We start from the raw sequence: 71,244 nt of genomic DNA on the forward strand, positions 1-71,244 counted from the left end.
ATTTCACCTGCCCTGGAGGTGCCCTCCCAACATTACATCAGCCTTGTGTCTTCATTTCTCCCCTACCCAGACTTTTGAGATTTTCTGGAGAAAAATCACACTGAACTCCTACCAAGACCAAACTCCTACCAAGTTATCTGAGCCTTTGAAAATACCTAATACTTCTGTCTTGCCCTCATCTTTGCCTTCCGTGGACTGTGGGTTCTGCCTCGAATCTCACACGTGTGTACTTCCCTTCTCATTTTCAGGAAAAACACAATTTCCAGCTGTGAACTCTCAGATTCCCACTCATTTCTCTAAATTCGACTTGCATTGGCACCTATCCTTGCCTTTTGCTCGGCTGTCAAAATATTTAGTGTTGCTCTCTCTCTCTCTCTCTGGCTGAGGCATATCCACGTGTGGCTGCTGCCTGGTGTCCTCCCTTCCCCAGTCAAACATTTGGAAGTGTCGCTTACTACCCTGTGTTCCTACCTGCCCTCTCACCTCCAACTCCCTCCCTCCCTCCAGTCTGGCTTCTGTACTCCTTACCAGTCCATTTATTCATGTTGGCTTTTCTTTTTATTCATTTTATCCTTATGCTTTCTTTAAATGTATTTGTTATCCTTTTAACTCCTGGATGTGGATCCCTAATTTATTAATTTTTTTTCCATTCATTAATCTAACTACTTAAGATCATGAATTTCCCCCTGCTGTGTGTCTTACAGCTTTTCATTTGTGGGACTGTTTTCTATATATATTTAAAAATTCTTGTTTTCCTTTTCTCATTGATCCAAGGGTGTTTAAGAGAAAATTAAAAAATTTCTGTGTGGTAGAGGGGCTCCTGAGGGGCTCAATTAAGTGTTCGACTCTTGGTTTCAGTTCAGGTCATGACCTCACAGTTCGTGGGTTTGAGCCCTGTATCGAGCTCCGCGATGGCAGTGCAGGGCCTGCTTGGGATTCTGTCTCCCTCCCTCCCCTCCTCCACTCACACTGTCTCTCTAAACAAACAAACAAACAAACAAAGCTAAAAAAGATTTCTGGGGTTGTCTAGGTGGCTCAGTTGGTTGAGCGTCCAACTCTTGGTTTCGGCTCAGGTCATGATCTTAACGGTTTCATGGGTTTGTGTCTCACATCAGGCTCTGCCCTGACAGTGTGGACCCTGCTTGGGATTCTCTGTCTCCCTCTCTCTCTGTCTCTCTCAAAATAAATAAATAAACTTAAAAACAAAATAAAAAATAGGTGTTCCTTGGTGGCTCAGTTGAATGAGTGGCCAACTCTTGGTTTCAGCTCAGGTCATGGTTTTGCAGTTCATGAGTTTGAGCCCCACATGAGGCTCTTCCCTGACAGTGTGGAGCCTGCATGGAATTCTCTCTCTCTCTGCCCCTCCCATGCTCGTGCTCTCTCTCTCAAAATAAATAAACTGAAAAAAATGTTGTAAATAATAAATAAATAAATAAATTATTTTTGTGTGTGGTAGAGTATCTTTTTTTCTTCTTCTTCTGGTTTTGTAATGAATATCTGTTTTGTTGCATTTTGATCAGAGTATTTTATTGTATATTGTTTCTACTTTGGGGGAGTTTTCTAATTACTCTGTTGTTTTATATACAGTAAATTCCTGAATATTCCATGGACAGCTTTAACAAAAGGTATTTACTTTCTGTTTTCAGACTACAGAGCTCAACATATAAATCAACCAAATTTGTGTTATTAATTCCATTTTAATATCTCCTCTATCCTTCTTTGTTGAAGAAAATGTGAACGTACGAAGCCTATGGCCCTTTCCCTGATTATGGGCTAGGAAGGGTCAAAACCCCAGACTCTCAATATGGTACCAGAGCAGAAGGAATGTTACTGTGGTTGCTTCACAGCCCAGAGCATCCTGCGGGAGTGGGAGAGTGATTTCCCTTGTTTCTGAGTGGGAAATGGAAATAGGGCATGGGGAGAGACAGAGGCCTGGAGGTTACCGAAAGGGGATGTTGCAACCCTTGTTAATCAGTAATCTAAGACGGGGTTATGCAATGGAATCTTAGTAGATGCCAGCAGTGTGGACAAATGCCAGCTTCCCCTGCCTGGCGCCACATAAATTCCCCACTTCCTGGCCTGGTGAAGGAGGACTCTGAGTGATTGAGATGTAACGTCTGCCATGATCTGAATGGGACTCAAAGAAGAAATTCAGTTCAGCTATAGAATAAGTAATTTTTGCACATTCATTCCACATCGGCAGCTCCAGCTCAGATCTCTCTGTGCAGTCCAGACTTGGATCTGGGTCAGCTTAGGTTTTTCAGCCTCAAGCTGAAACTAAATCCATCTCTGTTCATCATCTTGTCCTCTTCACCCCTCAACTAAAACCTGCTCTTCTTGTCTTCTCTACTTTCTAAATATTGTCCGCATCCAACAAGTTGTCTGGGGCAGAAACCGTGTGTTGTGGGAGTGGGTGTAATTCAGAAAACGCTAAAGATTGGGGCACCTGGGCGGCTCAGTCGGTTAAGCATCAGGTCATGATCTCCAGGTCCATGAGTTCGAGCCCCATGTCGGGCTCTGTGCTGACAGCTCAGAGCCTGGAGCCTGCTTTGGATCCTGTGTCTCCCTCTCTCTCTGCCCCTCCCCTCCTCATGCTCTGTCTCTCTCTCACTCACTCTCTCAAAAATAAATATTTTAAAACATTAAAAAAAAACCCAAAACGCTGAAGATCAAAAACCAACTAAGATGTATCCATCCTATTAACAGCCAGAGATACTGGCGGTTCACAGGGGAGTAGTTTAAAAACTGGACATGCTTTCAAAATAGTTTGCAAAGCCGCTGTAGAAGAGGATCCGATACAGTGGAGCAGGAGAGCCTAGAAATCCTGCTGCACAAGCCAAATCCACTGAAAAGCCTGGGGGCTGGGGTGGGGGAAAGGGCAGGTCGACTACTTGCAGAGGGAGCTGAAGAACAGGAGGGGAGTTGCCAAGTGTGGCAAAGGCAAATGGCTGAAGGGAGGAGGGCTCGGGGAGTGCTTTTCATTGGCTGTTCTGGTCTTTCCCCGAGTATTTGAGGACTGGCGGAGTGACTGTCTGAACTCCATTAAGAAGGCCCCAGAGCATCAGGCTGCCTGCTCCTTCCTGGACAAACTCAGGATTCTCTATGGCTCTTCAGGAATCCACAGCGCTGGATTTCTACCAGACGTATTTTGAACCCATGGTCTACCTGGACTACTTCAAGATGGGCCAGAGCCCTGTGGGTGATGATTGCCTCTACTTCCTGCTAAAACACTACAACACCATTTTTAAATCAGGTGCTAGTTTCCTTGAACCCTGGAGGAGGTTTGTGGGGGGAAGGGTGGCGATGCAAATTTTAAATCAGATGCTCGTCTTCTTCAACCCTAGGGCAAGTTTCAGGATGGGGGTAGAGGTGGGAGGGGGGGAAGGGTGGCCAATTGACTGGAACTTTCGACCTGGATGGAGAGTTTGTAGAACTGCTCTATGGGACCAGGTTAGATGCACTTGATGTATGGTACATGGTGGGATGCCTAAACCTTTCTGAGGTCTCTGGGACAAGATTTTCTCCTCCCATGAAGTTGAGGAGCTGTGATCTTTCATGGTCCTGCGTGGTCCTATCTTCTAGCAAAAGAAGTCCCTGGCAAAAGAAGCTGCATGGGGCATCAGAAAGTGTAGGAAGCCTCTTTCCAAGTTCAGTGTAGGAAGCGTTCGCTCTTTTGTGTGATTACCGCTGTGGCTCGTGAAAACATCGTGGGTGGGTGGCTCTCAGATTTGCCCCTAGGGGAAGAAAGGTGCTCGGCACCCCGAACTATTAAAATCAAATACTGGGGATCTTTTCATGATTCACATGAGAAGGAAACATAACCCAATAGATAGAATTTCCCCAATTAACAATCTCCTGCTATCACATTTTCTGAAACTTTTGATGCTTGCTCAATTTATCTGCCACTATAGCCTCCAGGTAACACAAATGAAGGGGAAACAAACAAAATGTAGCAGCAGAATCCAGGAGCAAAGGGGCAGGCTCAGTTCAGTAGCAGGTCAGGATCCCTCGGTCCAGCTGGGTTTCTGTCCTTGCTGCCTTGTTGTTTATCTCGGAAGCCCCTTGCCATATTCCAAATGCTGCTGCCATTTTGTGTTAACCCAGTCTCTCCCTGGCTGGAGAGAAGGGGAGGCCAAGGACTCTGCCGGCAGGTCTGTATTCCCCATTTAGTCCTCACACTGCTAAGAGAGTTTCTGGGAATGCAGGCGGTGCTCAATGAATGTTTGCTGATTGATCTTTGGAATGTTATAGATGGTCTCGGGGTCATAGGACCCTTCAGCGAAGAGTGCTTGGAATGTGGAAGCCAGTGTCCTCGGAAATGTGACCAGATTTCTTCTCTGAACACTTATTTACATTGCTAAATTGGCAGTTGAAATGACAAAGCTGCTTCTCTAGTAATTGTCCCCCCTACACACCCCAAATAGGCTCTCCTGCTGCTCACTCTCCCCTCCTACCACGCTCCCCATGCTCAGTGCTGGCACTGTGTGATGTAGCGCCCAAGGCTGTCCGGGCAGGCGAAATCCCTAACGCTGGAGTTTACAGTCCCCGGTGGTCGACTCCCCGCAGCCTCTCCAAGTGGGAAAGAGAGCGGAGCCTTTGGGAAGGCCCTCAGAGCTGTGGTTTGGTGCTGACGGCTTAGAATGTGTCTGTTCTAAAACAGGTGGGCTGAAAGGAAAGCTCCTGATTGACATTGGCTCTGGGCCCAGCATTTACCAGCTCCTCTCCGCCTGCGAGTCTTTTGAGGAGATAATCGCCACTGACTACACGGACAAGAACCGCCTGGAGCTGGAAAAGTGGCTGAAGAAGATTCCAGGGGCGTTCGACTGGTCCCCAGTGGTGAAATATGTGTGTGAGCTTGAGGGGGACAGGTAAGGGGTTTGTTGTTTGCTTTGGGGTTGCCACGATGCGAGCTGCACTTAGCTGTCCGAATCAAGAATTTATCGTGGGCCTCGTGTGGAAATGGCGAGGCAGGTGGAGACTAAGAAGGAAGGAAGTTAGTGGGGTTCCAAGAAGAAGAAAGGAGGAAGAGTGTGACATGAATACAATAAAGACCAAAAAGAGGGAACAGAAACAGATGGCTATAGACAGACCCAGAGCCAGAAGGGAATTGTCACGAGCGCCTACCCAGAATGCCAAGGCATGACCCCAGGCCGATGTGGATGGAGCAGGGTGGCAGCCAGCTGGTGTTTGAGGGCAGACAGCCGTTCTGATTGGCAGGTGGCCCTGCTGTTCCAATTACAACCTCCAGGTGGCTCCAGACTTGGGGAATCTTTCTGTAGATCGCAGGGGCTGGGCCTAGAATTAAGACCCATCTTGCACAAGTGAACAGAATCTACTTACCTTGGATCATTTCAGGGCACCAGGAAGGTCCACCATAGCACCTCCACTCCCCAAATACCACTCTCCCCAGTTAGATAGGACGGTTGCAGATGTACATTGGATTCTTATTCCTTTTGCTTAAGACTGTGACTTTTTAAAAATACAGAATTGGAAAGGGTAAGCCTTTAAGTGCTTGCCCCCGTGCATACCTCAGTATGAATGAGCCCCGTGTGCTGAGAACAGGTGTAGGTAAGAAGAGAACGTATGAGGCGATGAGGAGGTCGAGTGGGGTGGCCAAGAGACACCGGGAGACCCTGGGGGACCCAGCAAAGTCGGCCAAGCTCACATTATAGCTTTGCTCAGCTGATTTCAGGCTGGCTTTCCATTTCTGGTTGTACTTACCCGGGTCGTGTTAAACACGGACCGAGTGGAGACAGAATAGGCCAAGCACAAGGCATACGTTGCTCAGCGAGGGGCCACGGGTGGAAAGAGCAGCGACCTCGGGGTCAGGGTTTGCAGGTCCTCGGCTTTGACTTTATCCACAGCTGGCTTCACAACCGTGCCCCGCTCTGGGACTCAGTTTCTTGGTCTGTAAGACTGGTGACTTGATATTCCGGGAGTCTGTGTGGAAGGCAGAGAATGGCGGGAGTGACATACGCCTCTCACACGATGAGCCTGACCCCGCTGGCCGCTCTTCCCTCTTCCCTCCGCTCAGAGACAAGTGGGCTGACAAGGAGGAGCGGCTAAGGAGAACCGTGACCCAGGTGCTCAAGTGTGATGTGAATAAAGAACAGCCCCTGGAACCTGCAGTCCTGCCCCTGGCGGACTGCGTCCTTTCCTCCCTGTGCCTTGAGGCTGCCTGCCTCACCCAGGAGGCCTTCCGGGCTGCCCTGCGCCACATCAGGACCCTGCTCCGGCCCAGGGGCCATCTGGTGCTGGGCGGGGGCTTTGATACCACCTTCTACATGGTGGGGGCGAAGAAGTTCCCCTGCCTTCCCCTGAAGGAGAAATTCGTGTGTGAGGCTCTGCAGAAGTCCGGCTTCACCATCGAGAAGCTGGAGACGGCTCCGCGGGCAGCTGAGACCATGTCGGATGAGCAGTCAGACTACACCGCGATGTTCGTCGTCGTGGCCCAGAGAAATGACTGACGTATTGGACTTGGAAGGGGGGTGAGCATGCAGGGGTCATTTGGCCACCCCGTTTCCTTCCCTCTGCGCTCAGTTGGCTTTATTTAGAACTCTTTCCTTGCCAGCAAATGCTTTTAGAGTCTTATTATATGTGATTGCCAGGTAATTAGGGATGTTCCTCTCAAACAGAGAGGTTCATAGTATACTCCACTAACGTCCCGGGGTTGGGGAAGAATTGGGCCAGAAAATAAAGCTTGGCCTCCCCTAGTTTTGAGGGCACCTTGGGGTTGCATGGGAGCGAAGAGGGTAGAGTCCCCCGTGCCCTCCTCCTTGAGGCATCTGGGGACGGCTCGCCTTCTGAGCTCATTCATCATTTGCAGCTTCACCCCTGCTGATGACACCGCCGCCCCGTCCCACAAAATGAAAGGAACGCGGGCTTTGGCGCAAGAAGACATGGGTTTTGGTACTTGGCTCTTGTGATGATAGGTAGGTCATTTGTATCTCACAGCCTCAGTTTCCCCATCTCTGAAATGCAAATAATAAGACCCCTCCCCAGGCTTCCTGTGACACCCCAAATATATAACATGAACACACCTGCTGAACAGCTACGTGTGCGATGGCGTATGTGTTTTCACTGACCTTGCAGGTGCAGGTAATAAGCAGTTCTTTTTTTTTTTTTTAATTTTTTTTAACGTTTATTTATTTTTGAGACAGAGAGAGACAGAGCATGAACAGGGGAGGGTCAGAGAGAGGGAGACACAGAATCTGAAACAGGCTCTAGGCTCTGAGCTGTCAGCACAGAGCCCGACGCGGGGCTCGAACTCACGGACCGTGAGATCATGACCTGAGCCGAAGTCGGACGCTTAACCGACCGAGCCATCCAGGCGCCCCGGTAATAAGCAGTTCTAAAGGGAGCTGGAGGCGCTGTTCTCTTTTGTCCAGTGCGACCCACCTAAGCCAGTTGCGGACGGGCACGGGGCCCTTGGGGAAGACTCTTGAAGGAAGTAGCAGCAGATCCAGGAGATGGGAGGGGTGAGCGGGAGGAAGCCAGGAGAAAGAACGGGGCGGGAATAGTCTGTGGAGAGCAGGAATTGTCAGTAGCAGTAGCATGTGCCGAGACCCAGAGGGGAAAGAACATGCTGTGTTTGCTGAACTTCAGCAGGAAAAACTGACACCTGGGTGCAAAATTTGGGGCCCTGCCCCTGGAGATCTCTGATAAAACACCTTGGGCACTGGCATGGTAGAGCAGACCAGCGTTTCAAGTGGGCAGAGAATTTGCCAAAGCAGTGACGATTGGCAGGGGTTGGGAGATGGGTAAGCAAGTGATTTGTTCATCCAACAAATATTTGTTGAGTGCCTACGAAATACTGGACACTGTGCTAGGTGTGTCAGAAACTTTGCCCAGGGCTGGTCCTCGCAGTAAACACAGTTTTGCCATATCTAAGCCCTTGATCACATTCTACCCCATGTCTGTGTATCTGTGTATATTCTTGTGTGTATATGTGGCTATGGGTGTGTGTGTGTGTGTGTGTGTGTGTGTGTGTGTGTGCTGATGATGGTTGTAGAGGGTGGGTCAGATCCATTCCATGGTGTCACCACATGAGTGATAGGAGAAGCTGACTCTCAAAGGCTAGGATCAGATCAGGAGTTAGCTACTAAAAGCTGGCAGTAGATGCACCCAGGGGCTGAGTGTTCGCACCTCCTCCAAGGAGAGCTCCAAGGGCACACTGGAGCGTGCAGCCAGAAAGCTGGGCTGGGCTGGAAAACATAAAGCAAAGAGCAAGGTGGGTGGGCATATGGGGAGGGTGTCCAGGCACAGGTGGTCTCAGTGGGACCGACTTGCCCAATGCTCTACCTCACTGCATCAAGTGTGGGCACGCATCCCGGGGTGTGTTCCCCTGGGGTCCTGGGGTCCTGGTGTCAGTTACACGGGCAGTCACCTCAGGGAGCTATTGACTCCCTTACGTGATATTCAAGTTACCCCTTAAACTTTGTGGGCTGTGAGTGAGCATTGTGTTTGGCTTCATGGGAGGTAGAGAGATACCAATATGTGCAAGATGTGGCTCGTGGCCTGGAAAGTACGGAAAGGGTTTACGATTCACTGGAGTAACAAGAGACACACTTTTGTTAAGTTGACACTGAGTAGGCCTGGGACTCTACTGCAAGGCAGGCTTTATTTGGGAGAGGGATGGTGATGGGAACCACGCCACTGGGCAGGATTCATTCTTGCTCAGGGACTGAGGAAGGTGTCACGGAGTAAGTGGTAGCCAAGATGAGTTTTAAGAGAGGGTGCTGGTTGGAAAAGTGCTCCCACTGGAAGAAATTCTACTGCTAAAAAACATGGCCTTAGGAAGATACCAGGTAAATGATGTGATGTTTTCTTTGCCTGGAGGGCGGGATCCCTATGAGAGAACGCTGGGGGACAAGGAAGGATAGGAAGGTAGCTCAGGGCATTGGACTCTCCAGGGGGTAATCAGAGTTCATCAATAAATACTCATTTAGAACCTGCCATTTGTCAGGCCCTAAGAAGGTGAAAACAAATATGACACAATTCTTGCCCTTGTTGGGCTCATTCACAGACGGTATGACAGCAGTGTTAAGAGGGGAGGGCACACAGAAGGTCATTCTTAATCTGGGGGAGATAAGGGAGGCATCACAAAGAGGCAATATTTCTTCTTAAAGTTTTATTTATTTATTTTGAGTGAGAGTACAAGTGGGAGAGGGGCAGAGAGAGAGGGAGAGAGAATCCCAAGCAGGCTCCACGCTGTGAGTGCAGAGCCCGATGTGGGGCTCAGTCCCACAAATCGTGAGGTCATGACGTCAACCGAAATCAGGAGTCGGATGCTCAACCGACTGAGCCACCCAGGCACACCACAAAGAAGTAATGTTTATTTTTATTTAGTTAGTTTTTAATTTTATTTTTTTCAATTTACATCCAAATCAGTTAGCATCTAGTGCAACAATGATTTCAGGAATAGATTCCTTAGTGCCTCTCACTCATTTAGCCCATCCTCCCTCCCACACCCCCTCCAGTAACCAAGAGGTAATGTTTAAAGTGAGTCTTGAACTCACAGTGAGTACCCGATCGCCAGGCAAACAGAAGGTGGGGTGGAGGTAGGCTGCGGTGTTGAAAGCATTTCTGATGGAAGAAGCAGCCTGGCCAAGGTGGGAGCCTTGGGGGGCGGGGACATCAGTCATGTTTGGGGAACCTCAGTCAGGAAACAGAATAAGTGGCCATTATATTCCTGTCCCTGTTTTGTCTTCTGAGGATATGGTGAATGAGTCCAGCAAGGCCCTGCCCTCATTCAACTTTGGAGAAGGGAAGGCAGACAATAAAGGAATAGACAAAAAAAAAAAAAAAAAAAAGAAAAGTGAGCACTAAGAAGGAAATCAGCAGGGAGGTGCTGTGGAGAGTAACCGGGGCAGAGGGGGTGGGAGAAGGGCTCAGACAGTTGCTGGGATGGACAGACCTAGACTGAGGTCTGGCACAGCTGGACAGGGCTATGAGGGTGGGGCACCTAGGGGAGGTGCCAAGCCCAGCAGTGTCCCTCTCTCTATAACAGAGCTCCCCAAAGCTGCAGGGGAGGACGCCTCTGGATGCAGAATCTACAGGCAGAAGGGAGCTGCCCTCCTACCTGTTCCCATCCTGTCTGCAAGCCTCCCCTGGAGAAACCCCCTTTACAATGTTCAAACCCCCCCCCCCCACCCTTATTTTGGCTTCCAGAGGAGGATCCCAGGCACTCAGACCTCCAGGGGAAAGAGCAGGCAGTGAGGGGGATGGCTGGCACACCCCTGGAAGACGAGGCAGGCCGTCCACCTGACCATGTGTCTCTGTATGTGAGTGTGTCCTTCAGGGGAAGGAGGCAGGACAGCAAGATGGCTCCCTGGGGACCAGTCCTAAACCTGTTTTGGATTATTTCCCTTGTCCTTCACTCTCCGGACACAAGGGGGCAGTGGAGCCTTGAGCTTGGCGGACTGCAAGGTCCATGGGGCAGAGGACAGTCTTCCCTCAACCTTGTTTGCCTGAGGCCTGCTCTCCTGTTCAACCTGACCTCTGAATGTGGGAATCAGGAAGAGGAGGGCCACGGCCCGGCCAGAGGACCCTGATTTTCCCTGACCTTCACTCAACCATATATAGGATGAATGCCCCCCTCCCCTTCCACAACAGAAACTAAAGCCCAGGTCCTTGTGCTGAAGGATCAGCCCATTAGTAGCTTGGACAAAGAGCAAGGGAGAGGCGCCCTAGCTGGCTGCTGGAGTGGAATTCTTCTGGGCCCTCTCTATTGTAGTGAAAATCTCCCCAAATTTCATGAGGCAGGGGCAGGAGGGTCAAGTGCAGTGGATAGGGCCCAGCAAGTCCATCAGATCCACTCGACAGCTATTAATGCCAATACAAGTGTCAGGTCTCATGCTGGTGCTAAGGAAACAAAGGAGAATTGGCTTCAGCTCTTCCAAAAAGTTCACAGTTAGGTGGGCAAATGGCCACTGCCACGCGGAGTGGTTTGTTCCGCACGAGAGTAGGACAGGTACTGGGGAACACAGAGGAGGTGCGTTAACGTAGATGTGGGGTGGGGCGAGGGAGGTCACAGAAGGCTTCCTGGAAGCAATGCCCAGGTTGAGTCTTAAGAATAGGAAGGTTTAGCCAAGCTTCCTATCTTAAGGATAGGAAGGTCTAGCCAAGGGCTTTTTTAGGCAAGGGGAAAACATGAGCAAGAGATCAAAGTCAAGAAACAACAGGGGAGGGAGATTAAAAGACATTCCAGTGTGTCTGAAAAATTTCCAACGCAACACCCTTGAAGGTTGCAACCATTTTAATGGCACGCGCTCTGTGGTCTGGCTGTCACCCAACTCTCCAGCCAGTAGAAAGGGCTTTCTGAACAGTTTTGTACATTCAGACAGAAGCTTCAGAGAATTGAGTTTTTCCAGGCTAGGACCTATAGGATTGTGAGAAACTGTATGCTGGGGGAAAGACTTGATAGCAGGGCAATTAGTTTTGGGGTGGGCTTTTTCCTTTGGGACTTTCTACTACATGTTGCCTTAACAAGTGACGAGGTGCATTTAAGAGGAATTCAGAGGTTAAGCCTGTAAGCAAATAACAAACGCAGTTTCAAAAACAAAAACCATAAGGCTACGTACTGCTTAACTAGGTTACGTAAAAATTAGATTGCTGATTGATGATAGACCCGTAGCCAAAGTGATCAGGCAGACAGACTGGAAGAAATCTTTGCAATGGATAAAACCAACACCTTCTAGAATATACAAAAAACAGCCAAGTCAAAATATACAAATTTGGACTAGGAGGAAGTCCAGAGAAAAAAAGGAGTGAGGGTGTGATTAGGAAATTGGTAGAAGAGGAATCTCCAAAGTTAGCAAACATTTTGTGGCAGATTGTGTAACTCTTCACTGATTTCTCTGTCTTCTCTTCTCTGGCACACCCATTTCTTGGGTCCTTTGCCTCAGGCTGGGGCATTGGGTTCTGGCCCCAGGAATGTGAACGCATCTCATGCCTACTCCAAGGGCTGGATGCAGAGAATCCAGTGGAGACCTCTGGCCCCTAGGAAATGAGACAGCTGCACTGTAGAAGTCTGACCGCCTGGAGCTGTATCCCTCCCCGGACTCCCTCCACACCGGACTGTGAAGTGAACAGAGATGTATCAGCATTCACTTTGTGAAGCCACTGAGATGTGTGGGTTGTTACATCAGTGAACTTACCTCACCGATGTGCACACTTAGATGAGCTCCAATTGGTTAGAGAAAGGTGAAATTTAAAAAATTATAAGGGCACCTGCCTGGCTCAGTGGTAGAGCATGTGACTCGATCTTAGGGTGGTGCGTTCAAGCCCCACATTAGGCATGAAGCCTACTTTAAAAAAATTGTGTAACTTCATGTATTTTCATTGGACTTGAAAAAACTGGTAAGGTAGATCATTCCAAGAATTTTGGTAAGGGGTTAGAGGTGTGTATGGGTGTGTTGGTGATTACAGGAACTCCCATGTACTGCTGCTGGGGATGTAGACTGGTATAGGCTTGTCAGGGGGGGCGGACCCTGGTGGTTCTCACTAAAATTAAATATTTAATTGGCTTGTGACTCAGCATTTCTACTCCCGGGAATATACCCTGTGGAAATTCCCACACAGGTCTGCACAGAGGAGACCTGGGCATCTACAGAAACGTTGTGTGGGGGAGTTAGAGGCAATCTGGGTGTCCATCCCTGGGGGAGTAGATACGTAAATGGGGGGATTCAAGTCACGGAGTGGCAAGAAGGTATGGCCCACATGTCCACATAGCCACGTGCACGGGCCTTAAGGGCACAGTGAAAACGATGTAAATGAAGATATATACATACAAAACAACAGTACCTATTTCACGGAAATACACATAACGAAAAGAACACGCACTAAACCTCTTAGAAAATCCTCGGGAGGGTGGGAGATGCGTGGGGAGCAAGAAGATAGGATCGAACGGAGGGATCCCCTCCCCCTACACACGTTCTTTTCCGAAGCTTTCTAACAAGAGACCGAAGACAGACAGTCACAGCTTTTACTTCCTAGACTGGGTTTCCTTTACTGAGTCGGATTCCCATGAGGCTGTGACATCTCTCCTCAACTTTTTTTGAAAACCCCACGGTCAGCCATCACTGCTAATTTTCCAGTTTCCTAAGCATTCCCTTTTAATCGCCTGACCTCATGGTTTCTCAAAAACAAAACAGGAGACAGGTACAAGAACAGCAGAATTACAACATCAAGTCTTAGTCTAGCTTTTTTACACAAGAAGTAAGACTAGCTGCTTTTTCACATCTGTATTAAACGCAGAGGAAAAGAGTGACATACATTAACCTGGCAGGACAGGTGTTTCAAATATATGTATTATACTGCGAATGGCAATTAGCAGGAAACAAGGGGGAAAAAAATCAGTGGAAACGGAGACTATAGACCTAAATCAGAAGGTAGCAATTATGGTAAGTGAGTGCATGACAAAGGGACATCACACCACAGGGAAGCAAAGCAGAATCATCTGTATAGCCCAGAAGCCACCCCAGTTCTCAGCTTTTGCCAGGTGGGTGTTGTAGAAGCCCCGCCATGATTTTTAGCCTCATGAACTTGGTCATTACTGACGGCCACCTGCCGCGGCCAAGCCGCTGGTCCCCAGCTTTGCCAAAAGCCCCCAAATGCCATGTCGCTGCAGTTCACAAACCATGCCAAGGGGGTGAGTTGGGGCTGGGCACCTCTTTGCTGGATTACGGAACTGGGCCCAGCTGAGGCTCAGGAATCTCCTTCTCTTCCCTCAACCACCCCCACCCCAGCTCTCTCTTTTCTCCTCCAAGAAGAGCTCGCATCCTGTGTCCTTCCTCTCCTTCCCTGCTCTGGCATCCTTCTCAAAGCTTCCTGCACCCCAGGCAATGGATTCAGTGGCCAGTTTAAAATCTGGAGACTCGGGGCACCTGGGTGGCTCAGTCAAGCGTCTGATGGCAGCTCATGATCTCGCTGTTCGTGGGTTCAAGCTCTGCGTCATTCTCTGTGCTGACAGCTCAGAGCCTTGAAGCCTGCTTTGGATTCTGTGTCTCCCCCTCTCTCTGTCCCTCTCCCACTTGTACTCTGTCTCTGAAAAATAAATAAGCATAAAAAAGAAATCTGGAAATCGTGAGTATAGATAAGTAGAGAACTAAACTTTTTGGCTGAACCAGTAGCTGTGTGGCTTTAGGTTGAAAACCCAAATCTCCGTGAGAGGATGCGCTGTTAGAACCCTAAGAAACGCACACACAGGACCCCCTCGCGTTTTGATGGGACAGCCTCCTTTCTTGCCCACAGGGAGCTATGACTCTAACAAGAGAGGGGAACAGAGAGGTGATAGACTCAAGGAAAGGGCTCCCCGCCTCACTGCAATTAAGGCTCAGATGAATCATCCCTGGACTCACCATCCGTATTCATTAAAACCTAAAGCAGACCCTGTGGGGCCGCATCAAATTTGATGAGTTATCATTTTGCTTGTAATTTTGTTTATTATTAATTACCAAGCACATGAAAGGCTCCAAATTGCTGGTTCCTCTGACTCTGGGAGTTGCTCAATTTGGCTCTGCCTTGGATTCCAATCTCAGGCCTCACACCTGGCCTCAGTTCTGGTCTGAGCAGAGAACGAGGAAGAGGCTCAGCGCAGGCCCATCTCTACAGCAGGAGCAAACCCCTGCCCCGCGCTGGCAGCAGAAGCAGGCTCCTAATTGCTGCGGTGTACCTGGGGGTGCGGCTCGCTCTTGGAGATAAGCAGAAGCCAGGGAGAGTAAAAGGCGAGATCACTGCCTACGGGAGTCTGAATCATTTCTGGAGCATTCCGGGCCTCTGATCTCAAGTAGGCCTTGATGTCTGAAGCACAGACTTTTTCTGGTGTTGGAGAAGGGAAACTTGAGTGGTAGTTTCTGTTATGTTCCCCACCATTCTTGCCCCGTTTTTGTTGAACCAGTCATTTATCCTTCGGTGCCCTTGAATGCTGTAACCCCATTGGGTGAAATTGAGTAAAAGGAGCCTCTCTGGGCACGCCTCAGGGAGGAAACCTGGGGCCACCTAAATGACCAAGGATTCTTTATCTCTACATCTGTGCACATGTCAAAAGCAGTCCTGCACCTAGACATGCAGGATGTTTTTTTGTTGTTTTTTTTTTTTTTATCATGAGCTTGATCATATATAGAAATGCTCATAAAACATTTGCATATAGTCTGAAGATGAATATAAAATGAACACCAGGTAACTGCCCCCCAAGTTGAGAAATAGAACAGTGAAGGGTCTTAGTAGCACCCCCTTCTTCCCCTCCAGAGCCAACCAGCATCCTGACGTCTAAGGTAATGATTGTTTTTCTCTATAGTCTGCCATTCCTTTATGCATCACTAGATAAGCTTGTTTACTTTTGCCTGTTTTGAGCTTTATATCATTGGAATAAAAATGTGTATCTTCTTGTTTCTCTCCCTCTCCGTCTTTGGAGAACAATCCACGCTGATACCCGTAGCTATAATTGGTGCAGTTCCATCACTGTATACTCTGATTTATTTATTCGACTGTCACTGGACATTTAGGTTGTTTCTTGCTGGGGGCTACTTCAAACAATGCTGCTAAGAACAGTCACGTGCCTGTGCCAGGTTTGCTCTAGGTATGATCCTGGGTGTGCAATTGCTGGAGATGGGGTATGCCCAACTCAAGTCTCCTAGTTCGTGCCAGCCTGTTTTCCAGAACGGTGCACCGGTTTATTTGCCCACCAGAAATACATGAGAATATCTGTGCTCAAGGTCCTTGGTGCTGGCAGACGTTATTTTTGCCAATCTGATGGCTCTGTAGGTAGTATCTCATTGTGACTTCACTTGCATTTCGTTGATGAGATTAAGCATCTTTTCATAGGGTTCTTATAAAGGGTCTGTTCATGTTTTCTGGGTTGTTCTTTATTTTCATTTTGATTCACAGAAGTTCTTTATAAATTCTGGATCCTGGTCCTTTGTCAGTTTTATGAGTTGTGAGAACTTTTCCCACTCTGTGGTATGTCTCTTTACTCTCTTAATGTGTCTTTGGTTGAACAGATGGTCTTAATTGTAATATACTCAAACTTAAAAAATCTCAAATTTCTGATGAATGGTTTTTTGTATCCGGTTTAAGAAATCCTTCTCTACCCCTAAGGTCATGAAGATATTCTTCTACATTACCTTCTAAATCCTCAGAGACTTACCCTTCGTCTACGGTTTTTAATCCACCTGAATTGATTTTTGTGTCTAGTGTGCAAAGAAGGTCCTATTCCATCTTGTCCCCTATGGATACTCAATTACCCTGGCACTATTTACTGAAGAGTATATCTTTTCCCCCACTGATCTGGGATATCACCTCCGCTGTATATCAAGGGTTGATAAAGTTATGGGTCTGTTTATGGGCTCTCTACTATTTCATTAGTCTATTTGTCAGTCCTTACACCGATACCATACGGTCTTCATTACTATAGCTTTATAATAAGTATTATGTCTGGTAAAGCCAGCCCTCCTACCTTATTTTTCTTCTTCAAGAGTAGCTACTCTTGGCCCTTGCCACTGTCATATAAATTTTAGAGCTGGCTTGTCAAGTTCCAACAAAAACCTATTGGGATTTTAATTGAGATTTTACCGAGTCTATAAATCAATTTGGAGAGAAATGACATCTTTACAATGTTGAGTCCTTCAAACCATGAAGTGGTCTATTTCTCCATTTATTTAGGTCTTCTTTAATGTCTTTTCATAAAATTTTATAATTTTCTCCATTAATGTCTTGTACATATTTTGTTGGATTTATTCCTAGGTACTTCTCATTTTTTAATGCCATTGTGCATGAAGTCTGTTTTAAATTTCATTTTATAACTGTTGCTGGTTAAAAATGAATTTAATTTTTTATATTCACTTCGTATCCAGAAATTTTGCTAGACTTTTATATTCTAGTAGTTTCTTTGTAGATTATTTTAAATTTTCTCTATATATTATCTTATCTGTTTTTAATAATAATTTTAACTTTTTCATTTCCAATGCTTCTACCTTTTATTTTTCTTACCTCCGGTGCTGTCCAAGACCCCTTGTAGAATGTTGAATAACATTGGTAATCGTTAAGATAGAAGAAATAAAACTTGGCAATTGTTAGCATTCTCACCTCGGTCCTCAGTTCAGAGGGAAAGCTTTTAAAAGTGTCATCATGAAGTATGATGTTTGTTGAAGTTTTTGTAGGTAATCCTTTTCACATGAAGGGAGTTCCATCCTACTCTCCATTTGCCAAGTGGTTTTTATTGTTACTGTTGTGAATGAATATGGATTTTGAGCTCCCCCCACCTCCATATATCTATTGAATGATCAGAAGACCTTTCTCCTTAAATATGTAAATATGATGATTTACATTAACTGATTTTATTAAATTTATTTATTTATTTTGAGAGAAAGTATGAGTGAGGGAGGGGCAAAGAGTGAGGGAGAGACAGAATTTCAAGCAACCTCCACCCAATCAGCACAGAGCCCACTGTGGGGCTGGATCTCACAAACTGCGAGATCATGACCTGATTCGAAACCAAGAGTTTGACATTTAACCAACTGAGCCACCTAGGCGCCCTTACATTAATTGATTTTTGAATGTTAAATTGCCTTGTACTCCAGCAATAAACCCGCTTGGTCATAGTGTAACCACTAAATGAATAAGCTGTCCCGTCAGACTGTTGTAGGTCTGAACCCCAGCTATACAGCTACCTAGCAGTGTGGCCTGGGCAGGGTACTTAACCTCTCTGTGCCTTATACGCTGAAATGGGGATAATAGTACCTAAGTCACAGAACTATTGTAAGGTTTAGTAACACATCCAAAATGCTTAAACCGGTGTCTACGCCTAGTAAGCACCATATAAGTGTTTGCTGTTTTATGGACTAGACAAGAATTTGTTTAGGATTTTTGTATTTGTGTTCATGAGTGATTTTTAGCTTGTAATTTTTCTTTCTCATAAATAACCTTGGCATTATGGTTTTGCTCAACTTATAAAATTAGTTGAGGGGTGTTTTCTCATTTTCTATCCTCTGAAAGAGTTTGGGTAAAAATAAAATGACCGATTCCTTGACTATATGCTAGAACTCGCTTGTGAAGCCATCTGCCGGGAGGGTTTCATGAAGGAACAATGTTCGACTTAAGTTCTTTGATGGTTACAGGTCAGTTCAGGCTTTGCATGTGTTGTACGTTTACTTGGGAACGTCTCCATCTAAATATTCGGTATATTGGCATAAAGCTATTCACGGTAACTAATAGCCGTCTTTGCGAGGTCTGTACCATATGCCATGAAGTTTCCATTTTCACTCTTGACATTGGGTGTATGTGCATTTTCCTTTGTTTTTTTTCCCCCTTGATCATTAAAAACAGAAATTTGCTAATTATATTTGTCTTTTCAGAGAGCCGATTTTTGAGCCTTGCTGATCTTCCCAATTGTATTTTAGCTTTTTATTTCATTAGTTTCTTCTCTATGATATTATTTTCTTTCCACACCCCCATTTACGCTACTGTATGTACATTTGAGGGTTAGAGTTCCCCCTTAAATACTCTTTTGGCTTCAACCCACGAATTTTGATATGTGGTACTTCCATTACTACTGAGTTCAAACTATTTTATAATTTTCACTCTGATTGCTTTTTGGGGGCCACAGGTTCTTTATTGGTATGTTCCTTAACTTCCAAACAAATCAGGGTATTCTAGTTATCTTTTTGGTTTTTTGGCTTTTAACTTCAACACGTTGGTCAAAAATATACTCTGTTTCATTTCAGTCCTTTGAAATATGTGGAGGCTTGCTTTGTAAGCTAGTATAGGGTAACTTCTAATGTGCTTTGTATTGTTAAAACACGTGTGTAGGTGTTGGGTGAAGTATTTTATATGCATCCATTAAGTCTAGTCGAGGAATCCTGCTACTCACGTATTACATATTTTTACTGATGTTTTTATCTATCTTTAACTCTCCATCGACTGCCTTCTTATTTTATGCTTTATATTTGTCTGACAAGTCTATGTTGTTGTTGTTGTTGTTTTCCCTCTCTCTCTTAGTTCTTGCCTCCTTCTGAATTTTTTTTTGTCATTCCATTTCCTCTCCTCTACTAATCTGATTGTGTTATTTTTGTGGTGCCTAAGATTGCAGTATAGGTATTTTACTTTGGATCCCCCAAAGCACTGGTGAGGGCATGGGAAAGTGAGACAAAGAAAGAAAGGAAGGCAATCAGGCCCCATTCATGAACCAGTTTCTGCTGTGGGCAACTGGGGCTCACTTCTGCTGCGGACCTCTGCAAGAGTTCATAGAACCTGTTTGGGCATTCTCATCCCAGGACCAAGGAAGCCAGTATAATCATTCAGCAACTCTCCTCTGTCACTGGGTGAGGGCCTGAGGGCTGCTGCCCAGCTTTTCTCACCTGCTCTATGTAGGGGCCAAACATACTCCTACAACCAGAGACAATTCTCAGGCTCAGGAAGTATGGGCAGTGTATAATCATCTGCCTGGAATTACAATATGCATAATCTACTTAGCAAGGCCTAACTAACGTCTTACCCTCAGCAAGGTCTTACCCTTCCTGGACAATTCAAAGATCCAGAACACTTCAACTCCATGTATTTACCCTCCCCTGAAATTTATAGGCTATTGATATTGTGTATTTTAGTTCCATCTTGCTTGTTTTTAACCACATATGACATTATTTTTTATACATCCATTAGAATTACCCACAAGTTAGTGTCCTTACTTGTTCTTCATTCTTTTTTTCATCTCAGACCTTGATCGTTTGCACACTAGTATTGCAGAACTATTTTCTCATGAGGTCATGACCTGAGGTAATGAAGCAAATGTTTTATCAACTGACCTCATGGGAAGAGCAGCTACCAGTAGACCAAGTTCCCAGGCTAGATGGCAGTGATGTGCTTTCTTGAGTCCTTTCATTTCTCCTTCCTTCCTTCCTTCCTTCCTTCCTTCCTTCCTTCCTTCCTTCCCTACTTTCCACTCTCCCTGCCTCTCTTCCTCCCTTTCTATTTCCTTCGTGCTCTTTGTTTCTTCCAGAGTCTATTGATTTTGGAACTCTGTCTTCACTACATTTTGTCTCCATGAGAGGATTGCCTTTCTGAGCCAATACCCTAGGCATTTTAAATTTCTTTGCTCACTGAAGCCTGTTAGAATCACTGTGGAATCTAGCTCCAGTGGGAAGGCCAGTGGACGAGCAGATGTGCCCTTCGATGCCCATGAGGGTACTGTTGCAACTCCACTCAAGGACTGGTCCCATTTCACCATTGGGATGTTGAATTGCTCCTGAATTCATATCCAAAAGGAAACTAAGACTTCCGGAGACTCCAAATAATCCGGATAAAGAAGGAAGCATTTCATTTATGCATCTTTCTTAGACACGGGATATGGGGTTCTAGTTTTTTTCATAACAACTACTAAGGAAAGGATTTGGAGGTTTTAGTTTAATTGCTTCTAAGAAAAATTCCATAGTGGGCCATTTAGAAGGAAAAAAGAAAAATTCAGTTTGGGATAATGAAATAAGCCACACGCTTAAATTTTTGTTTGAACTGTTCAGGATCTGATTTAAAAATCTGGCCTTTGTTTTATATGATTACACAGTTTGTTTTCATAGAGTATATGTTAATCCTAAAAAAGAAAAGAAGATTTTCCTTCCAGAAAAGCTTCCAGAGGCTGTTGATTTTGGAAGGACGTCTTCACCACGTGTGTATTTGTATATTCATACGTTCATAATTGTAACAGACATTCATGGAACAGTGGGCAGCAGGCCAACACGGGGGCGGGTTTCTATCTGTAGTAAAATTTGATTCTGACCATCCATCTTGGCAGCTTCTGAAAAGGGTAGGAAAAAAATTAATGACGGGACGAGGGGGCGAGGGGTACTACTGTATCAAGGCCACATATAAGCTACATAACCACTATTTTTAAAATTCCCTGTTAAACAGACTCATGGGTGGAAAAAGGGACATTTCCCAAGGTAAGGACTCAGTGTAAGGGAAACTATGAATTAAGTTTCTCAATACCTTGAACAGGGAACACTGAACAGAATAGATACTATTGAAGAAAACCCCAAAACATGTCACTTTGGCGTTTGATTATTTTGAATTAAAGGCATTTAAAAAACAGTAGGTATAGGAAGGTTGCTCTGATCCTCCTTTTTCTTCCTGTAAGCAGGAGATGAAAGTCCCATATGAAAGGTACCCTCTCTGTACCAGGAGGAAGGAAGGCATTCTTATCACCAGACACAGGAAATTTGGGGCTGAGAAATCTGTACAAACCTTGTTAAGCCAATCTTTACTTTCTTAGTTACTTATTTATCACTTACTACCCCTAGGCCAAACCCCTTTGTCTTGTCAATTCTTCACAAATTGATTGTTTCCTTGTCAAAAGATATATAAAAGCTTCTCACTCTGGCCACATCTTGAGGTCTTCATTCTCTTGTGAAGTCTCCCATGTAAAATATTGCTAAGATTCACATTCATTTCTCCTATTAATCTGTCTCATGTCAGTTTAATTCTTAGGCCCAGCCAGAGATCCCAAGATGGAAAAGAGAATTTTTCTCTTCTCCTATATTATTATCCCTATTGAAACTGAGGCTTCAGAAACCCAAAAATTAGTTTTTCTAACTGCCATTGTCATACAAACCATTGTTGGCAAATCAGGATGGCAATTTGTGTCTTTTGACTTTGAGTTCTGGATGCTCCCTGGTGGTTGTACTCCACTACCAGGGTGGTTGGGGGAAGCAGGAAATAATCAGCATTGCAGCAGCCGTGCCTCCGAGCCACTCACAAGGATACCTCGTGTTGATTCTACGTGCTTCCAGTCTGTGATCTGACTTTTGAAGGTCCAACAGTTACATAATCTGAGACAACTTGTCTGTTCCATCTAAGTCTCTATAATGGGCAGTCTTAATATCACACATACCTCTTTTGTACCCCAACACTTACTGAGAAGCATCGATGACTGACCCATACTGGACCAGACAGGTTCTCTCTCTAAGGTCTGTGGATTTGGACCATGCAGACCTAGTTAGCCAGCTGTGAGGAGATGGGTTAGAAGATTCTGTAAGGTCAGGCACAGAGACCACCATTTGGAACAGTCAGAATGAAGCAATGTGTAGTAGATGAGCAAAAGAAGCCTGTTTGTGGAGAATCAAGACCCTATACCTCCAACGAGAGACAAAAAGAAAGAGAGAAGGAGGGAGAGAAAGACAGAGAGAGGGAAATAGAAATTAGCTGCCTAATGATTTTTTCGGTTGGTGAGACCCAGTGAGATACCCTGCAATGTGTTTCCATTATTTTTTTTAAATGTTTATTTTTGAGAGAGTGAGAGAGACAGAATGCAAGCAAGGGAGGGGCAGGGAGAGATGGGGACAAAGAACCTGAAGCAGGCTCCAGGTTCTCAGCTGTCAGCACAGAGCCTGACGTGGGGCTCGAACTCATGAACCACGAGATCGCGACCTGAGCCAAAGTCAGACACTTAACTGACTGAGCCACACAGGTGCCCCAGTGTGTTTCCATTATATTCTGTTAATAATTCCTTTCTTCCTTGAGCTTCTTTGAGTGAGTTTCTCTGCTTTGTAGCCAGATGGTCCCTTACTAAGTCATCACTCATGGAATATAGGGCACTCACTGCGATTGCATTTGCTGCAACATGACAAGAGTCAACTCATCAACCAGTGTTTTGAAACCTACTATGTAGATGTGATAGGCAGGGGACCACAAAGAGAACTGAGCCATAGTCCTTGATCTAAAGGAGCTGGTAGCTTAGTGTATCATTCATGTAAAAAATTAGTTTTGGGAGAAGGATTGACACAGACAAAACCAGGAACAAATACATGACATGACAAAATCAAGGGCTTGGCTGGGTGAGAGAATTCTAAGGGCAATGCGAGCTTCAGAAAAGGAAATATAAGGCATTCTTAAAGGAAGTAGAGAACATACATTTCACTTTGAAAGAACCATCAGGATTTCAATGGATTGAAATGAGTGGGGAGGCTTAGGGAGGAAGTAGTTGCCAGCTGCTGAAAACTGGTAGCTTTGGGACTCTGCAGATGTACAGGGAGGGGAGGGAGGGATGTGAGAGCATGAGGAGAGGATCACAGGATTGTGGCTTGCCTAGACATTGGAGGAAGCCTCATCCCATTTTTAAAATTACTTTTACCCTCTTTCCAAATTTCCTCTGAGTTTCCTTCTTTAGCCAACATTTCTTAGCCCTTAAAGACATTTCCTAATCCTCCTCTTTCCCCTCTTTGCTTTCTTTAAGACTGTTTAATTTAAACCATTCTTTGTGGCTCTTTTTTGGGAAAATCATTACAAGAAGAACTGATGGTGCTCTGGGGACATGACACACCTCTCTAGCCTTAGTGGTTCTTCTCTGAGTCAAATGATTTCCCCGATGAGCCCAGATGCTTTCTCCTGCAGTTGAACTTCACCCCTTGGCCGAGAATTGCATACAGCTCATGGCCCTCCCCTTCCCACACCCACTTCTCCTAGGTTCCCTTACCCAAAAATTTCATCACTTCCCAGAACAGCCAGAACATTCTTGGATGTTTCTGCCAGTTAGTGTTTAACCAAATAACAGTCCCTAAGGGGTAGGTTGGACTAACAGAAGGATTGAAGCCTGAGACTTAAAAAGACAACTTCTGCAGGGTGAGTCCCTGAGTCCTGGAGGAGAGGGAGAAAGAGAGAGCAAGAGTGGACACAGGAGCAAAACGCAATGGAATCGACCTTCACCTCCAAGGACACTTATCTGAGACATTTTAACCCTCGGGATTACCTAGAAAAATATTACAACTTTGGGTCAAGACACTCTGCAGAAAATGAGATACTTAGGCATCTTCTGAAAAATCTTTTCAAGATATTCTGCCTCGGTAAGTGTGTGTGTTATCCCTATGTCTCCCCACCAAAATGTGCGTCATATAAATAGAATCTCAGGGCACTGCTGGGTTGGTGTCTAGACATTGCGATGTGACAGCCCTTTTGGCATCACTCATTTATTTAACAAGGATGAAAACTAATGTTGATAGGGATAGCTTACCATTTACAAAGTGCTTTTTTATGTGTTGTCTCATTTGGTTGTGCCAAATGGAAACCAAAAGACAGGCGTTCTGTCCTTTATTCTACATCAATTCTTTAGGTGACCAGAGCCAGCCATTGAACCATGATGGGCCACTTAAGAAATGGAGATTCTAATACTTATTCTGTTCCTAACTCAAAGGAATGTTGCACATGTGCATGAGATAAAGACCTCCCAATACGTGAAGAATTGGATGCTTTTTAGAGAGAGACATGAAAAGTCAATTTTATTTTAATTAAACTTTCAACTCCCTTCTCCCCAAAACCAAAGTCAAAACCAAAAACAAAATTTTAACTTTCCCCAAGTATTTCTTAATAGTTTTTATATTCTCTGTGTAGCATTCTATCTGGATTAAAGGTCTGTACATCAGATGTCAATCTTTTCTTCTCCTACACCTAAAAATATTCCAGCAACATGCTTCCAGCTTGGATTGGATAATGGAAAATGCAATCATGTAAAAAAAAAAAAAACCTTTGAGGGAAGAGGAGTGAGTAGAGAGATGGTCTGTCTTTGCGACTTTCTAGCACAGTCCCAGTGAAAACAGTGCATACCAGCTCTGTCCACTGTCATATGAGGCCTCATCCCCTTTCCTTGTTCCCTTCTCTAAACCAGATGGTGTGAAGGGGGACCTCCTGATCGACATTGGCTCTGGCCCTACCATCTACCAGCTCCTCTCTGCTTGTGAATCCTTCAAGGAGATCATTGTCACCGACTACACTGAGCAGAACCTGCAGGAGCTGCAGAAATGGCTAAAGAAGGAACCAGGGGCCTTTGACTGGTCCCCAGTGGTAACCTACGTGTGCGAGCTCGAAGGGAACAGGTAGAGAAACCAGGGTCTGCTTCCGGGCTTTCTGACGGTCCTTGAGTGACAGTTCAGTTTTCTGAACCAAGAATTATCTTTAGAGCCCAAGTTAAAAAGCAAAGGGAACAGGGAGAGGCCAAAGAGAAATCCGGATGGAGAAGAAGAGGTAGAGAGAGAGAACGAGATAGAGGGACGTGTACATGTGCACGCGTGCCCACCAGAACAGCAGAAGGCACAGACGAGAATTGAAGAAATGGCCACTGAGCCAAGAGGAGACAAAATCTTCCCAGACCAGTGTGGGGGCACAGCATGCAGGTCAGATACCATGAGACAATGACATTTATCCAAGTTCAACAAAGAGGGGAAACTGTCTCCTCAACCAGCAGCTTTTGGGTGTTCCCCAGTGCCATCCTGCTGCTAACTACTCAAGTGCTTAGGGATCTGCTGTGAGGGTGGCTAATGCTGACACCACCAGAGACAACTAAAAGCTGCCCAGGTTTTTAAACTGGGATTAGCAGCATAAAGGAAGTATCTGAAAAGAATGTGTTCCTCTCCATCCACAAAAATCAGAGCTTTACCTACTCACGACTAATGATCAACCTCTTAGCCGACTCTGTCTACAAGTCAGTTTATGTGGACAAGTCTTATTTAAATGATTAATTTCTCTCCACATGAGAAATTGCAATGGCTTACTAGCCAGAAGGGTGAGGTCTGCATTTCATTTTGTCTTTCCCTTGTCCTGATGTACCTCCGTCCTCTGGCAATGGTCCTGCAGTGGCTCAGCCCAGTTCCGCTGTCCCGCCCACCTGACTGTTTGCTGTTATAAGCATGTTGCTGAAGCCCCACAGGCTTCTTCGCAAACTGTCTAAAAAGACCACTTCAGTATTCCTCCCAGGATCCTACTAGACCTGTCCACTACTTCTTATAGGCTCAGTTATCTTTACATTTCTTTTTTTCCCCCCTGCTCTTACTGTATGTTTTTTTGTGCATTTCCCCCTGTCTTTCCACACCTTCTTCCCCATGATTTAATTTTTACATAACTCCCTTCCTTCCCCAATCCACTTCTTCCTGTATTTGCACCCCCACCCTTGCTCATGGACTGCACACTTTGTGTGTTGCACAGCACATCATCCTCTGTCCTTCCTGTTCTTGGCTTTTCATTCACAATGGAAAAGCACACGTATTTTTAATTAACATATCCCATTCTTTGGTCAGGAAAGGGCTCTGATTTCCCAGCAAGACAATCTCCCTCAAGAAACAGGTGCTAACACTTTTTGGTTCTTGGTTAAAGGAACTAGTGTTTGTTCATTCAGTGAACCCATATTGGGCATGTAGGATGTGCCACACAGTTCTAGCTACTCGGATAGACTGGTGGGCAACATGGAGGAAGTCCTGTGTCTCCTAGACCTTATATCAGAGGAGGCAGGCACGTGTCAGATCACTTAGGGCTTTGAGGGCAGGCTAAAGATCCTGTACTTCAAGTGTGATGAGAAGGCATTAGAGGTGTAACCCGGAAAGTGATGTGACCCCATTTACATTTACAAAGATCTCTGGCTATTGTGTGGAGAATGGCTGTGTTTAGAGGAGAATGAGAGATGCAGAAAGGAGACACTTTAATCCAGGTAAGAGATGATGATGACTTGGACTAATGGATTGGTTGGTGATGGAGAGAGGAAGATGATTTTAAGATGAATTTTTGAGACAGAATGGATAAGAGTTGGTAATGATTGGTCATGGGGAATGATGAGAGGTAAGTATCAGGTATGACTCCGATGTTTCTGAACTTGAGAAACAGGAGTGAAGTAATATTCTGGAATTCCAGGGATAAATTTAAAATCATGTGGTCTTAACATGTCCCCAGGGGTATGCCTACCTCCATACTCTTCCTCTGGAGTTATGGTCAACTCATGTTTCTATATGTGTTCTTAAATTTTCTTCCTCTTCACTCTACCAAATTTATTTATTCCTGAATCAGGTTCTCTTCTGAAACTAACTCTATAGTCTGCTTCTACTTCTTTAATCCTTTCATTTTTTTAATGCTGTGCTGAATTCAAGCTTAGTTGGAATATTCTATACTTTGTTTTCTTACATATTGTTACTACACTAACTGATAGTGTGGATTGTCGGATATAAGTTATCCAGGTGATTCACTGATTATACAATTCCTTAGACTATAGTGATATAAACGAACTGGGAGTTTTCTTTTGTGTTTCCCAGTTAATGTTTTTGTTGCATGTAGAGTCACTAAACTTCCACTGGGTCTTTTATCCTTTTTACCAGGGAAAGTAAGTATTGAAATCAGAGGGTATAAATCCTCTAACTCTGTTATTTTTCAAAATTATTTTGGCAATTTTTGTATATATTTGTATAATATATATATTTAATTGAAGTATAATTAACATACAGTCTTATGTTAATTTCAGGTGCACAATATAGTGATTCAGTTACTTGGTGCTCATCATGATAAGTGTACTCTTAATCCCCGTCACCTTTTTCCCCTACCCCTCTCCCGCCACTGTCCTGACAACCACTAGTTTGTTCTCTGTATTTAAGAGTTTATTTCTTTTATTTGTCTTCTTTTTTCTTTGTTTTGTTTCTTAAATTCCACATATGGTGGAATTTTAAAAATATGGAATTCTTATGGTATTTGTCTTTCTCTGTCTGACTTATTTCACCTAGCATTATGCCTTCTGGGTCCATCCATGTTGTTGGAAATGGCAAGGTGATCTCATTTTTTATGGCTGAGTGATATTCTATTGGATACACACACACACACAAACACACACACACACACACACACACACACACACACAAACCCCACATATCATTACCTGTTCATCTATGGATGGATACTTGGTTGCTTCTATTTCTTGGCTATTGTAAATAATGCTGCAATAAACATGGGGATGTGTACATCTTTTCAAATTAGTGTTTTTGTTTTCTTTGGATAAATACTCAGTAGTAGAATTAATGGATCCTATGGTGATTCTATTTTTAATTTTTTAGAGGTACCTCCATACTGTTTTCCACAGTGGCTGCACCAACAATGCATGAGGGTTCCTTTTCTCCACATTCTCACCAACGCTTGTTATTTCTTATATTTTTTATTTTAGCTGTTCTGACAGGTGTGAGGTGATATCTCGTTGTGGTTTTGATTTGCATTTCCCTGATGATGAGTGATGTTGAGCATCTTTTCATGTGTCTGTTGGCCATTTGTATATCTGCTTAGGAAAAATATCTATTCAGGTCCTCTGCCCATTTTAACTGGATTATTTGTTTCTTTGGTGTCAGGTTGTATAAGTTCTTTATACATTTTGGATATTAACCCCTTAATAGATATATCATTTGCAAATAACTTCTCCCATTCAGTAGTCTGCCTTGTTGTCTGGTTGAGGATTTCCTTCACTGTGCAAAAGCATTTTTAGTGCCATTACATTTTGATATAAATTTTAGAATAAACTTGTCAATCTCTTCCAAAAAGGCTGCTGAGATTTTGATTGTGATCTTTGAACTTACATATCACTTTAGGAGAATGGACATAAGGAATCTGCAGTCCATAAACATGGTTTATCACTTTATTTATTTATTTATTTAAAAAACATTTTTAACATCTATTTTTGAGAGACAGAGTGAGACAGAGCACGAGTGGGGGAGGGGCGGCAATGGGGGGAACACAGAATCTGAAGCAGGCTCCAGGCTCTGTAGGCTCTGAGCTGTCAGCACAGAGCCTGACACGGGGCTCAAACTCACAGACCGCAAGATCATGACTTGAGCCGAAGTCGGCTGCCCAACCGAATGAGCCACACAGGCGCCCCTATTTATTGGGACTTCTTTAGTTTCAGTAATGTTTCGTAGTTCTCATATTCTATATATGTTTTGTTAAAAATTTCCTGTGTTTTGGGCACCTGTATGGCTCAGTCATTTGAGTGCCCAACTCTTAATTTCAGCTCAGGTCAAGATGTCATTGTCCCTGGGTTCCAGCCCCACATTGGGCTCTGTGTTGACAGCGTGGAGCCCTCTTGGTTCTCTCTCTCTATACCTCCCCAGCTTGCATGCACATGCTTTCTCCTCTCTCTCTTTCAAAATAAATAACTAAGCATTAAAAAAATCTTGTTTTATGTTTTTTTAATGTTATTGTTAATTTGCTAGTATATACTTTGCTTAATTGAACACTATTGTGTCTTAAATACTTGCACTAAAAAGTGCACTGCAAGGCCAGAGAATTTTACAATCTTTTTTTCTTTACAATACATTCTGTAGTATGTTTGCCCTCTTTATGAAGCGAATTATCAATTCACTGATTAATGTCCACTTACGCATTTCTGTAGATGCAAAAATTACGATTTTGTGATTACAGTAATAAAATGATATTCCTTGTGAAAAAATATAAAATATAAAAATTTCCTAGTATATGGAAGTACAATTGCATTTTATATACTGACCTTGTGTCCTGCAGTCCTGCTGACTTCATTAATTAAGTTTAGTCTTTTCTATGTATACTCTTATATCATCTGCAAATAAAAATAGTTTTACTTCTTTTCCAGCTCTATGCCTTTTATTTATTTTTCTGGTCTACTACACTGGCTAGGACTTCCAAAACAATATTGAATAGAAAGGTTGGAAGTCGACCTATGTACCTTTTTGCATATCATAAGGAAAAATGTCCAATTTTAGTGTCCACATTAAGTATAATATTAGTTAGATTTTTCAGATATTCTTTATCTGACTAAATTTCTTTACATTTTAATTTCTTGGGAGTTTTAACTCAAATGTTGAACTTTGTCAATTTTTTTCGGAATTCATTGAGATGGCCATATGACTTTTCTTCTTTATTCCGAAAATGTGAATTATACTGGAAGATTTTTGACTGTTTAAATCTAACTGGAATACACCCATTGGTCATGAGGTAGTATCTTTTTTAGGTATGACTGGATGTGATTTGCTAATATTTTGGTAGGGATTTTTGCATCTACAAATATGATCGATATTGAGCCGTAATATTCTTTTCTAGAAATATGCCCGGCAGATTTTGTTATCAGCATGATGCTGGATTCATATAAGTTGAGGATATTTTTTCCTCCTCTATTTTTGAAGGAGTTTGTGTATAATTAGTATTATTTCTTCCTTAAATGATTGATAGAATTCACTAGCAAAGCTACCTGTACCTGAAGGGTTGTCTCATGTGTATGATGTTTTTAAAATTAAGAATAATGTTTTTCACTGGCTATTTGGATTTTCCATTTCTTCTTTGTCTGTTTTGATAAATAGTATCTTTCAAGGAATTTATCCTATTCATCTTTGTTGTCAATTTTATCGTCATAAGTTTTTTAACAATATGTCTTTATTACTCTTAAAATTTTCTTGATGTTTATTTTTGAGAGAGAGAGAGAGAGAGATGTTTTTGAGACACACACACACACACACACACACACGCACACACATACACACACAGAGTGCAAGTGCGGGAGGGGCACAGAGAGAGGGAGACACAAAATGTGAAGCAGGCTCCAGGCTCTGAGCTATCAGCACAAAGCCCGACACAAGGCTTGAAGTCACCAACCAGTGAGATCATGACCTGAGACTAAATTGAGCTGTTAAACCAGCCAAGCGCCCGTCTTTACTACTCTTTTAATGTCTGTAGGATCTACCCTGATCTTCCTTCTTTCATTCTTGATATTGGCAATTTGTCTTTTAAAAAATATCTTGATCAATCTTGCTAGAGATTGATTGATGTTATTAATCTTTTCAAAGAACCAACTTTTGGTTTTGTTGATTTTTTTTTCTATTGTCCTTCCATTTTCAGTCGTGTTGATTTCTGCTCTTTTTTTCCCTTATTTTCTCTCTTCCATTTACTTTAGTTTTTATATACTCTTCTTTTTCCTGCTTCTTAAGATAGAAGCTTAGATCACTGATTTCACATATTTCTTTCTTCTAATGTAGCCATTTAAAGCTCTAAATTTCCTTCAGGATTGTTCTAGTTGCTGCTCGTGATTTGTGATATGTCATATTTTTATTATTATCCACTTTGGCGTATTTTCTGATTTCCTTTGTGATTTCTTCTTTGACGGTGAGTTATTTAGAGTTGTGTTGCTTAATTTCCAAAAATTTCAAGATTTTCTAGATATTGTTATTGGTTTCTACTTAAATTTTGTTGTAGTCAGAGATTTATTTTATGGTCAGCATGGGGTCTATTTTGGTGAATAATCTATGTGCTTTCTACACTAAAAAGAATGTATATCATCCTGTTGTAAGTTATAGTTTCATAAATATCAATGAGGCCAGGTAGATTGATAGCATTTTTCAGATTTTTCTACAGGATTTTTTGTTTATCAATTACTGAGAGAAAGGTATTAAAAATCTCAAACTATGATTGTGGGTTTATCTCTTGTTCCCCATCATTATGTTAATATTTGCTTCACATAGCTTGAAGTCTTGTACTCTATCTGCATATATTTTTAGGATTGTTATGTCTTCTTGATTTATTGATCATTTTGTCATTAAGAAATATCTCCCTTTACTGTCAGTAATATACTTTGTCTTGAAGTCTACTCTGATATTAATATGACCACATTAGCCTTCTTATGCTTGGTGTTTGCATGGAGTGTTAGCCTCTAAGAGGGTCCCCAGTAATCTTTACCTCAAATATTCATCTCTTCTTTAATTGCTTTCCCTTGGGTGTCCATCAGATTTAGTGACTAGATGCTTACAAGTATAGTCTAACAGAGTATTGGCACATCAATTCTGAAAGATTAGGTTACCAAAAGACCATGACTTCCTTATTGGGTGTTCCCTCTCACTTGCTTGTCTGGAGGGAGTTGGAAGCAAATTTTCCCCCAGTCAAACCTTCAGGTGAGACTGAAGACATAGCCAACACTCTGCCTCATGAGGTACCCAGCTAATTGGTACCGAGATATCCGACCCACAGAAACTGTGAGATAAATGTTTGTCTGTTTTAAATTGCTATGTTTTGGGGTAATTTATAATGCAGCAATAGATAACTAATAGACATGGTTTATCTTTTCCACCCTTTTGTTTTCAATCTGTCTGTGTTTTTATACTTAAAATGTTTTTCTTGCCAGTAGTATGTAGTAGGCCCTGCTTTTCAACCCAGTGTGATGATTTCTGTCCTTTAGCTGGATTCTTTATTTCACTCACATTTAAGGTAATTACTGGTATTGTATAGTTGAGTCTCAGTCAAACATCCTGGTATGTATTTTTTATTTGTCCCGTCTGTTTTGTTATTCATTTGTGCCTTTGTTCCTGCTTCTCCTTGGTGAATGGAATAATGTTTGGTATTCCAGTTAGTATAAATATGAACATTTTTAGTATTCCTTTTTATCTTCTGTTATTGGCTTTTTTTCTATTGACCTCTTTTGTGTTTTGTGTGAGTGTATGCGTGTGTGTGCATGTGTAATTTTTCCAGAAATTACAGTACATATATATTTTTTAATTCTTTAGAAAACTTTTTAATGTTTGTTTATTTTTGAGACAGAGAGACAGAGCACAAGCAGCGGAGGGGCAGAGAGAGAGGGAGACACAGAATCGGAAGCAGGCTCCAGTCTCTGAGCTGTCATCACAGAGTCCCACAGGGGGCTCGAACTCACTAACCAGTGAGATCATGACCTGAGCTGAAACTAGACGCTTAATCAACTGAGGCACCGAGGCGCCCCTATATTTTTAACATTTTACCTCATGAGCCATGTAAGACATTACCACAGTGTAATTCCTACATCCACTCTTGCCCCTGCACTAGTCCTAGATTTTACTTTATTTCTAGGATAATACTATGATATTTTGTTACTATTTTTGCTTTAAAAAGTCAGTAGTGCTTTTACTTATTTTATTTTATTTTACTTTTTATTGTGGTTAAAAAAACACATACCATAAAATTTAGCATCTGAACTATTTTTTAAATGTTTATTTATTATTTTTGACAGAGAGAGAGAGAGAGAGAGAGGGAGAGACAGAGAGATAACACAGGCTTGTGAGCAGAGGAGAGGTAGAGAGAGAGGGAGACAGAGGATCCAAAGTGGGCCCTGCACTGACAGCAGAGAGCCCTGTGTGGGGCTCAAACTCACGAACCACAAGATCATGACCTGAGCCAAAGTCGGATGCTTAGCTGACTAAGTCACCCAGGCACCCCCGAACTATTTTTAAGTAGACAATTCAGTAGTTTAAGTATATGCACACTAGTCAGTAGTATTTTAAACAAACGTATATAAAGTCTTTGATGTTTATCCACATATCTGTCTGCATAGTTTTCCTCATTTCTTTCTACAGATCTAGGCTTCTATCTGGCATCATTTCCCTTCACCTGAAGAACTTTTTTTTAGTATCTCTTAAAATGCAGGTCTTCTGGAAACAAATTCAGCTTGTTAAGGCCAGGTAAGAACCAGTAATTTTTTTTGTTCCTCATTATATGAGGAATTTAACATTTTTTGATACCCAAAGTCCTTCTGGCATCTATCTCCCCAGTGTTTGTTGTTAAAATTGGTGATTTTAAATCCAAATATAGTAATTTAAAGCATTATTTTATTTAAAAAAAATTTTTTTTAATGTTTATTTTTGAGAGAGAGAAAGCGAGAGAGAGCAATAGAGAGCAGGGGAGGGGCAGAGCGAGAGGGAGACACAGAATCCAAAGCAGGCTCCAGGCTCCGAGCTGTCAGCACAGAGCCCTATGTAGGGATTGAACCCATGAGCCATGAGATCATGACCTCAGCCAACGTCAGATGCTTAACCAACTGAGCCACCCAGGCGCCCCTAAAGTCTTATTTTCATATTTCCTTTCAAGGATCAATTTGGATATTTGCTATCAGTCTGTAATCGTATTTGCAGTTATATGAACATTTAGTTTTATTTTATGTTCATTTAATGTGATTTTTCTAGTTTTTAAGTTTTTAATTCTGAGGCATCTTTTAGTCTGTAGAATAGGTCTTCAAATAGTGTTTTCGAGAAGAACACATAAGTGACATTTTCTAAGTCTGTGTGTGTCGGGAATATATTTGTGTAGCCTTTATAAGTGAACAACAACGCAAAACTGTTTAATGTTGCTAAATATTTCCCTACTTTTTCCTGGCAAGAAGCTGAGAGAGACTACTTTCAAATGCCATTTTAATCCTAGAAACTCCTTACTTAGAATTTTATGCTAGCGATAGTCTTCAAACTAAAGATACATTCTTCAAAATAAATGTAATTTCCAACTTCTTTTTTTTTTTTTTCTATCGACTTTGTGATTCCACAGAATGAACTGGTACTAACTAGAAAAAAAAAAAACTAACCCATAACTCTGAGGATTCGGACAATATTTCCAAATTATTCAATAAATACGGAATTTCCCAGGATTTATAGAATTTCAGGGAAAGTTTATAAAAGAGTTTTCAGTCAGTCAGACAATACACCTTTCCGAAGTCCAAATCATATGTCAAGAAGGCTTTTAAAACTTTCTTCTCAATTTCCCTAGCTATCATAAGCCTTTCCATCTCATTCAGAAGTGAACCCTTAAAATCTAGCAGGATACTAAAAGCATTGCTTATCTCCTGCCAGAATCGTCAGCTCCTAACAATTGGCTCTTGAGAAAGTGTCCCTTCCCAGTCGCTGTTAGAGGAAGGAACTATATTTTTGGCAGGAAAATTCTGCATTCTTGCTCTTATCCTTGTGCCAGATCCTGTGGCTTCAACTATTTTGAGAATGATAGCGATCCCATTCAACGTATGTCTTTCTTGCATCTTCAAGTACCTCTATCAGCTCACAACCTATTTCCTTTGAGATTATTTCTTCTTTATCTGAAGCTATTTCTTGTGCTGAGTGCTGCCGAAGACAATTTGAGCTGTCTCCTGGTCCTCTGCCTTTGGAGTGTGACTCATACTTTTAGAATACCACTCCTTTTTATTTTTATTTTTTATTTATTTTTAATTTTTTTTTAATGTTTATTTATTTTTGAGACAGAGAGACAGAGCATGAACAGGGGAGGGGCAGAGAGAGAGGGAGACACAGAATCTGAAACAGGCTCCAGGCTCTGAGCTGTCGGCACAGAGCCCGACACGGGGCTCGAACTCACGGACCGTGAGATCATGACCTGAGCCAAAGTCGGACGCTCAACCGACTGAGCCACCCAGGCGCCCCAATACCACTCCTTTTTAAAACCTTCGGAAAAGTTGTAAGCCATCGGTACCAAATTCTGGCTTCGCATTATTTATTTATCAGGTCAGAGAGTCAAATGCTAAGGTAGAAATGACTACTCAAGCCTGTTTTACCTGAAAAGATCTTAAAAGACGGCACTGATTAACCTCTGGCCCCTACAGCTTGGAGCACATTGCCTGCCTTGTGGTCCTCAGGCTAAGCAGTTTCCATAGCGCCTGGGAGTCTAGTAGGAATGTAGGCTCTCAGGCCTGGCTCCCTCCCTACAGAACCAGAATCTGCATTTTAATAAGATCTGCAGGGGGCTGTACGCATTTTACAGTTTGAGAAATACTGGAGTCTGTATTTTCATGTCTTGTAAAAGATGGATGTTCCTTCTCAGAATTGGCATCTCCACGGTCATGGTGATCGTTTCAGCGATCCCTAGGAAAAGTTTCTCCCTTTTAAAAGCATCCCTTTCTCTTAGATGTTCTCCCTGCATTCTTCCCCTAGGAAAATGAACAGGGCAGACTGAGGAAATGTCACCTGGCCATTTCCTTCAAACTGTAAACATTTCTACTCATGTGTCTGAAAGTGCCCAAAATAGAGCTACAGTCTTCCCAGGTTTGCTCCGCTTCTGCATGCTTCCCGCCCTGGGTGTTGCTATCATATAATTAATTAAAGAAGCCAGGAGCCTGGAAGCCATTCTTGCCTTCTTCCTGTCAGTCATGGTCTATGATCAGCACCAAGTTCTGTCCATTTTGTTTTTTTCAGTAGGTCTCACGCCCAGTGCGGGGCCCAGCAAGGCTTGAACTCAGACCCTGAGATTAAGACCTGAGTTGAGATCAAGATTTGGACGCTCAACCGACTGAGCCACCCCAGTGCCCCAAATTCTGTCCATTTTACTTCTGAGTTTCTCTCAAACCAGTGTATGTTTTCCAATATTTTCTCTCCAGGCTATTTTCCTGGTCCAAGACCCCATCCTCTCCCTCCTAAGTGGCCTTCCACCTCCACTCTCGTCCCAAAGCGATCACCTTCAAATGTAGATCTGGTGGCACCATTTCGTAACTTCCCACAGCTTTTAGGGTAAAAAGCAAAGTTCTTAACCTGGTCCCCAAAACCTCGTCTCGTCTGGCACCTGCTAAACCCCGTTGCTTCACTTCCTACCACGCTGTGCTTTGTTTTCTGAGTCCAGCCTCATCAGCCTTCTCTCCGTATTTCCTCCCACCATCTGGCCTTTGCACATGCTGTTGCCCCTGGCTGGAACATCTCCCCTTTCCTACTCCCCTTGGCCTGGTGAACTCTTATTTATTTACCTCCTGCACCTCTGCTTACCTGACTCCATTTTGGAGGAGATCTCCTTGATACTCCAGACCAAGTCAAGCTCCCAACATTCTTCTGTCGGCCCTCTGCTTCCTAGTATTAATTTGTCATTTTTGTGGATAAGCATTGGATAAGTTCTTTCTCCCCACCGCCCCTCTGCCCCAGCCTGGGATCCCCATGAGGATAGGATCCATTTCTCATTTGTTCTATCTTGGGTCCCCATCGCCCGCCCCTTTCCTGTCACATCAAAGAGGTTATAAAAAACAAAAAAGTCAAACAAATGACTACATGTATTTTGTTTTCCAGCCTCTCCCTCCTGAAATGTCTGTCTTTCACCTGAGTCAGCGATTGCCTGTACCAGAGGCTTACCAATGATTATTCCTGGCTCACACAATTCTTATATTGATATCCAAGTGTGTGAAGCTTTTTATATCCTTTATACATTCTGCTGGTTCTCCCTCAGGAGGGCCTGCTGGAACCTCTGGGTATGGGGCTTGGGGGAGGCAGTGAGTGTCATCGAAAGATCTCATCCCGGGGCTTTGGTCCGCCACCTGCCTTGCAGAGATGGGGCAGGAGGAACCTCTGTAAACCTCGGGGTAATTTCTTGGAGTGCAGGAATACATTCTCACAAAGCGCTCTTCCCAGGAGTCCTACTCTTTATCCCCTCTCTCCCCAGCTTCTGTGGATCGCTTATTTACAGAAGAAACACCTGCCCTTTTTTGCATAGTGATTCATTTGAAAGGGTAGATCTTTGGAACTACAGAAATGGCCACACTGCTGTTATCTCCCTGTAGAACTGCCTAACACTTTTCTGGTGTGTGTTTATTCCTTACCCCTGGAGCTGGACGTGAAGCTGAGCGGTAATTGCCTGTGTCTCCAGGCGAGTCCATTTCCCTGGTGCCGAGAAGCCCTGAGATGTAATCTGTACACAGCTACCTTGGCAGCCAAGTTTACAGTGTTTGCTCGATGCCCAAAGACAAGCAGGTCTCCACAACAGTGGGTGTTTCCAGCCAACTTGCCTCTCAAATTGGCACATTCTCCATGAGCTTTCTAGACTTCACAGTGTATCTTCCAGTTTGGGAACAATTTCCATCGTAAATTGACTGGCAGGTACTCGTTCTGTGGTAACTTGTATCTTTCAAATAGCTTCATAGACAACAGGGCCCAGAGGTCCACCTGCTTCTGACATAATCACGTAAACACACATGCCCGTGGTGTTCCGAATATGAAGGATCATCTCTAAACACATTCAAACCTGCCACGTTGCCACTTCTTCAGCTTTTTGTATGCACCCAGGCTATCCATATGTGCAGATAGGTTGTTTGAATGTTTCTCTTCTAGATTCATTTTACCTAGTCAAATCTGTGTTTCACACAGACTTCCATAAGGTTGAATTGTTATCTTTTATTCTTAAAAAGTTCGGCCACACCATCCCCGTTCTATCAGGCTGAATGGCAGCTTTGTAATGGATTTCCCTGCTTTTAGAATGACTGACCTTCCCTGTTTGCCTGGACTGAGAAGGGTTCCCAGGACATGGGATCTTCAGTGGGAAAACAGGGAAAGTCCAGACCAACCGGGACAAACTGGTTACCCTACTACCATTTCTACCCTTGATAGGGGAGTAGGTAGACCCAACCAGAGGTAATTATTCCCTGTGTAGACCAGTTTATTGTCTGGCAGGACTTCCCTCAAACTAACACCTTGCTATGTTACTTCTCTCTCTCTCTCTCTCTCTCTCTCTCTCTTTAGCATAACAGCTTTTCTGAGATAAAACTGGCATAAGACCCACCCATCTAAAGTATGATAGTTCTTAGTATCTTCACGTAGTTGTGCAATCTTTACGCCAGTTTTAGAACATTTTCATATCTCCCCAAACCAACCCTGTACCTACTGGCAGTCATTCTCACGTCTTGGATCCTCTCAATTGCTGGAAACCACTGGTCCGCTTTTGGTCTCTAGAGCTTTGCCTTTTCTGGACATTTCATGTAAATGGAATCACACAATAGGTGGCCTTTTGTGTCTGGTTTCTTTCACTTAGTATAATGTTTTCAAGGTTCTTCCACGTTGTAGCATGAATCAGCACTTCATTCCTTTTTACGACTGAGCATTATTCTACTGCGTGGGTATACCACAATTAATCCCTTCGTAAGTTGATGGGCTTTTAGATTGTCTCCATCTTTTGGCTGTTACAAACAAAGTGATGCTGAAAAACCTTCACAAAATAATACTATATTGAGTTACTACTATCAGGGATTTTGTTTTCTGGTTTATTCTCCATTATTTTTTCAAATGTTTGCTGATAAATTTTAATTTTTTTAACGTTTATTTATTTTTGAGAGACAGAGAGAGACAGAGCATGAGCGGGGGAGGGGCAGAGAGAGAGGGAGACACAGAATCCAAAGCAGGCCCCAGGCTCTGAGCTGTCAGCACAAAGCCGATGCGGGGCTCGAACTCATGAGCCAGGAGATTATGATGTGAGCCAAAGTCAGATGCTTAGCCAACTGATCCACCCAGGTGCCCCGTATTTATTGATTAACTTTATGAGACGTGAATGAATGACAAATTGCAGTTTGAAAAATATTGGTGTAATTGACTTCATCTGACCCCAACTCCCATTTTCAGGCATTTATTTTACATTTGTTTTTTTAAAACCTCTGTGATGTGGCAGGAAAGAGGCAGGCAATGGGGATCCAAGATGGAAGGAATGAGAAACGGATCCTATCCTCTTGGGGATTCCAGTACAGGGCGGAAGGGGGTGGGGAGAAAGAATTAATCCAATGGTCATCCACAACACTATGTGTTCATCTTTTGAGGAACTTCTAGAACTTTCTCCAAAGTAGCTGGACCATTTTGCATTCTCACCAGCTGTGTGTGGAGGTTCCTGTTTCCCCACATCTTTGCCAGCACTTGTTATTTTCTGGGGTTTTTTTTAGTACAGCTATCTTAGTGGATGTGAAGTGCTATCTCATGGTTTGATGTGCATTTTTCTGACGGCCAAAATTGTTGAGAATTTTTTTCATAGGCTTATTGCTAAACTTAGGAAAATTATAACATATAGGATGTCTATAAATAGCTGAGTCTATGCATGGGGCTTAGGATTTTAACTAAATATTTAAATAGGAGGTCCACAACCAATTGATATTATCTCAGATCTTTCCATGTGGAGGTAAATCTTCAAGTTTTATTTGAACCACTGACTTCCTTGTGACCCGAAGGGGTCCCGAAGTACGTGCCTCTCTCACCTGCTCTGATGTTGGGCCTTCCTCTGTGGTCTCCGTCAAGAAGAGGCTGTCTTCTCCTGCAGCAAATGGACTGTGTGTTTCCCGAACGTAAGGCTAGATTTGCACCCCTGGGGCTCTGTTGATTAATTTCCTCAAAGCACTAGATACCCACTCATCGCTCCTATTATTTGGGCTCTGTGGCCTTCTGGGCACTTTAAACACTCATTCTTGCTTTTCTCTTACCCCTCTGATTTTCTGCTACTTTTTTTCTCCTTTTCTTTTTTCTCCAGTTTCTCCTGTGCACTCTACATGTTTATTTAATTTGGATCCTCTGTCCGCCTGTTCCTTCATGACTCCCCTAACAAATTCCGAAAGGATCCCAGACACTCTATTTCATCTCCAGCTCTCACCTTCTCTGCCTCTTTCGTGAACTAGTTTTCTCTCCGGAAACCCCACTGATTTTGCAGAAAAGGAAAGTATTCTGAGCAAAGCTACCAAGAAAATGAGCCCCTTCATAAAACACACTCTCTGCATTTTGTTTTGTGGCTGGAGAATGGCAACTAGAGGATCTTTTCTTTCTAGAGGGGCCCTGGCCACCGTTGTTTGGTGCTTATCAACAGTTTCTCTAAATGTCTGTGGATGACCCCATGCCCCAGCCTGATCAGCAGCTACGCAAAAATACCGTTTCCACATTTTAAAGCCATTATTACCTGATATGTATCGGTCGAATGACCACCATGTTGCAGTTTGGCAGAAGAGACCAGTGTAATAATGAATACACAAACAGATAAATAAGTAATAATAATAATAATAACAATAACAGTAATAAATGAGCCAGGCACTATCCTAAGCAGTGGAGGAAGAATAACTTCTTGGAGACAGTCCATGGTCGAAGCGGGCAGCTAGGTACTTCTGTTATCATTTCCATATTATTACTCACGTTATAAAGAGATTTAATCCAGCACAGGGTAACGTAGTCACATTAATGTGACTAAACATCCTTCATTTTTCTTCTTCCTCCATTTTTCCATCAGGGATGGCCCCAAGGATATAACATTTGGGACAATACTGCCATTTTCAGCCCTGATTGCAGAGATCCGGGGTTATCATGAGTATAGGGTAGCAAGTGGTATCTGTTGGTTTGTGTATTTCAGAATCAAGGAGCTGGAGAAGGAGGAGAAGTTGAGGCGTGTGGTCACACAGGTGCTCAAGTGCGACGTGACCCAGAGCCGGCCACTGGGCAGCGTCCCCCTGCCCCTAGCCGACTGCCTGCTCAGCACGCTGTGCCTGGATGCCGCCTGCCCAGACCTCCCTGCCTACTGCACAGCCCTCCGGAACCTCAGCAGCCTGCTAAAGCCGGGGGGCTTCCTGGTGGTGGTGGATGCCCTGAAGAGCAGCTACTACATGATCGGCGAGCAGAAGTTCTCCAGCCTCTGCCTGGGCCGGGAGGCAATAGAAGCTGCCGTGAGAGAGGCTGGCTTCTCAGTTGAGCAGTTTGAGGTGATCTCTCAAAGGTATTCTTCCACCATGTGCGACAACGAAGGGCTTTTCTCTCTGGTGGGGCGGAAGCTGAGCAAATCTGTATGACTCCTGTGATTGAAAATAAAGCAGTTAACTTCTTGGTTCTAACTGCCTGGTCACTATGCTGAGCTGAATCTGACGGCAGGGGCTCTCCAACTCATGTAGGATGGGATGGGCACGGTCAGTCAGTGAAGGAACAACTGGTTGACCACCTACTCCGTGCTTCCTTTGTGTGTCCGAAGATGAGCAACCAGCACACCCAGTCTTCACTGCCCATGATTAGAAAAGAAGACCTCATTTTCCTTAAGCATCCTAGTCATGGCGGCCCACACTCACACACGCCAACAGAGCAGTGTCTGCGGTGATTGGCTTTCTTTCCTAGGGCTCCACTGCTTCCTTCTCTCTCAGGAACATGCTTCTCCTGTTCCTCGACAGCCACCTTCTCTGGGGACCCCATCCTCTGCTGGGGTCCACTGGTGCCACCACCGCCTCTGGGGTCAGAAAACAGCCATCCCTTTTGCTCCTGGATCCCCCATATAAGGCAGGCCCTTCTCATGCTTCCTTTAAGACACTAGGCCAAGGCTGTGACTTCTACCTGAAGGCAAGTTTAGGAGTTAGCAAGAGAGATAACAGGTACTGTCTTATAGCTGCTATAAGAAACAGGTATCTTCAGAGCTCACATCCTTACAGGGTTCTGGAAGGTAGCCTGTTGGCATAACTCTTGGGCAAGCACCTACTTGGAGTTAGGCTTACCTGCCTATGGTGTATCTACCTCCTTTGGTTCCTAGGCCCCATCCCTTCACCCCGGTGCTCTAAAACAGAGGTAGACAAACTGTGGCCCATGAGCCAAACCCAGCCTGCTGCCTGTCTTGTGAGGTTTTATTGGAGCACATCCAGGCCCGTTCATTTATGTCTTGTCTATGGTTGTTTTCATGCTATAATGGCAAAGTTGAGTAATTGTGACAGCAACCAGAGGTGTGGCCTGCAAAGCCTAAAATATCTGGTATCTGGATATTTACAGAGGAAGTTTGCCTACCCCTTTCCTAGAGAGAGGAGTGTCCTCCCTCAAGCCTGAGACCCATCTCTCCGGTCTGTTTCTCATCCCTAGATTTCCCTCTTCCCAGGACTGCTGACAGCGGACATCACTGCTTCCCACAAGCGAGAGTCCTTCCCTCCCATCCCCCCACCTGCACTGGCAATCAGTCCAAGCATGAGAGCCAATTATCAGCACGTGTTTGTTCATTTGGTTGCGTAGGCTGATCATGTCACAACACAGTATCAGTCCATTTTGGGGATGTTTACAATTGTTCAATCTCATAGGACATTCACATTTGCAATTTCTAGAGATTCCATCCTGAAGGACACGAACAGGCCAACCCAGGCTGCATGGAGGAGGCCAAGTCCATCCCTGTTCCTGTAAGCAGGTGGGATGACCAGGCCTGTGCCTCCTTTCTGCAAGAACGCACTCAACTCCCCAGGAGCCACCAGGGCCCCAAAGAAGCAACGAAGTTTGTGGAGACTGGGGTCCTGTCCATCTCAAGTGCCATGTACCTCCCTAGCCTGGAACAAAGGTCACAGCTTCTGAAACTTTAGGCATTTGGGTCACCTCCCCAAAGGACCAGTCCTTACTCACATTTGCATAACTGGATTGCCTGGTTTAAATGGATGCTGTGTGATCTCTTTTAAAAGCAAGCTTTCAAATAATAGAGCTTTTATCTATGAGAATTTGGGTAAAGGGGGAAATCTGAGACCACACTGGCAACAGTTTTATAAAGCACAGCCCCTTAGTGGACAATCTTCTCTGATTTTTACCTCGAAGGTTACATTTATTACATGGTATTATAACTTTATTTTTCTGTTTCCCCACTGCACTGTGAGACTCTTGGGTTTACATTTAGATTGGCCAGACATGGTCTAGACCCCAGGGACAGAGCAGTGAGTGGTGGATGTAAGAACTCCGTTCTTGGGAATTTATGTTTTAAAGCTCTTTAAAACAATGTTTATTTATTTTTGAGAGAGAGAGACAGAGACAGAGACAGAGTGCGAGCAAGGGAGGGGCAGAGAGAGAGGGAGACACAGAATCTGAAGCAGGTTCCAGGCTCTGAGCTGTCCGCACAGAGCCCGGCGTGGGGCTCCAACTTGCAAACCAGAGATCATGACCTGAGCCGTAGCTGGACGCTTAACTGACTGAGCCACCCAGGTGCCCCAGGGAGTTTGTGTGTTAGAAGAGAAAGTGGGGGATAAGGAAAGAAATCAATAAATAAGATACTTCCTGATTGTAATAGAGCTATGAAGGACAAAGTACAGTGGAATGGAATGGAGACTGTGTAAGTGACAGAATAGCTGACTAAAAATGGTCCAAACAGTAGGGGTTTATTGGTATCACTAATAAGAAATTCAGAGGTAGGCACTTCCAGGAGAAAATGGTGGCTCAAGAGCATCATTAAGCAGCCAGGTCACATCTATCTTTCCACTTGCCTTTGCCTGTGAGTAGGGTTTTCATGTGAGGAGATCTTTCTCAGAAGCCCCCAGCAGGTTTCTGACAGCTTATTGACCCAGATGAGTAACACATCCACCTCTAGACCAATCACAGATAGAAAGAGAACAAACATAGGCACATGCTTGGTGATTTGCTAAGCGAATTCTTAGGTGACAGCAAACAAGCAAGCAAGAAAACCCACCGGATTTGATGAATGAGCCAACATCTGTGGCATCGCAGCAATCCTTTTTTCTTTCTTTCAACTACAAAGATCATCCTGTTTTCAGATTCTGGTTCTGCCAGCAAGTAGCTGTTTCTCCTTGGGCAAGTGACATAACCTCTCTGTGCTTTGGTTTCCTCAACTGTAAACTGAGATTCAAGTAGAATTTCTTGTCATGAGAAAAAAAATGGAATTGCTACATATAACGGACCTAGAATAATGCTTAGCAGTTGGTAAACACATCATATTTATTGTTAGTGATAATCATACTCTTCATCTTTTTTTAAGTTTGTTTGTTTATATTTTAAGTTCATTTTATTCATTTTGAGAGTCGAGAGAGGGCGCAAGCAGGGGCAGAGAGAGAAGGAGAGAGAGAGAATCCCAAGCAGACTCTGCCCTCTCAATGCAGAGCCCAATGCTGGGTTCAAACATGCACACTGAGAGATCATGACCTGAGCTGAAACCAAGAGTTAGACACCTAACTGACTGAGCCACCCAGGCCTCTCTATTTATTTTTGAGAGAGAGAGAGAGAGAGAGAGAGAGAGAGAGAGAGAGAATCTTAAGCAGGCTCCATGCTCAGTACAGAGCCCAACGCTGGGCTCTATCCCATGACGGTGGGGCCATGACCTGAGCCAAAATCAAGAGATGGATGCCCAGGGACGCCTGGGTGGCTTAGTCCCTTAAGCATCCAACTTCGGCTCAGGTCATGGTCTCACGGTCAGTGGGTTGGAGCCCCGCGTCGGGCTCTGTGCTGACAGCTCAGAGCCTGGAGCCTGTTTCAGATTTGGTGTCTCCCTCTGTCTCTCTCTCTGCCCCTCCCCTGCTTGCACTCTCTCTCTCTCTCTCTCTCTCTCTCTCTCTCAAAAATAAATAAACATTAAAAAAAAAAAAAAAGAGTTGGATGCCCAATTGACTGAGCCACTCGGGCGTCCCAATTGTAGTCTTCATCTTTCAAACTACTTGCCAAAACTTCAGAGCAAAGTTGTCCTGAATCACTACGTAGGAGAGAGAATTGAAATCGTCCTGGGCTGCAGGCACGCAGGCTCTTTTCCGGCACCGCCTGCCAGAGGAGCTCTGATAATAGTTTCTGTGTCACTTGCCAATTCCTTTCTCATTGAAGCCATACATTTACTTACTATTGATTTAGAACCAGGCAGTGGGAATGCAGATGGAACCCCCAGTGTCAGCCGGCTCACGGCAATAACACCCCAAGTACTTCCAGACACTCCCCAACCTGCAACCGTGGTCCACACCAGAATCTGCCCCAGGCAGCCTCTCCTGCTTGGGCTCTGCTGCTGCTGGTGCACATCCCTGGCCTCTGAACGCTGGGGAAGGGATGACATCGCCTGTCTGGAAAAGGAAGCTGCCCTTTGGGTGTCTCAGAGCCAGGCTGGTTTCCTCGCAGAGACATAGGGGACGCTTTCCGTCTATACCAGAGGTGGGCAAACTTGGTCTGCAAAGGGACAAATAGTACCTACTCGATCTACAAATAGTACATGCGATCGCAGTCTCAATCCCAACTACCCAGATCTATAGTTGTAGCAAAAGCAGACATGGCCAATATGCAAATTAATGGGCATGGCTGTGTTCCAATAAATCATGATTTATAAAAACAGGTGGACGGGTGGATTTGGCCCGAAGGTTGTAGTTTACTCATTCCTGATCTAGAACCCCGAAGTAGCCTGGTTTGTGCCCAAAGTTTTATAACGTTCTAGTAGTTTCTTTTTTTTTTTCTTAATGTTTATTTATTTTTGAGAGGGAGTGGGGGAGGGGCAGAGAGCAAGAGACGCACAGAAAGTGAAGCAGGCTCCAGGCTCTGAGCTATCAGCACATAGCCCGATGCGGGGCTTGAACCCATGAACCGTGAGATCATGACCTGAGCCGAAGTCGGATGCTTAACCGACTGGGCCACCCAGGGGTCCCCACATTCTAGTAGTTTCTAACACTCAGTCCTACTAATAGGAGCCCAAACCCAGGTCAAGGGGCTGAAAAGGGAATTGGAAGAACATTGTTTTCTCCCTATTTGGCCCGTGATCATTACTCTCTTCCCTGTGGCATCCCTGGGTCAGAACCCCACCCTCCTCCCCCCCATCTGAAGCCATCCCGTAGCTGCAGACAGAAACCTGGAGTTGGGGCCAGATGAACTCAATTATACAAAAATTTTTCAAGCTGCAGATTGTCATTCGTGTGTCATAAAATGAATCAATGAACATTTGAAAAAATAATAGAGAATAAACCAGAAGACAAAAATCCCAGATAGTAGCAATTCAGTATTGCATGATTTTGTGAAGTTTCTTCGAATTTGTAAAACAATCATGTATGTACATATAACCATAAGTATTTGTTACTGGATTAGGGTATTTGTTACTGTAGGTTGTGATCAGAAAAGTTTGGAAGCTCCTGGGACTCCTCTCTGGAGGCCAACACTTGTGTTCCATACAGAGAGATGAAACATACGACCTCTGTTCTTATAGAAATGTGAGTCACGGGGGAAATTGAGGTGAAACGGTGAAAATCATTGAAGTAGGAGCTCTGAGATGAGTAAGCACAGGGTGCTTTGGATGGGGGATGTCAGGAAAGGTGGCATTTGCTCTGGGTCTTGCCGGCCGAACAGGGGTGTGTTTGGCAGACAGAAAGTGAAAGGCAAGCTGAGGAACACTGCGTACGAAGCCATGAAATGACTCCCTGCTATCACGATCCTCATAGGTTTGTTCTCCAAGTGAAGTCAGGACCTAAGCAAACATTTGGCTGCTGGGTTTTGTTTGCTTTCCCTGAAATCAAACAGACCAACCAAGTCAGTAACAAACACTGAGTTGGGGTCACTCTGGTGCTAACTTATAAATCTCTTTGACCACTGACCCAGCACAAGTGTTTTCGGTCCACTTTCTGGGAAGCGTTCAACAGTCTCCCCCTGAGCCAACTTTTATGATGCAGGAAGACGCAAGTCTGTGTGTAATGTCCTGGTCAATGACCGGGGAAGAGAAAGCTATTAAAAAGGTTGTTCACCCATTTGGTGTCATGAAGCCTGACCAGCCCAGCCTTTGTAATTCCCATCATCTGGCTGTCAGACTAATAAGAGGAGGTGCCCATGATATGACTTACAGGGCTGATCTTTTTTTTTAAAAAATTTTTTTAAGGTTTATTTATTTTTGAGACAGGGAGAGACAGCATGAACGGGGGAGGGTCAGAGAGAGAGGGAGACACAGAATCCGAAGCAGGCTCCAGGCTCTGAGCTGTCAGCACAGAGCCTGACGTGGGGCTCGAACTCACGGACCTCGAGATCATGACCTGAGCTGAAGTCGGATGCTTAACCGACTGAGCCACCCAGGTGCCCCCAGGGATGATCTTTAAAAGCTGTGACTGTCCCATCTAATTTTAGCCTCAGCCACACGGAGAATACAAGGGGACCATTACATCTTATGGAGCTTAGGCAGAGGTGGAACAGCTCAGAGCTGGGACACAGAGAACCTGTGTGAATCTTAGCTTATCACTTGATTGCTGTGAAAGCATCATTCCACCTTTCTTGGGCTCAGGTCCCTTCTGTAAAATAGGGGTGATAATCATTTCTCAGGGCTATTGAGAGCAAATGAGATACCTGTGAAGGCACTTTGCAATCTGTTAAGGGATACATAGCTACCAGATTAACTTTGATACCCCTGCTAGGAAAGCTGCTGAGCCACATGTTGCTAAGTTCATTAAGATTCCCTTCATGGAATCAGTAAGGATGGCCTTCAAAGGCTCTTTAAAAAGCTCTTCAAAAGCTCTTCATCACGTCATAGAGAGGCTCCAGCTATGACTGGGGAAACCTGTCTCGAGTATGCATCGTATCGAAGTCAGCACCACGGGCACCTCGAATCCAGAGCCTTGTTCATAGCTGTTCCTTCATTTAGTAGACATTTATCGTGTCCCTGTTATGTGCCATGCATTGGGTTTGGGTGCCGTGGATGTTATGCTGAAGGTCTCACAGACTCTGGCATCATGGGACTTACCAGAAAGTAACACACTCTCACAGAACCTTAGGATAAGTGCTAGATATTCCGGGTCTTTAAGGAAGTCTGTCACAAAGAAAAACAGCACCGTGAGCAAAATCACTGAAGCTTTCTACTTGACGTATTCCAGTGAGAGCAGTGAGTTGGTTTTCCGGAACCTCTCCACCACTGTCTCTTCTCTGTTGTTAGGCAAGTTTTGCCCTGAATGGAGATGTTTCCTTGGCTGTACGGCCGCCAGCAGAGGGCGCACGTGGCTCTTTTTGGAGACCCTCATTTCTGAATTTGCAAGGAATTTAAATTGAGTTAAACCTTCCAAAACAGGAAACCTCTCCACAGTTATTTCCTTTTGTGTACTCCACTTATGAGGCTGCCAGGGAAAGGGGAAGGGAGAAGTCAACCTATTTTTCTTTAACAAAAAAATATGTATAATTATTTTTATAGATACATACATGTAAAACTTTCCTTTTTAGGCCTATACAGAACATACAAATTTTAATAAAACCATACAGAGGCTTTGGGCAAGATTAGCATAAGAAATGTTAAATATTAGATTATGCAGTTAACTCACCATCGCCTTCTATTTCCTGTTTATTAAAAAAAAGGAAAAAGAAGTTTTTTGTGCTTTTTCAAAACCCAGCTTTTTTTTTTTTAATTTTAATATTTAAAAGTGAAGAAATCTTTCTATAATTGCTGGCCAAACCGCAATACTTAAAACTTTAATTTTTAGCTGAGTAGTGTCTGATGAATTCAGGGGACCAGTTAGAGTTGAATTTCAAACCCTCCCCAAATAATTGGGAGTTAATATTGCCTTTGTTCCGACCTCAGGAAATACTTTCTTCCCTGGTTGGTTATTATAGAGGTCTTTCTCTATTTAGAGAAAAGCTCCACCCCCCCCACCCCCCCCCACCCCCCCGCAAAAAGCATTATTGCTTCTATCTGGCCTAGGGCTTGGGAGAGGGCTCCAGGGTGGTTAAAAAGCTGCCTAGGGGCTGCGGGGAGAGGCTCTGGCAGAAGCCCCTACGCCAGGGGGTGCAGAAGGGCCCCTCAAAAGCCGTGGGCTCCGGAGGCTGCTAGGGGGCAGGAGGGTGAGTCTCTGGAAGAGGCGCTGCGCAGCCCGGCCCCCGGAGCTCAGGCAGGTGCACCCCATCTTCTTGATGAGGTTCACCTGCTCCTCTAGGACTCGGTCCTCCGGCAAGACCCCGAGTGTGTGTGGGCGGGGCCCAGGGCTTGCAGATCTAGAAGGGCCTGCTTCAGGGTTTTCTCCTGGGCGGGGTGGCGGAGGCTTCCACTGAGCTCAGGGTTTTGCCCTGTCAGTCTTGGGAGGCTTCTGCTCGTCCTGGAAGAGGGCACAGCCGCGGTGCGGGGTTGGCATCAAGGGGCTCTCAGTGCCTTGGCTCTGGTCGTCTGCCCACTGGCGGAGGAAATGCCACATCGTCGCGGTGCGAATAGAAGCCCAGAGAGAGGTAGGGAAGGAGGCCCGCAAGATGCAGGTTGGCCAGGCAGCTGGCCACGGCCTCCACGTGGGTGGAATCGTTCTGCAAATCTGGGAGCTCCTGGCTGGTCGGCAATAGGGGCGAAGCTCAAAAGCCGGTGCTGGCTGGTCCCAGAGGCAGGGGGCGTGAAGGTGGTGGAGAAGGCTGCTACTATGGAGGAGGTTGCAGGGTGATCGGGGGCTGGAAGAAGGCGCCTCCCTGGGTGTGTTCCATCCAAACACTGTTGCAGCAAGACTTACATTCAGGGGACCGCTGGGCGCAGTGACCAGAGAAGAGTTTTCAAACATTTAAAAAAGGAGAGGAGATGGGAACTGTCAAAGGTAAGATTTCTCTTCAGAAAGATCAACGGTACTGGGACCAACTCACTTTGAAGCCGAAGGCAGGGTGACTGGTATTTTCCTTAAGAGCAGGGACAGTGAGTGCCCATGGGCCATAAGAAGAAGATGTTTCCAGGAGGAGGGTATTTCTGTCTCCTCATGGCCCTATAATATTAGTTAAATGCCATGGAAATACCACTCACTTGAAGGGACCCTGACCCTCATGGAATTTGTAATCTTCCTTGTGAGTTCAGGTTTACAAAAGTGAAAGTCAAAACGTCCTATTTTAGGGGGGACAAAATTAAGACGGTGACCAGGGGCAAGGAACTTCCTCTTCCCGTGCCGGTGTCTCTGCTGTAAAGTGAGAGGCTGAATTAAGTAGCCGTGAGGTCCAGCATTGGATGATTCCTGGATCAGAGAATAATACTAAAATAGAGTTCTAACACAGTGCCACCTACATTTATCCCATTCTTCAAGGCTCAAGGGAAGTTGGCTCAAAACTTTCTCCTTCACACAATCCATGATTCCTCCAGGGGGGCCTTGGGGGGCGGTGACTTAGGTTTCTTCAGGTGACCCCTGAGTCTGTGTTCCTGCTGGCACTGAGTTCCGGTTTGCGAATCGTCTTACTTTGAGCATGTGCTGATCTTTCTCTGTACCACGTGATGCTCTGACCACACTCCCGATCCCTTCATTCTCTGGAATCCCATGGCACTTAACATATATGAATAACAGACTTTGCTGAGGCTTGGAGGCAATGGAAGGAGTTCATGTGGTGGGATGGCGGCAGCTTAAAATACGGGCACCCCTGCCTTTAACCTTATGGGGACTTTCTCAGTGACTCACTTTCTCTAGCTGCCTCTCATCAGGTGGGTTTGCTGTCCCTTCTCTGGTCTCCAGTCCCCTCCTCCCTGACTTCTTGCCTCCCCTTCCAAATATCTGTACCCAGCTCTTCATTTCACTTGGCTGCTTCAGGTCTAGACCTCACCCCTGTGGCTTCACTTCCTTCACAACTTCAGGGTGTTTTCCTTAAAAGAAACTTTAGTGCCCATATTTAGAATTAGAAAATTTGCCCTCTTGGCTTCATCGGGGGCTGGTTCTGTGAGCTTCCTAGCCCCCAAAGCAAAGAGGGAAAACGTCAGTTACAAGGTTCACTGTGCTTGTCACTTCAAAACAAGTCAGCTGTTGTTCGGCATAAGGACAACATTTTCTGGCCCGAAAACTCTCCCGCTGTTCATGATAATGGGACAATAATGTATATGTCACTCGATGTGGGAAACAAAGGCAGAAAGAAATGTAGATAAAATTAAATTTCCTTATAATCTGAAGCCCGTTGACATATATTTCAGACAGGCCAAGAATGACATTCTTCCAGAAACTCCCAACTGTCTTAATGCTTTTCTAGAGGGAAAAAGAACCTTAGCTGTACAATAGCTGGGCCTCCAGGATCCTAGGAGTCTTCTTTCGCATATGAAAATCTTGTGGGAAAATTCCCCTTATCCTTTCTTCCTCCAACTCCCAAGTATACAACCAGTCACTCCTCACAATCCCAGTCCAGCTCACAGGTCCTGTCCCTGTGCTTTAATAAAACCACATTTTTGCACCAAAGATGTCTCAGGAATTCTTTCTTGGCCGTCAGATCTGAACCCCAGCACTCCAAACGACATCAACTCTCACCCACCTGCCTCTATTGTGGTGCACTCTGTGAGAAGGGAGATGATTCATTTTCGGAAATACCAAGTAAAAAGCAGTGCTATCTACTTTAACGGTAGCTTTACAATCTTTTGGAAATGCATACAAACTGCCCCCTCCCCCAGTGGAGTCCCAAACCCTTAGACACTTCACTTCCTGGTTCTTCCTCCCCTCTCTGTTTGCCGACTTAGTTTTGCAGGCTTTGCAATCAGCATGTGCCAAAGAATAAAGGGAGGGGGGACTGAAATTCTCTGCATCACCTCAGGGAATGTACATTTGTTGCAATCAGACTGCTTTTTGCCTTACATGGGCATAGGTGACTTCTGGTAAGGCTGTAACTTCTGTAGTACTCAGCCAATGAGGAACCAGGGGAAGGACTTACCTCTGTAGTGCTCAGCTAATGAGCAACCAGGGGAGGGACTTGCACACTAGGAGATAAATTGTCTGCTGAAACTGCCCAGATCGTGCCTCTCCATCAGACACTGGCTCTTGTAAGAACGTTGATTAAAGCCTTGCTTCACTGTGCTCGGAGTCTCTGTGTCCCTCCATTGACTGGATTGATGGACTTATTTCTAACAAATTGCAACTTCATTTTTTCCAAATTTAAACCCTTAGAAGGCTATTATTAATTCCTGTACCTCAGAAAGTATGTATTGAATGCCAGGGACAGTTCTAAGTGCTGGATAGAGAGGAACGTAGGTCAGACCTGGTGCCTGACCTCCCAAAGCTTACAGTCAAGTGGGCATGGGCAAGTGGGGAGTCAGCTTTAATATGTCATGTGGTATAGATGGGAAAGCAGAAGAGAATCTAGAGAAGTCTTGAAAGGTTGGCAAGGGCTTCCTGGAGGAGGTTATGTGTAAGATGAGGCTTAAAGGAGAAATAAGATTTATCCGAGCAGAGGGGAGGGAAACAAGTTCCTGGCAGAGAGAAGAGCAGCACAAAATGCCTGGAGATGAGAGGGATACTACACAGGGTGAGTGACTGTAGTGACAGTCACAAAGTGACAGTGACAAAGAGAAAATTGTTGAGACTGAAATCTTTATATGCACTCGGTTCAAATTTGAGCCCCACCTGTTAGCAGGTTAAGGCTTCACTGACTTAAGTTACTAGGGCTTTCAATAAAAATTCACATATGATATATCCATTTATATTTCTGATTGTTAGATCACAGTTAATAAAACTTAGGCCTGTACCTGAATTTGTTCTAAAGGATGACAAGATCCAGAAAATCATGACCTTTGGGTGAAACCTCTCTGAGCCTTAGTCTTTTTGAAAAGTGGGAATAATCATGCTCTCTGCTTTATCAGGGTAAACTAGACTAAAACACACCTCAAAGATATCTAATGTCCTTTGACCTGGGGTATGAGAACAGGAATGCCCCTGGATCACAACCACCAACTCTGGTAATGCACACTCCTCTCACCAGGTGAAAACAGTCTGCTTTCTGATTATGACTCCATCTGTTAGGAGTCTGAATACTGTGAATCAATGACCAGAGCGGCCATGGACACAGTGACAAATTAAGTTTCAGAGCCTAGAAGACCACACACTGAAGTAAGATAAGTTAACTGGAGACTAACCTGAAAGTGTTCCATGTTTTCCTCTCTCCTCTTAGTCTCTAGATATCAGGGTGAATGACCTACCATAGTGGAACAGGATGGCAGCTGGACATCAAATGGTGAGTAGAAAGAATTCTACAAAACCCCACTATGAATCAAAGAAGCAGAACACTTCCCCACCACTGCAATGTGTTTTTTCCTTTCTTGCTCCCAGGCAATAAGTATAATCCATGAATTAAAGATAATTAGTGTCCTTCTAGAGAATACAACTGTAATTATAGACATTTAAGTGCACTTAGTGCATTGGAGAAGAATCAATTGTTGCACAGTTCACAGAGGGTCCTGCTGGCTGGGGGGCAAATTCTGTACTCTCAGTGACTCGATAATCATTAGAATGTGGGGTTTAAGGAAGCTTGGATCCCGGGGGACTGTGCAATCCCCATAGAACAGAATGGAACCTTCAACCTTCAATGTGATGAAAAACCTCCAATTCATGGATTAGGTGAGCTGGAGGCCAAAGTCCCCTGAGTAAATCTTTTCTTTCCCTGCCTTTGGGCTCACAGGCACCTTTAGGGTACCAGGTACTAGGTACCAGGAATACAGATAGTAAATCTAACCCTGTGGTCCTGCCCGCTCAGAGCTTATGGCCCATTTGGCAAGGATGGACCATAAATCAAGTCAAACAATGCAGTGTGAAAAGCATCCTGTAGGAACGTGCTTGGGTATGGTTCCCTGAGAAAGTGACTTTTAATCTGAGACTGGAGAACGGGGAGGGTAAGCAAAGCATGTGTTGCAGGCACAGGGCTGGGGTGAGGGACCACCATATTCCAGACCAAATGCAGCCAAGACCTAAGGCAGTAGGAAGCATGGCTCACCGAGGAACTGAGATGCCTCGCCTATCGCTGGTGTGCAGGGTTGAAGTGCAAAAGTGGCAAGAGAGGCTCTGAGAAGCGGGCCGAGTCAGACAGGCTGGAGGCATCTGTATTTAATTCAGATGAGAGACCCTCGAAGCTGTTAGTGAGGGAATAACAAAACCTGGTCTTGAGAAACATAGATTCCACTGCCCTTCAACGTTTCCGGGGAAGGAAATGTCATAGCTTCTTTGGGTGACTTAGTCTGCTTGGCAACTCTAAGACAACGTTTGATTTTACCTAAGCCTTTTGCACAGTGGCTGTACTAGGTCACTCTATACTTCTGCCTGAGATCCTTTGGTGATCCTCCAGTTGCTCATGGATTAATTTCCGACCCCTCAGCGTGGCGTCTGGGGTCTTTCTCAATGGCCCCACCTAGCTCTGCCCCCACTCTCAGCCCCCATCCATGCCTGCCTGGCTCTGGATATGTTCGGTCATTCCTTGTTAAATGAAAGAATGATGGGTTGCCTTTGGACTTCTAGCTCAGTAGTTCACAGATTTGCCTCCAGGCCCTCGAGCCTTGAGTGTGTTGGCTCACCTCCCTCAATCGCACTAGCCCTCTGATCCACCAGGAAGCTCTCAGTTTTCCTTTGCCAATCAGCTCAAGTCCCTCCTCTGAGAAGCTTCTTCCCTTGGCACAGCTGACTTATCCTCCTCTGGGTTCTCCGGGCTCTTTGTACCTACAGTTGATTCTTGTTATTCTTGGTGATTCTTGGTTATTCTTGGTGATTGCAGTCTATACGGTCATCTAGTCATCGCAAACACTGAGCGAATGCTGAGCCATTGCTCCTGGGGGAAACACATGGTTAGTGTCTTGAAAGCCTCTAGTCCCAACATCTATATCAACTGATCAATACGCAACCTGGTTTTATGAGTGTTTCTATTTAAAGACACCTTATTTAATATATATTGCTGATTCATACATTGAACTCATGGCCAACAGCGCTGTAACTCGTGCCCAAACGAAGCTTATGTAACATGTATTTTCCCCGTAAGGCACATCACAAGCTCTTTGCTTAGTGACAAGAGACTTCAGCACTTTAGCACTATGCTGTGGGACCATTTTAAACGGTGAAATTACCGACAAAAGCACAAAATTGCAAAAAAACACAGCACTAAATAGACCATGAAAGGGACACTCAAAGTAGGATCGCTGAAATAAGACAGAGTATTGGCTTGTTCAGCCTCAGCTAGGAATGTGCATGTCGGGCACCTCAAATGTGTCACTACTTTGTGCATGTCCAAGAATGATCCCTAAAACACTGCAAATATTGATTTTGGGGTTATAAATACATCTTAGCGAATAGGCAGATCTGCAAATACAGATTCTGTGAATAATGAGAATCAACTGTGTTTTTATTATGGCATTTGTTACTCTGAGTTGAAGTTTGTAATTTATGTGTCTATTTCTTCTGCTGGTGTCCGTGACCACACTGTGAGCGCCTCAGGTGCTTAGTGTGCAGTAAAAAATCATGACGACAAAACAGGGAGATCTTTCTGTGAGGTGTTACAGTTGCATCTTCGCACAAGAATTCTCTGAATGGTGTACTGTTATCATTGGCGCTTAACAGGTGGGGAAACCGAGACTTAGTGGCGATTGTAATTCTTGCCCAGGGTAACATCATAAGTAGTGCGGGAGGCAGGCTTTGCACACAGAGCTCTCTGACTCAAGAGCCCACGTGCTTCATTGGTGGACTATCCTGCCTGTGAATTCAAGCCCTGGGAGAGAAATGTTTGCAGAGGAAATACAGGACCTTCAGCAGAATCAGCCAGTGGGCCTCAGAGAGTGTCAGGAGACCCCAGTGGAGAGAGGGAGGGAGGAGCAGTGGGAATGATGGCAGGAGCGCTAGGTGTGGCCACAACTGAATTCACTCACTGGCTGGAGAGGCACACGGCCAAGACTATTATTGTCTGAAAGGAAGGGTTTTCTCCTTTGTGGGGGAGACAAGAAAGGTTTGTAGTCAGTTGTGGCAGGTGAGTTGTCTGAACTCTTTGCCCGAAGACAGTGGCATAGGCACTGCAGGACCTGGGTGGGGACCAAGGCTGGCACCCAGACAGCAAAGTTTGGGGCCCAGAGGGGGCATGACCCTGGGCCATGAGAGTCTTTTAGTAGCAGTCCGGCACCGGGTCATGTGAGAAGGGGTAGGGTCATGCTTTGACGACCCAGGATCTAGAAGGCCATGTGTAGCAGGAGGGAAGCCCCACCCCCCCGCCCAGGGAAGACGCCTTAGTAATCATCCCCCACACTCTCTGGAGTCCGAGTTGGGCCTCGGACCAGGCCAGAGCCCTGGCTATCGACTCCTCTGCCGTTATCCACTGACCCTTGAGGAACTGGCCGTTGTGCTGGATATAAAAAGAAGTATCACCTTGGGGACAGGGACAGCGTGACTCCTCCCGCCAAAGGGGAGCTGAGACTCAAAGCCCTATTTGTGGCCTAGATGTTCTGATTCTGAACATAAGTTCACTCCATTCCCCAAGACACTGTCCCCATTCACACTATGAGCTGCTTACAATCTTCCTTTGAGTCCTTCCAGTGGTCACAGGAGATGAGGGGAGCCAGCGTGGAATGTTTGTGGCTGGAAGGAGGCTCTGGAATGTCTCCGGTGAGAGCAATTTCCACACCTCAGAGCAAGTTTTCAGATCTTTTCAGGAATGGAAAGGCCAGGATCTCTAGAGAAGGGGTGGCCACTGCCTATGCGCATTTCTACATTTCTTCCTGCCAGAGGGAATGCTTGTCATTGGTCTCTGTCCCCACCACCCCCCCCCCCCCCGCCACGTCAGATGAATAGAGGACCCTCCTTTCTCTCACAGGCCACCTTCCTGAGCCGCTCTGATGAGTTCATCCCGTGGAAGAACCCAGGCCCCCTTCCCCTCTCCCCACTCCCAGCTCTTCTAAAGTAACTGACCCTCTCCGAGAACCACCGCCCCACTCCCCCCTCATTCTGAGGGGGCACCTGAGAACAGTGACAGCCACAGCCTGGCTCTGCGGGTGACTTTTTCACCTTTAACAGATTCTCCCTTGACTATACTTTCTATTATTCAGACCAATCTAATTTCTCCAAGGCCTTGGCCTATGGATTTGGGATCATTTGTACAGCAAGAATGGATCTGGTCAAAATGACAAAGCAGATGAAATTTGTCTCCATTAACCCACACCACCCAGCTCTCTTCCTTCTCTAGAAACTTCCTGCTCACGAGAGGCTGCTAACTGCCTCTTCTCTGTCTCTCACGCAGCAACAGGTTCCTTTGACTGTGATGGGCACTGCTTCCTTGGGACTTTCACGGTGAGGAAACAGTGTATGAATATGTAACCCAAGTAAAACTTGTGGCCAAGCTCTACCAATGTCATCTGAAAATAAAAACAAAAACAAAAACAAAAACACCTGAGTCCAGAAGCATTGAAAAGTAACTCAGGTCTGGGGCGCCTGTCAGTTAAACGTCCGACTTTGGCTCAGGTCATGATCTGACCTGAGGGTTCCAGACCCGAGAGGGGCTCTGTGCTGACAGCTCAGAGCCTGGAGCCTGCTTTGGGTTCTGTGTCTCCCTCTCTCTCTGCCCCTCCCCCATTCATGGTCTGTCTCTCTCTCTCTCACAAAAATAAACATTAAAAAAAAAAAAAAAGTAACATAGGTCTTCTGCGAGGCCTCCCAGAAATTCTCTTTTTGAAACTTTTTCTGCACCCCTACAGCAATTTTCTCCTCTTTCCTCCTTTGTCTCCCCTAAGCTTTTCTGCCCTGAGCATTGGCTGTCACACCCCACGGATACCCATTTTTTCTGCTTCCTGGACATTCTTCCCTCTGCAGCCCCAGGCTCTGCCCATTTTCTGGGCCTCTTCAGTTTGACATTTTGACCCATTCCCCCACTTGTTACATAGAAAGCCTGGCAGTACAGTTACAGAAGGAAGACTTCTGAGGTGGTGAAGAAGGCACTGTCACAAATAAGGGGACTGGATCACAGCAGTGCTGTTACCTGGCTCAGACACACTGCTCTCGTGTGGATGCTGGGAAATGCAGGATGTGTGGTCCCAGTCAAGGTCCACGGCTGCTTTGAGTGGCGCTGGCCTTTCAGGTAGGTGAGTGGGCCAGGGATATTTTAGGAAAACCTTCTACTGTTCTTAAAATCATCCCAGAAGCACGTTCTTTCTAAGGCTTCTAGCTATTTTGCAAATGCGTTAGTTCAGAATCGGGCTCCTGACTACTGTTCTGGTATTACGTGTAGCTACCTGCCCACATGTTTCCTTTACTTGAACCTTTCCTGATTACTAGCATCTTTTTTATTTTTATTTCTTTCTAAAGTTTATTTTGAGAGAGAGAGAGAGAGCGAGAGAGCATGAGCAGGGGAGGGGGAGAGAGAGAGAGAGAGAGAGAGAGAGAGAGAGAGAGAGAGAATCCCAAACAGGCTCCACAGTTATAGTGAACCGTGAGATCAGGACCCAAGCTGAAATCAAGAGGCAGACTCTTAACCAACTGAGCCACCCAGGTGCCCCTAACATCTTTAAAAAAATTTTTAAATTCTTCTTATTATTTTTTAAAAGTTTATTTACTTATTTTGAGAGAGAGAGAGAGGGCACGCCCATGTGTGGACATGAGTGGGGGAGGGGCAGAAGTGGGGGGAGAGAGAGAAAATACCAAGCAGCCTCCTCCCTGCCAGTGCAGAGCCTGACTTGGGGCTCAAACTCACAAACCATGAGATCATGACCTGAGCTGAAATCAAGAGTTGGACGCTTAGCCAACTGAGCCACCCAGGCGCCCCTAAATGTATTGTGCCATTTTCTGTCCAAATGCTCTCATGCCCACTCTTCTCTGTAGTGTGCCCCGTATAGTAACTGCCAATGACTTCTCTCATTTCCCACTAGATTATAAAATCCCAGTTCCTTACAAGGACCCGACAGGTAATGGGCTCTTGATGTTTCTTATATGGATGAATGAATGAATGAAGAATTATAGAAAGATTACAGTGTATTTCTAAGCTTTGGTCAACAAGTTTTAAAATCATTATTGTGAAAATTACTACTGCAAATATACCAGTACACAGAATGACTTCTTGTATCCTAAGGATTTCTGTATTTCTGGCACACTCTCAGTTGATTATCTATTGTAGTATTTTCTCTTCCCCACGTGAACAACTCTTGCTACCTGGAACACATATGTTTCATATTCTACGTATGTTGGAGCTTCTTGGTCTCTTCTCTATACCTTTATTTTCATTTTTTCCATGTATTTATCTGGTGTTATTGTATTCAGAGTGATTTGCTGCATATCCAGGCCGAGCTATGCTGTGCTGTACAACAAACAAACTCAGAAAGCAGATCAAAGATTTATTTCTTGGGGTGCCTACGTAGTCCTGTCGGTTAAGCACCTCTCAACTTTGGCTCACGTCATGATCCCACAGTTCACAAGACCAGTCCCCGTCTCGGGCTCCGCATTGGTGGCATGGAGCCTGCTTGGGATTCTCTCTCTGTCCTTCCCCCGCTTGTGCTGTCTCTGTTTTTCTCACAAAAGAAATAAATAAAACTTAAAAAGATATATTTCTTGCCTGTGTCACAGTTTGAGGCAGGTTGGGGGGGGGGTGGTTCTTTTGACAGGTGTCCTCCAATGTATGACCTATATCTTGTGATGTCACCACCATCACAACAATTATCTGGGATGTTTTGTGGCCAGGCCTGGGAGTGATAAAGTTTCTTTTCACTCCTGTTCCAGTGACATGGCCCTGATGTCACAGCAAGGGCATCTGGGAAATACGGTTTTCTTATGTGCCCAGGTACAGGAAAGGGTCTCGGTGAGAATCTAGCCAGTCTCTCTTTGCCAGTATATGGATTTCATTTTACCTTAACTAGTCTATTGATCACACCTACTCAGTTTTTTCTCAGTTTTTATTTTTTCTGTAATTTTTGGTTCATATTCATATATGCCCTTTCCAACTTAATGACCTGTTCTCATTGTAAGCATGCTATTTCTTTATCTCTTTAAGGATCCTAAACTAACTTGTTTTAAACACCTTGGTGAGTGGTACCATTATGTCTATGCTTAGATGTGATTTGTCCTGTTTCTTGGGTCTGCTAGCCAGCTCTCGTTGTTATGTGTGTCATTATGTGCTCTGTAATTTTTGTATGAAAACTGATTGTGCATGGGAATTTTGTTCTCATGCTTGCTCCTCCCTATTTAATGATTTCATTGATGGCTCAGTCTGGTCCTCTGAGATGCACACAGTTGGACATTTGGTCCAATGTATATCATATGTCCACTTGATCCAATATTTGACCATTTCCATATAGCACCATTTTGGATGCCATACATAGGCCCAATTTCTGTTTTTCTTTAAAAAATTTTTAGTGTTTATTTTTGAGAAAGAGAGACAGAGCATGAGTGGGGAAGGGGCAGAGAGCAAAAGGGAGACACAGAATCTGAAACAGGCTCCAGGCTCTGAACTGTCAGCACAGAGCCTGATGTGGGGCTCAAACTCAAACTCAAACGGCGAGGTCGTGACCCGAGCCAAAGTCGGACGCTTAACCAACTGAGCCACCCAGGTGCCCCAGGCTCAATTCCTGTTTCTACACAGGAATCACTGCTTCCTGTCATCCCAACCGGAACAGTTCTAAAAATTTAGTTGGAACTGTCTTATTTTCAGTTCACCAGTGGATGGCTTTGGTGTGGCCCCAGGCTTCCGGCAGGAGGCTAGGTTCTGATTCCCATCCACTTCTGGAATGGTCTTTGGCACTTCTCAGGGAGAGTTCGAAGACCTGGCTTCCACATCTTCTATTTAGCCCATGCTTTGCTTATACTGCGTGGCTTCAGCTCCCACCTACCTTTTTGTAAAGCCTCCTCCTGTCTTCTCAAACAGAATTAACGGTACGCTCCTTTGTGTCACCCAGCACCTGCTGTGTTATGGTCACTCGTGCATAGCTAGACGGTAAGCACTCTGAGGGCAGAGATTACGCGCTACTTATTTTGCTGTCCTAGCACCTAACATAATGGTTGCAGATCAGAGGTACTCAATACTGGTGAGACTGAATCTGATATGTTTTAGGGCCTCTCGAGAAACCCAATTTTTGTAACCCAGAAATGAGTCTTCAGTGATAGAACATGATGTTTGTGGAAGATAATTTACAGACATAACCAAAAGGCATGTATTTGGACTCTGTAAATGATGTTCTGATCTGCCTGTTTGTGTGCTAACGTGTGCGAGGCCTTTTATTTGCTCTCATTTTGTTCCTTTGAAGATATAATTGCTTCTTGGTTCCATATTTCTCTTGCTCATTACACTGTTCCATACCATTTCATTCTGAAAATAAAACAAAATAGGATATTTAAAATTAATGATGTGGGGCACAGCTTTTTGCTTTCCCTCTACCTCTAGGCAGAATCAGCAAATGGCTTGAACACCAGCCATTCCTTTTATCGGAAGCATCTGGGTTTCATTAGAGTAAGAAAAATGGCTGATTACGAGGGGAGAGGACCCAGACCTCCTTTAGAAAGATCCCTGGCGTGTTTACCTACTCTTGCCCTCTCTTCCCCCCCACCTGGCAGGCTTGTGGCGGCCACTTCTGCTTTGAAGCAAGCTGAAGAATCATCCTTCTTGTTTTTCGAATTTGAAGAGTCCTAGGTAGTAATCTCACTGGCTTCATTTTCAAAGATTAAGAAAACAAGCAGTTTCTGGGATGACACAAGATCTGATGTGGCAGAGCTCTGTATCTTTTACAGACACTATAGCACGAGTGGGGTCTAGTGGTCAGGTTTTCTAAGATATGATAGTAGTCGAAAGCTTGCCTTTCCCCACCAGCAGCAGAACAAGGTTACAATAGAATTTATGGAGTTTGAGCCACCATTGCAGGGGATAGAACATTCGGTTGGGGGTGTTACAAAGGTAGTAATTATAATAATATTGGTATTTGGTTTTGAGTGTAGGCTTCTATACCAGTCTCTTATTTCATTTAAATTTGTGCATGTTGGAGGAATGTTATTAAAGATCTGTATTCTTATGCTTGGTTTCCTCTTCCTTCCCATTTGGCTGATACAGGAAAATTTGACTTCCAACTCTGGCAGTCATCTTATCCTTGGAAAACTAAAGCAGGAATCGGGCAAACAGTGAGACAGGCTCCCTAAATTCACATGCTTTTTGCAGTACATGTTAACTGTAAATCTGCAGTCACTGACAACGCAACTCAAATTGTGTTGAGAGCACTAGAGGGAAATTACTGGCTCACATGTCTGAAAAGAGTAGAAATACGAGGCCTCAGTCAAGGCTTTCTCCGGCAACTTGGCGTTGACCCCAAGACCCAGCTGGTTTTTCTTCCTCCTCTTTGCCTTCCAATACATGTATTTCCCCTAGTGGCCACTAGATGGCTGCAAGTAGCTTTGAGGACTAAGTACTGCGTGTTCACATCCGAAGGAAAGAGAATGCCCCTCAAGTCGTTTCTAAGGAAAAGTGAAGTCATTTTCCCTAGAATCTTCTAGGAAATGTGTCTTTGTTTTTGTTGTTGTTGTTGTTGTGTGTGTCCTTGACCCGATTAGGTTGTATGGCCATTCCTGTTCCAGTCACGGTCATGGGGGAGGGGTGGGACCTACTGATGGCCTTCAGTCCGTCCATCCTTGGGACTGAGTGTGCTTCCCTTTAAATACACAGGCTACGCGGGGGGCGGGGTGGGGGGTGGTGCTGGAGGGGGTGGAGGTTGGACACCTAGATGGAAACCAGGGTACTGAGTCAGTGGGACCTGATGATATGTGCTCCAAAACAGCATATTCGCTCAGGAGAGAAGCATCTTTACTTTCCCTCCTCTGGTCTTGAGAGGGGAAAAATGGGGGCTCGGTCCAGATAGGGATGAGGCCCCTGTATTATTAGGGAGGAAAGGCAGCATGGAGTAGGCCATCCTGTATCCTAGCCCTGGGGTTGAAGAGACAAACAGGCTCACAGATGTCCTCCCAGCTCACCTGTTCAGAAGACCAGATTGAGAGCAAGACTGCGTGCCTCAGCCAGCCCTCCTTGTCTAGGTTCGCTTTGCGATCTCCACAGAGCAGCACCAGTAGGAAGCTGATGAGCCGGTGGGCGTCAGGGTGGGCGTCAGGGATTCGGGGCGCTGGCCATCTTCTCGCCCTTCAGCATCAGCATCAGCAGACCAAGATTACTACTTACCAGCTGTGTGATAATAACTCAATCATTTCACTTTCCCCTTCCTTCGTTTCATCATCTGTAAAATGGGGATAATGGGATCGCAATAACTTCCTTGCCTGTTTTGTGAAGAAAGAGGGGCTGTTTCTGTTCTTTGTTTCATGTTTCAGTTTTGGCCCATAAAAGTGGGACCTCCCAGCCTGATTTCCACCTACTCTGCACTCCTTTCCCAAAAGGAAGGAAGAGTTACAGATTTGATATGTGGGTCATGTATCCTTCCTCCAGTTACACTGGAGGGTGGGGGTATGTGTGAAAGCACTAGAGGTCAGGGCTTAGACCGGCACACCTTCTGCATCTTCTTCCTCCCGTTGCTGTGAGAGGGACCAGCAGGATCTGTCTTGCACACCCAAATGTCCTTGTAGTGCAATTGGTACACAGACCCCTTGTGGGGTCTGGCCAACCCTCCAGCCACAGGTACCCGTGAGAGTGCAGCTCTGAAATTTGGATAGGAGTTTGGAGAGAGGAGACCCCACTTGACTTGGGCTTAGCCCTCCCAATTCAGCTTTCCTAGACCTTACCGTGGAATAGTGGGCTCTTATCCTGCCAGCTTGAATAACTAGTGACCTTTCCAGAGGGCTACCGACCTTTGTGTCATGGGCTCCTCTGGCAGGAACCTTGGACTTGAGGAGTTGCGGGTGAGGAGGAGAGAAGGAAGAAACAGACACTAACCACTGTGTTGTGGAGATGAATTGAAATTACATATATGAGTCTCTGGGAAATGGAAGCTGAGCACACATTTAAGGTAGTGCTAGTCTCCTAACTGATAAGGTGAGGCATGGTGCCCTCTCCTGGGACCTGGCCTTGTGCAGATGTCTGTTCTCTGAGGAACATTCCCATTCCAGACACCGGCACCTGGATTGTTAGCTGCAAGATTTTCTCCTCCAAGATGTGGCTTGAATTAAAGTGTGTTATGGTGTAAGAGGAGTCCACTGCTCGCAGGTTGACCGATGTTCCCGTGTCGGAGGAGGAGTTAGTAGAAAATCCTCTTTTACCTCCTCTCCGAGAAACCCATCTTCTTGCTAAGTTTGTTTCCTTGCAATCCTTTGAATTTCAGAGTCTCCTGGGACTCTGATCTGGCTACAAAGGGCTCTTCTACCTTGAAAGAGATCTTGTCTTAACTCTGCTCATCCCTTGAGCTACTGCTCACTCTTGTTATTTACTATTACTGTCGAACCACAGAAGGATGTTCATGCCCATGGCTGTACTAAGTTGCTCTCTCTAAGGTCATCAGCGATGGTGTAACTATTGCATTCAAAGTCAGAGGTCTATTCTTGGTTCTCACCTTCCTCGATGTCTTTGTCATTGTTTTTGACCACTTCTTAAAAAATTACGTACTATTTCAATAGCTTATTTTTAAAGCCACATCTCCAGTTTCTCCATATTGCAGTTAGTTGCATATCTATATTATCTCTTCTAGACTTTAACTATATTTATAGTTTTTTTATAACAAAATGGAATTGGAAACAATGTACAAAAAATTCTTTGTTCTTTCATTGAATATCGTAGCCAAAGCATATAAGAGTAGAGGTGCAAAAGGCCTAGAGATAGGGTATATTCCCCATGTTTTACAGATTAGAAAACTAAGGGTCGCTAGACATACCTGAAGAAAAGCAGTGGCCAAGACAACCCAGGTCTGGATCCCAGTCAGCCTTCTCCCTTGGCAGTGGGACCCACAGAAGGATTTATCCACATATGGAGAAAGCACCTGGAGTGTTTGTTAAAAATGTAATTGCCAGGACCCACCACATCACTGAATCAGACTCTCTGGTGATGCAACATATGCATTTGCAACTTGAATAATTACCTAGGTGCCTTTTAAGTATATTAAAATTCAAGAACCACTGCTTTGAAGAGCTTAAGTCATGGAAGATACACAGAGAAAAGCAGCACTGCTACCAACTAGGGCTTTTGAGCTAGGCCGGACCATCACAGACTTTGCCAAGACTAGAAGCTGAATGGGCAGCCAGATCCTTATGGAAGCCGGTTAATACCTTCAGGCCTGGAGAAGCAGTAGGTGCATTTGATCATGTGACTTTTTCCAAGTCATGCGGTTCCTGAGATTGGAGTTATGGGAGAGCATAGGAAGGAAGAAATAACCTAAGAAAGTTTTAAGATCGCTGTTAATACCACCCGAGCAACAAGCTCCCCAGCTGCATTAAAAACCACCATTCCTCCTGGTATATAGGCCCTCATACCTAGCGGGGTATAAAATTTGCATGCCTACTACGGTTACTGCCATCTCCCGGCTCTGCTGGGCCACGACCTTTCATAGAGCTTTCTTGGGGTATATTGTGTATGTGTGTGTGGTTGCGGGAGGGTGCGGATATTGAAGGGAGAGGTGGAGAAGGGATAGCAGTAAAGTCTGAGCACTCCGGTAAATGAGACGGATGTTTTATGAACTGCTGCTTGTGATATATTAGTGGGTTTGAAATCGATGTAGTGACCCGCATTTTAAAATGGAATGGAAAGGAATGAAATGGAGAACAGAACAGAATAGACCACCATGTGTTACCAGTAGTGTGTGTGTGTGTGTGTGTGTGTGCATGTGTGTGTGTGCGTGTGTGTAGTAGATGAGAATATAAAGTTTTAAGGTTTTGATAGTGATCAAAATGGTTGAAAACTGCTGGGCTAGAGCAAAACTGCATTGGTAGACAACTACCTTTGGAGAGTTTACATCCTTAGCTGAAGGTCACTTGATTTCAGGACTCTTGGCTCCAAACCCAGTACTTTCCCCCTAACATTTCAGTGCGGCATAGACGCTTCCTCTGTGTGTAGTCTGCGTGTGCTTGCATTCCTAATGAATGAATATTAGGTTCATATAACGTTATTTGTTTTACTACTTCCCTACTATTGAGTATTTTGGTAATTTCATTCTTTAGCTATTATAAATAATTCTGCTATAAATATTTTATAATTATAAGTTTGCTCTTCTTATGAATTACTTATATGGGATACATTTTCTGGTGTGATCATTTTTATGGCTCTTTCTAAAACAAAACAAAACGCAATTTACTCTTGTACCAGCAACCAATTCCCATCCGTCACAGTGGTGCTGAGTTTTATCATTTATCCTTATACATGTTTATCTGATATGTGTTAAATGGCCCCTTATAATTGTTTTCATTTGGATTTCTTTAATTACTTGTGAGGTTTAGTGTTCCAAATGTGGGTTTATGTTGGCTTTCCTGGTGTATGAACTGCCTGTGTGTGTCCCAGGCTATGTCTCCACTGGGAATCTGGTTTGAATGACTCAATACATTATGGACATTAAACTTTAAATATGCAGCCGTATTTATAGCAAATATTTTTTCTTATTCTGTTACATCTCTTTTTTGTCTTGGTTTTGTGGAATTTCATTACTGCACAGTCTTCATTTTTATGTAATTCTACACATCATTATTTTTTTACTTTGAATTTCTCCCGTGTCTTAAATCATAAAGAGGAATAATCTCCTTATCATTGAAAAAAGCATTCTATTTCCTTTTTTCATAATATGATTTTTAATTCTTATAGACATACACAACATGAAAAGTCCCTTATTTTTGTGGAACGTGAGGGTATAAGTCAGGAACAGGGTTGTTTTAAGCCTTTTTACTGTTCTTCTACATCGGTCGTTCTCAGCAAGTGGTCCCAGACCAGTAGCACCCCACATCACCTAGGAACTTGTTAGCATCATAAATTCTCAGGCCCCATTCCACACCTTCCAAATCAGAAACTCTAGGGGTGGGGTTTCTGAGTGATCTATGTTCAATAAACCCTCCAGGTGATTCTGACACACTGTCAAGTTTGAGAACCACTGTTTGAAATCACTCCTAATGCATTTTGACTTGGGTACAAACTCAGCCACAATTACAGTCCCTTCCTACTTTTAATTAATTGGTAGTAGAAGCTGTCTGCCTTTACTGAGTAAATTCCCTTGGAGCCCACAGAGCATCCTTTATTTGGTTTATCAAAATGTCTAACTACGGTGTCCCTCCGTCCCCACCCCTTATTAGTATAACCAATTATATGCCATGCTTTCAATTTGCAGTCCTGCTTGTAACCACCCTCCTCCGCTCCACACCCTCATCACTACTTTATCGTCTTCAAGGTTTGTGAAAAGCCATTCTTCCAGTTACCCTCCTGGGTTATTAGCTTTGAGGTATTATGTGTATTTTTATCTTTGCTTATGGAGAATGTCTCAGCTGCGCTTTCTGATTATTTCCTGCCCTCCTGGGTCTATGCCTAGTGGCTCCGTTGCTGATCTTTTTCTTTCTCTCGAGGTCAGTTTTGAAGCATCCTTCAATAACAAATATAAGATAGCCAAAATACAACATTCTTAAAGTCTTGAATTTTAAATTATCAGAAGGAAATCTCAGATATTTTCGAGAAGAAAAAAAAGGAAATATCATCGTTACTACCTAGGAACGCCACTGGTACAGGAGGATGTTCTAAAGTCAGAACGTTGATGGTGTCATGGGAAATGATCCAGGTCACGGTCCCAGCTCTTGATACCCACAAAGTGAGTTTTATCCATTTGTCTGGAGTTGATTAGGCTCTCAAGAAGCTGAACAGTAAGAGTCAAACTGCCAACACTGTTTGGGACACCTTCTAGGACCCTCCTTTCTCTGATCTCTTGCTTCGCTCATTCTCCCCACCAGGAAGGCACGATTTACCTAGTAAACATTCTTTCTGTGCCTTGGCCTAAGCAGATGCCAGTCACCGTAATTCAGCTGCTCTCTACAACCCGAAGTGGATGCAGTGGAATAGGAGCCGTATTCCCCAGAACCAACGCCAGTTCCATCGTCTGATGCAGTGGTGAAGGCATTGTCCAAAGAGTGGCCCTGGGAAGCAAAAACTACCTTGAGAATATCCACAGTACATCACAGGCATTGACCGGGACAGCCTGATGATGTCTCAAAAGTACCTTGCTGGGCAGAGGGTGTTTGAGAATGTTCAACCAGACTTGGATCTGTATGTGGGGAAAGTGCACTCCTATTCCGTGCCACTAGTAACCAATGAGGTTCAGCTGGAAACATCTCATGCGTTTTATAGCAATGGCCCGGGCCTCTCATCACCTTCTCCCAACTTGCTGCTATTCCAATCCCCTCCATGGCAAGGACCCAGACTCCACCCCAGACGTTCCCATCTTAAACCTCCTCAGGTAGAACCTTGCTCAAATGGTCCCTTGAGATGCAACCTACATGAGAAGAGGCATCACGTGTCTTCCCAGGAAGTTCCAGGGGATGGCAGATATTTACGACACACATCAGCTCTAGAGCCATACCTATGTGGGGGCGTGAGAAGATCTACGTGCTCTGTAGTCCCTGGACAGAGTGCAGTAGAGAAAGCCAACTCTGCGGGCAGGTGGCCACCTTTAGTAAGTAATTAGCAGAAGCGAGGACAGGACCGCTGCACACCTAGGTTCTGTTCCTCGTGTCATTTGTGGAGACTTTGGGATAGTCTTAACTCCCCAAACACTTTAAGATAATTTAAAATAATTTCCCCTTGTCCAAACGGCTACAAATCATAAATATGTATTTCTTTATCTATGCTATGTTATTTATTTTTATTTTTTAAATGTTTATTTTTGAGAGCAAGAGAAAGTGGGGAGGGGCAGAGAGAGGGGGGGGACACGGAATCCGAAGCAGGCTCCAGGCTCTGAGCTGACAGCGCAGAGCCTGATGTGGGGCTCGAACTCACCAACTGTGAGATCATGACCTGAACCGAAGTCAGATGCTCGACCGACTGAGCCACTCAGGGCCCCCAAATCATAAATATTTATAGCCAGGACCTATGATTATGTGGGAAAGTGAAGAAATGGGTCATTTCATGTTTGAGATAGACAACCCCTGTGGATGGGTTACCTAGGACTTCGGACCTTCTTCAGATCTGAGGGCCCCACAAAGGAGAACTGAGTTAGCTTGTCACTCAGCACTCACTCAGGGAGATAGGTCCAGGTAAGTGGAGCCACCTTAGCACCTGCAAGATGCGGTTCTGAGACAGATACAAAATTGGAGATTTGGGAGCAATAAACAACCCCGAGCATGATAGCCTACTTCTTAACTGGCACCACTGACAGGCCTTCTTTGACCATCTCCCCCCAAAATTAGAGACTTAGGCATTGACATGATGTTTCTTATATACCATAGAGTGTCAGTTTATTAACTTAAGGTGGTGGCTGTACTTTTCTAGTGACTGGAAGTGACTTCTTTCAAAGGAGCCCCGTTATGGTACTGAGTAGCTGGCCACCTGTATCAAGGGCCAAAAGGCTGCTCGGTGGTCAGATAATCAGAATTTAGAGCTGGGATGGTCTTGAGGGATTTCATTCAGTCTACAAAAGCCTCGTGAAGCGTTCTTACTGTGAAGAAAGAGGAGTGATGGGGAAATCTGGGCTCACTAGGTGTAGCCACTCTCTCCTTTGGAATGTACTGGCTAAGCACTGACATGTTCTTACTATTCAGTTGCCTTCCTTATAAAATTTAAATTCATTATTCCGATAGTGATAAAGCAATTCTAATAATGATGAAATATTAACTGATTTGGATTAATGATGCTTACATTATTAACAATTTCATTCCATTTGTATTCATGTATCCATTTATTTAGCAAATATTTATTGAGCCGCTTTTATTTATCAGTTACCATCCCTAAGCACTGGGGTTATGGTTGTGGAAAAGATAAGATTTCTGTTCTCATGGCACTTAAATCTTGTCCTCTATAGTTTTCAGGATACATGCTGTTTGCTTTAATTAGATCTGGCTTTTTCTGTCAGGACATCACAGAATGATGTTAGATATCACTCTTTGGGGGTGACTACCCCAAGTTTAAGGTCATCTATACACGGATCACAGTTGTGGAAAGAAATATAGTTTGTTTTGGTAATGGCCACTAATATCTGACATTAACACAGCATTTTCTAGTTAAACTTTTGCTAACTTTTGCGTTGGCAGGAAGCAGCAATCAACAAACAAGAGATTATTAACAACATATAGGCAAATGTGGCAGAATTCATGACCAGGCCGGTTTTGGTTTTTGGGTTTTTTTTTTTTTTTTTGGTGGTTTTTTCATTTTTTTAGTGACAGGTAGGAAGCACAGTACTTAATTTCAAGGGGAAACTCTGAACTTTTAAGTGTAATTTGGGGGTGTTTGGAGGTTACTCCCCAGAAATGCTTATTCTTGAAATAACCCCACATCTCACCGGAGGTATTTTATGAACAAGAAAAAAAAATGATTCCATAATTTCATGCAAGACCCAGTAAGAGTTTTCCTTTAGTACCTGAGTGCTTGTCACATTGGTTAACACAAGCACTCCCTCTGTAATCGTATCTATCATTTCTGCATCATGCTGGAGGCATCCAAAGTTGGTTCCCTACCCAATAACATTCCCTCTCTTTCTTGCTAACAGAGCAGTACTTTCTTTGCGTGGTTCCCTTTGAGCCTAGTAAATGAATCATGATTAGCCTATGATCTCCTACTCCTTGCCAGCGATTGGTTTAGGCAGCGTGAATGTTTGGTGTAAACTGGCCAATGAGAGACGAGGAGAAATTGACCTGAGAGCTTCTGGGGAGGATTTCTGCACTCCCAAAGGAAATAGAGAAGAAACCAATTTTTTTTTTTTTTTTTTTTTTGCCTTTGAATATTATGGGATGAAGATGGGATCCTTGAAGTGTCCGTCTTGCAGCCATGAGGGGGACAGACCTGAGGACAAAAAATAAAAACCATACAGAGGATGACGCAGCATAACAATGGAGGGAACGCGGGTCTTTGCGATTGCTTTGGCCATTGTTTTAACCATCTTGGAACCACTCTCTAATTCCAAGTCTGTGATAGCAAAGCCCTTATAATTTAAGCCAGCTATATCCAAAATAGAAGGAAGACGATAATAGAACATTGATTTCAATTTAACACACAAATTTTTAAAAGCATACTTAAAATCAGTCGATTTACTCAGTTCATTTGTGAGACAGCTCTGTCTCCCACAGGGGCCTTGGGGACAGGACAAGAGAGGGAATTCTAGAAACCAAAATGGTGCTTCCCTCCATTTTTTTGTTTGCTTTCAGCATATTGTGACAGATTACAATTGACTCATGCCCAGTTAGGTGGATTCAAGGATTATATCATCCTAAAGGAATTTTTACATAAGAACATCAAGTTATCTAACTTCTATTAAAAAATTTTTTTTAGGTTTGTTTATTTTGAGAGAGACAGAGACGGTGCAAGTGGGGGAGGGGCAGAGAGAGAGAGAGCGGGGGGCGGAGAGAGAGAGAGAGAGAGAGAGAGAGAGAGAATCACACCCAGGCTCTGCACTGTCAGCACAGAGCCTGAGGTAGGGCTGGAACCCACAAACTAGTGAGATTGTGACCTGAGCTGAGATCAAGAGTCGGAGGCTTAACCAACTGAGCCACTCAGGCGCCCCAAGTTATCC

General features: G+C 44.4%; 2 protein-coding genes across 6 annotated transcripts; both read left to right on the top strand.

The window, feature by feature from the left end:
• Positions 1-3,021: 3,021 nt before the first annotated feature.
• NNMT (nicotinamide N-methyltransferase) lies at positions 3,022-23,654 on the top strand. 4 transcript variants are annotated; one of them, XM_042904946.1, is made up of 4 exons: positions 3,022-3,253; positions 4,661-4,868; positions 6,035-6,488; positions 23,604-23,654. In XM_042904946.1, the coding sequence occupies exons 1-3, from the start codon at positions 3,103-3,105 to the stop codon at positions 6,465-6,467; spliced, it is 792 nt and encodes a 263-aa protein (XP_042760880.1). In that variant the 5' UTR covers positions 3,022-3,102; the 3' UTR covers positions 6,468-6,488; positions 23,604-23,654. The 4 variants fall into 4 exon arrangements, with proteins under 4 accessions (XP_042760880.1, XP_042760879.1, XP_042760878.1 ...); XM_042904945.1 differs by lacking the exon at positions 23,604-23,654 and adding an exon at positions 11,907-12,268; XM_042904944.1 differs by lacking the exon at positions 23,604-23,654 and adding an exon at positions 6,827-7,150.
• Positions 4,795-41,117, top strand: LOC122199678 (nicotinamide N-methyltransferase). 2 transcript variants are annotated; one of them, XM_042904942.1, is made up of 4 exons: positions 4,795-4,868; positions 23,604-23,825; positions 24,644-24,851; positions 40,648-41,117. In XM_042904942.1, exons 2-4 carry the CDS (start codon positions 23,672-23,674, stop codon positions 41,078-41,080), a joined length of 795 nt encoding a protein of 264 aa, XP_042760876.1. In that variant the 5' UTR covers positions 4,795-4,868; positions 23,604-23,671; the 3' UTR covers positions 41,081-41,117. The 2 variants fall into 2 exon arrangements, with proteins under 2 accessions (XP_042760876.1, XP_042760875.1); XM_042904941.1 differs by lacking the exon at positions 4,795-4,868 and having other exon boundaries at positions 23,058-23,825.
• The last annotated feature ends 30,127 nt before the right edge of the window (positions 41,118-71,244 follow it).

Source organism: Panthera leo, chromosome D1 (assembly GCF_018350215.1).
Source record: "Panthera leo isolate Ple1 chromosome D1, P.leo_Ple1_pat1.1, whole genome shotgun sequence".
NCBI lineage: Eukaryota > Metazoa > Chordata > Mammalia > Carnivora > Felidae > Panthera > Panthera leo.

Coding starts and splice junctions, on each gene's coding strand:
- NNMT (XM_042904946.1), top strand. CDS start 3,103: ATGGCTCTTCAGGAATCCACAGCGCTGGATTTCTACCAGACGTATTTT. Junction 3,254..4,660: donor CAACACCATTTTTAAATCAG/GTGCTAGTTTCC, acceptor GTTCTAAAACAG/GTGGGCTGAAAGGAAAGCTC. Junction 4,869..6,034: donor TGTGAGCTTGAGGGGGACAG/GTAAGGGGTTTG, acceptor CCCTCCGCTCAG/AGACAAGTGGGCTGACAAGG.
- LOC122199678 (XM_042904942.1), top strand. CDS start 23,672: ATGGAATCGACCTTCACCTCCAAGGACACTTATCTGAGACATTTTAAC. Junction 23,826..24,643: donor TTTCAAGATATTCTGCCTCG/GTAAGTGTGTGT, acceptor TCTCTAAACCAG/ATGGTGTGAAGGGGGACCTC. Junction 24,852..40,647: donor TGCGAGCTCGAAGGGAACAG/GTAGAGAAACCA, acceptor TGTGTATTTCAG/AATCAAGGAGCTGGAGAAGG.